This window comes from Brachyhypopomus gauderio, chromosome 3 (genome assembly GCF_052324685.1).
Source record: "Brachyhypopomus gauderio isolate BG-103 chromosome 3, BGAUD_0.2, whole genome shotgun sequence".
Taxonomy (NCBI): Eukaryota; Metazoa; Chordata; class Actinopteri; order Gymnotiformes; family Hypopomidae; genus Brachyhypopomus; species Brachyhypopomus gauderio.
The window spans coordinates 1,127,172-1,199,260 of record NC_135213.1 but is presented as its reverse complement, the minus strand read 5'-3'; the positions used below and the strand labels follow the sequence as shown (position 1 = coordinate 1,199,260).

The 72,089-nt window shown below is 43.8% G+C and overlaps 2 protein-coding genes across 12 annotated transcripts; one reads left to right on the top strand and one right to left on the bottom strand.

Moving 5' to 3' along the window:
• Positions 1-12,377: 12,377 nt before the first annotated feature.
• On the bottom strand, positions 12,378-25,716 carry LOC143509924 (uncharacterized). Of its 11 annotated transcripts, none has more exons than XM_076998818.1 (12): positions 25,628-25,716; positions 22,497-22,704; positions 22,089-22,188; positions 20,370-21,172; positions 17,698-18,940; positions 16,969-17,040; positions 16,700-16,870; positions 16,510-16,615; positions 15,042-15,723; positions 14,707-14,918; positions 13,949-14,106; positions 12,378-13,544 (listed from the first exon to the last, which is right to left on the bottom strand). In XM_076998818.1, the coding sequence occupies exons 4-9, from the start codon at positions 20,676-20,678 to the stop codon at positions 15,633-15,635; spliced, it is 1,992 nt and encodes a 663-aa protein (XP_076854933.1). In that variant the 5' UTR covers positions 20,679-21,172; positions 22,089-22,188; positions 22,497-22,704; positions 25,628-25,716; the 3' UTR covers positions 12,378-13,544; positions 13,949-14,106; positions 14,707-14,918; positions 15,042-15,632. The 11 variants fall into 11 exon arrangements, 10 of the variants coding, with proteins under 10 accessions (XP_076854933.1, XP_076854930.1, XP_076854929.1 ...); XM_076998815.1 differs by adding an exon at positions 24,113-24,904 and having other exon boundaries at positions 16,969-18,940; positions 25,628-25,696; XM_076998814.1 differs by having other exon boundaries at positions 16,969-18,940.
• A 15,949-nt stretch (positions 25,717-41,665) lies between these two features.
• LOC143509671 (serine protease FAM111A-like) lies at positions 41,666-43,244 on the top strand. The gene has a single exon (XM_076998514.1). The coding sequence runs from the start codon at positions 41,670-41,672 to the stop codon at positions 43,206-43,208; it is 1,539 nt and encodes a 512-aa protein (XP_076854629.1). The 5' UTR covers positions 41,666-41,669; the 3' UTR covers positions 43,209-43,244.
• The last annotated feature ends 28,845 nt before the right edge of the window (positions 43,245-72,089 follow it).

Below are 72,089 nucleotides of genomic sequence, written 5' to 3'. Positions count from 1 at the left end.
CACTTAAAATCTGAAATTATCTTTCTTCAAGAAACACATTTATTAATAAAAGATCAAATTAGACTCAGAAAATCTTGGGTAGGCCAGGCATTCCATTCAAAATTAGACTCCAAAACTCGAGGAACAGCAATATTGATACATAAAAAACTTCAGTTTAGCGTAACCTCTGTTACTTCAGATCCACAGGGACGCTTTGTTATAGTATCAGGGCATCTCCTCCACAAACCTGTTGTTTTGGTCAATATTTATGCCCCGAATTGGGACGATGTTAAATTTATAGAAAAAGTTTTCTCTCTTATCCCAGATCTAAACTCGCATCATTTAATCTTTGGTGGAGATTTAAATTGTGTCGTCAATCCAGCACTGGATCGTTCTAACCCCAAACCGGTACATCCCTCAAAAATGGCCACAGCTATGTCAGTTTTTATGGACCGAACTGGCAATGTTGACCCCTGGCGTTCTTTATTTCCACAGGGCCAAGCTTTTTCCTTCTTCTCTCCGGTGCACCATTCGTATAGTAGAATAGATTATTTTTTTATTGATAGGAACCTCTTGCCCTGTGTCACAAATGTTGAATACTCTGCAATAATTGAATCGGATCATGCCCCTGTATTATTGGATATCTCATTCCCGCTTAACAATAGGGAACTACCTTCTTGGAGACTGGATAGGACGTTACTGGCTGATAGTGCCTTTTGTGAGCTAATATCAAAAAAGATTGATGATTATGTAGAGTTTAATAAGAGCAATGATGTCTCACCCTCACTGCTTTGGGAGGCATTGAAAACCGTTATTAGAGGAGAGATTATCGCTTACTCAGCTAAGATTAATAAAATGTGTAGGACTGAACAGGAACAACTCATTAAGGCTATAAGCGAAGTGGATGCTCAATATTCAATATCCCCCTCTCCTGAACTTTATAAAAAAAAAATTGACCTTCAAACTAAATATAATCTATTATCAACCAGAAATATGGAACGACTCATGTTGAACTCACGTGGGTATATATATGAGCATGGTGAAAAAGCCGGGCGTCTTCTGGCACATCAACTTAGATGCCGGACAGCTGCCCAACAGATCCCACAAATAAGGAAACCGAACGGGGTGTTAACTATTGATCCTGGTGAAATTAATGAAACATTTGCGTCTTTTTATTCCAATCTCTATAAGTCAGAAATAAACGGAGACAGAAGTGCAGAAGTGGACCGTTTCTTTGATAGCCTCCAGACTCCTTCTATCAACACACAACATATGAAGGAAGCCGAATTCCCATTGCAAAACATAGAAATTATTAATGCAATCAAGGCAATGCAAAGTGGCAAAACCCCCGGCCCTGACGGGTTCCCAATCGAATTTTTAAAGATATTTTCTAACAAATTATCCATTCTTCTTCTGGACATGTTTAACGACTCACTATCCCATGGTTTATTACCTCAAACACTTACAGAGGCATCAATCACCCTTCTGCTTAAACCTGGTAAAGATGCAATTGACTGTGGATCATACCGTCCTATCTCTCTATTAAATAGCGATGTGAAGATTTTAGCTAAAGTCCTTGCTATGCGCTTAGAGTCCACAATGCAGGACGTGATTTCTACTGACCAAACTGGTTTTATTTTGGGACGACATTCATTTACCAATATTCGCCGACTGTTAAATATTATTTATACTCCGGTTTCTGTCGATACTCCAGAGGTGATTATCTCCCTTGACGCGGAGAAGGCCTTTGACAGGGTTGAATGGAAATATTTGTTTGCTTGTTTAAAAAAATTTGGATATGGCCCTAATCTAATTTCGTGGATAAAACTTCTATATTCCTCACCCAGAGCCTCAGTAATCACAAATGGTAAGAAATCACAACATTTTCAACTGTCTAGAGGAACCCGACAGGGTTGCCCTCTCAGTCCACTGCTTTTTGCTTTGGCCATAGAACCCTTGTCAATCACACTCAAATCGCTACACTCAATAAGTGGAATTTATAGAGGAGGGGAAGAGCACAGACTGTCTTTATATGCAGACGACTTATTATTATATATATCTAACCCTATTCCTAATATACCACATATTGTTCGTGTTCTTAATAGATTCGGCACAATTTCTGGCTATAAACTGAACTTTGGTAAAAGCGAATGCTACCCTGTTAACAATTTGGCTCTTCGAATCCCTGATGGTGCCCTACCTTTCCAAATCTCAAGAAACGGGTTTAAATATTTAGGCATTAATGTTACGAGAAACATGCAGGATCTATATCAGGAAAATTTTTACCCCCTAGTCGAGAAAATTAAACTAGATTTAAAGAAATGGAGAACACTTAACTTGTCGGTGGCGGGGAAGGTGAATTGTATCAAAATGAATGTGCTTCCTAAATTTCTCTATTTGTTCCAATGTATCCCACTCTACCTCCCAAAGTCCTTCTTTAAATCTATTCATAAAGCCTTCAATACATTCATATGGAACAGTAGAAACCCCAGATTGCGTTTAGAACTTTTACAGAGACCTAAATTAAAGGGGGGTTTAGGCCTCCCAAATCTGTGTTATTACTATTGGGCTGCAAACATCCTGAAAATTACTCATTGGTTTCATACACCGGATACAGACTGGTGCCGCCTCGAGGCTATATCCTGTAAGACAACATCTCTCATGGCTCTGGCTACCAGTAATCTTCCACTTTCATTATCAGACTTTACTAACAATCCGGTTGTCATCAATACACTTAAGATCTGGGCCTAATTCCGGGGGGATTTCGGACTCAAACATCTTTTATACACAAGCCCTATATGCAATAATCATCTTTTCCCCCCAGCTAGGCTGGACTCTATGTTCTTTCACTGGCAAAGACAGGGTATCTCCAAACTTAAAGATTTGTACATAAATTCTGTGTTCGCAAGCTTTGATGACTTATCACAAAAATTTGGTCTTCATCGGTCTAACCTATTTCGGTATTTTCAAATTCGCCACCTCCTTCGAAGTCATGATCCTAACTTTCCAAATATATCTCTTAATTCAGTAGCAGATGATATATTAGAGATTCCATTTAAATCCAAAGGACTCATTTCAAGAATACATGAATGCATAGCTTCACTTAAAAACGTGACCCTTGGGAAGATCAGAAGGGACTGGGGGAGTGAGTTAGGAACGGAATTGGGAGAGGACACTTGGAGTTGTGCCTTACAAAGGGTAAACGAAAGCACATCTTGTGCAAGGCTGAGTCTAATACAATTCAAAGTGTTACATAGAGCCCATTTTTCTAAAACACACCTAGCCAAAATATATCCTAACTTGGACACTCGCTGTGACAGATGCGGTAACACCCCCGCCAACTTGACTCATATGTTTTGGTCATGTCCTGCTCTGGCGACCTATTGGTCTGTGATCTTTAACACCCTATCAGAGGCGCTAAATATTGACTTTCAGCCTAACTCACTAACAGCCATATTTGGAGTCTCTAATGAGATAATGACGAAAAAAAATGAAAACATTATTGCTTTTACAACACTGCTGGCACGCAGAAGAATACTACTTCACTGGAAGTCAAAAAACCCCCCGAAAGCATCCATGTGGCTGAGCGATCTGATGCGATTTATTCAATTGGAAAAGATAAAATACTCACTTAGAGGGTCTAGGGATAAATTTCTTTTCACTTGGGAACAAGTCCTAACATATGTTGGAACGCTTACATTTATGCCTGACACTGTTCAGAACACCCAATCTGTATGAGTAATTTATAGATAACTCTATCTAAAATATGATCAGCATAAGACCTGTTACGGAATACACTGTCGCGCTTTCTGGCATTACAGTTGTGTTTTTCTGTGAATGATGTATCTAAAGCCATAAGGTGTAGGCAGATGTACTTGTGTAAACGCGCTCCTGTATTTGTGTGAATTTTATGTATATGTAGTGATAATGGTTTCAGATACACTTGCCTTCTTTTGCCTAAATAATTTTAGTTTTATGTCTAGGGGTTAGGGTGGGGAGGGTGTATTTTTGTTGTTTATTTGTTCTTGTGTAAGATAGAAAATGGAAAACTGTGTAATCGATATTCTCTTGTAATTTGTACTTTTAATATTTTCCACAATAAAAATAATTGTCAAAAAAAAAAAATTTGTGTTATTGGGGAGGTCCACTTTGATGGCACACAGTTCAAAACATTTTGGCTTCGATATTGTTGCAACACAACAGCAGTTCAATGATGTTTTGGCATAAATAGCAACACCTCCTCCTTTACACAAACGATCTGACCGAAAGAGGTTATATCCATCTATACGAAGCATATTGTTTGTAATTGACGATTTAAGCCAAGTCTCCGAGAGAACAATGATGTCGCTTTCTGTCGACTTTGCCCACAGACGAATTTCGTCGATTTTATTTACCAGGCTGCGTACATTCACATGAAAAAAACGCAAGCCACTACTATTTTTTAGTTCATCAGGGGTCGTAAATTCAATCCGCTCTGGTCCAGGATTGGGGTGAATGTTACCTGAGAGAAGCAGGAATAAAATAATCCAGTGGGTTGCTGGCTTTGTTGGCCGTGTAGTGCAGGATCCCCGTTCACGACCAGAGGTGGATACAGGTCGCGGCTCTGCCCACCAGGGCAGCAGCCCCAGCGGGGGCCCGGCCAAAGCAGCGAGCAAAGTCAGGCAGGGAGCAGCAATCGGAGAAAGCACCATCGTACCAGACCTCGTGGAAACAATCCAAAATGCGCTCAGCTGTTCACTGGGTCCCAGAACACATCCCCCAGGTAAGCTCAGCATGTAAGCAAGCAGGAGTAACAGGCCAACAGCTTTCATGATACCGAGTGTCCTCCAAGTTGCGCGTATTTTACGCGTCTAAATTATATTACAGTTTGTAAATATTTTAGTAATTTTAAATCCGCAGATATATTATCCAAACCCGGTAGCTCACCCAGTATAAGCACACTTAATGTTTATAAGCACACTTAATCTACACAAACAAACGCAGAGACAAACGTGAAAACACCTGCGCCGCCATCTTGGTCGCCCATTAACTGGACTTGCATTCAAAAGACTTCCAACTCGACTTGGACTCGTGATTTGAGACTCGTGAACAATCTTTTATTTGTAATGTTCTTTTGTGTTTCATTTGACAATCTCTTCTCCGCCTGTCTGTATGCTTTTCACTTCCCGCTGACGTAACGTTTTTGGCACGTGGACCCTCGCGCTGGTCGCTACGTGTCAAGTATAAACCGAGCTTTACGTGACACAAATCCAAGTACCCGTCGCTGTAGAAGCAAAAGTTCAGGGGGTGGAGCTGGATTTAGATCCAACTCCTCCCACCATCCATAGTTTCTTTTGGTCGGTCCAGGGGGCGGGCGGAGCTGCATCTAATCCAACTCCTCCTACGTGTCGCTTACGTTTTCTGACCAGGAAATATAAATCCAATAAATTCACCCTTAAGACTTTTACCGTCAAAATGTCCTTTAAATGTTATTTAAATAACACAAGACATGTTTTTTAAGTTTACAAGAAAATGTAAAAGTGGACAGGAATAATGATGATAATAACAATAATAAATATGTGCTATTTCATTTTTTTTTTACCTTTAATAAAAATTACTTTTTTCTAGTGCTGTCAATTCCAGGTGCCGCGATTAAAAGTCCTCACCAGGATTTTGCTCAAGCTTGCTAGATTTTCTAATTAGCAATCCAGGTAAAATTAGTGGAATCAACACAATCCAGGAAGCCAGGTACACTTCAGGTGTGCAGAATGGACAGTGGTATATACTAGAACATGTGCACTGCACAACTGAAAGCGTCTGTCCTTTTTTCAAAACCGTGATATGCATCTATAGTTGGATGGAAAAATATAAATAGCATTATACCGGGGTCTCACTCTCCCGCCTGCGGGGGCGGGCATGCGGGTGTCACTGGGAAGTGCGGCCCTGGGACTCCACTGCTCCTGGAGGGTCCGTGGGTGGGTGGGATTCCCGGGTCTTTCTCTGCCTACCTTTGGTCTCTGGGGGAGTGTCGTCGCAGCTTTCTACCCTTGCTGGTAAGTACATCCCTTATATGGTCCAAGGGTCTGTGGGACCCATTTTTAAAAAATCAGCTTAAAAAAAATTATTCCATTTTTTATTTTTCTGAATCTATTTAACTGAGATTCATTGGTCCTTGGCTCATTTTCCGTGAGCAACATAAATCAGAAAATATTTTCAATGCCCACCCCCCCGTACACCCCCCTTCACATTTGTATTACATACAGGGGCCAGAGTCCACTGACCCCCCCGTACACCCCCCTTCACATTTGTATTACATACAGGGTCTAGGGTCCACTGGGCCATGGGCTAGTCAAAGTGGGCAATCAACATTGAGTTAGGTAGTTGATAGTCGTCAGTATGACTTTAAAGGATATACAAACAAAGGACAGAGGTGTTTGGCATGCAAAGGTGGGCAACCATCAACAATTTTGATGGGTGTCACATCAGGGGTTGATTGCATATTGTCAGACAGCAGACGAAGAATCTCTATAGAGACAAAGGGGTGAGATCTGAAAGAAGCATCTTTTCTCTCAGCCCTCATTATCCCTCCCTCCTCTCTGGACCTGTGTGTGTGTGTGTGTGTGTGTGTGTGTGTGTGTGTGTGTTTCACCCAATCATGGGGACATGATGCTATAAATGCTAAAAATGCTATAAAAGATGGCAAAGCGATTCTCAGTTCAGACTGCCTTACAGCTGATATTGGAAGAGACAGAGGATGTTGATGGTGATTCAGAAGAAGAAATTTCAGGATCACATTTCTGAAATATCAGAGTCTGATACTGATAATGAAAAGGAGGATGAGCAGCAGCCAGCTCTGTTAGCACCAGCCCGTGAGCAGCTAGCCATAGGACCAGCCTGTCAGCCAGCATGTTTTATGATTCATTTCCTTATTGTGTTACATTTTAATAAAAATGTAACTAATAAATAAATAAGAGCAAACTAATTTAACATATGTATTGTTTATTTTACTTGCAATTGGGCTAAATCTGATTATTTTAACAAAAAATGCAATGGGTCCACCACACCCAGCCAGACCCCAAGGGTGACGACAAAGCCTGGAACATATCAGGGATAGAGCCAATGAAAACACGACGGTGGGAGGAGTTGGATCTAGATCCAGCTCCACTCCCTGGACTTTTGCTTCTGCAGCGAGGGGTATCTCCACAAACCATCGTGATCATGGCAGCACTGGTGTGGACATTCGCTTATGTTCCAATATTCATAATAAGTTTTGGGTAGAAAAACTTCGCAAAAGTAGCAAATAGAAGAGCAGCAAACTGCAGCGTGTGGGGCATAAAAATACAGGACGCTGGTTCCACCACATCTAATTTTATTCGCCACCTGAAAACCCACCCGGAAAGGTTAGTCGCTGCCTGAGAGGTTATTAACACCTGCTTACAAACAAGCTTAGCGTCACAGTTAGTGTGTTAATTTTAACAACCTAATGTTTACCCAGTTAGCTTGGTGTTGATTTGCCACCAATGCACCAGTAGAGTGGGTGTTCAGTCATGGAGACCTCATAATGACCTGCGAGAAGCTGCCCCCCCCCCCCCCCCCCCCCCAAACCCAAAATGCTGAAATAACACTGCAGTTCGTTTGTGCTATTAAGGCTTTTGAGTAATCTAAAAATACATTTTCTGACCGGTGACGTCACGCAGTCCCCCCTCCACGTCCAAATTTCTCCATAGTCTCATTTGTGCCATCAAAATTAATGCTTCAATCACTGGCTTTGTAAAGTTACAGTCGTTTTATTTTTCACACGCGTGACGTCACCAGCCCCCTCTCCACGTCCAAATCATGCCAAACTGGTCTCATTCGTTTGTGCTACACTGTAAAATCTAATTAGTTAACCTTATTTTAAAAAAGCATGCAAACTGATTGCCTTAAAAAAACTAAAGAGAAATAGGTATGGCATGTTGTACTAACTAATGTTTATTTAGTAAAGTTTACTTGTGCTGGAGTTAAAATAACTTGAAAAACAGTATATAGAGTACTTGATGATTTACTTTAAGTGACTTTTAAGTACAGTCTCCGCAGGATTACCATTTCAAACAACTTAATCAACTGCAGTGAAGTCAACTGTGTGTGCATTTAAGATAAATAATTTATTTTAGTTTGGCTAACTAATGTGACAGTTCCTGCAACTTATATTTTGTGAGTTATATTTACTTGAACATCAAGCTGATTTACTTGTTAAAACCATGCAAACCGATTGCCTTAAAAAGACCACGTAAGTTTTAGCTACTTGTATAACTTTAGTACTTGAAATACTCATTATACAATAATGAAAAACAGATTCCATTCTTTTTAAAATAACAGAATGATACAATCAAGGTACTGACAGTTCAATGTTCAATTACATGCCATTTTATTTATTTATTTATTATAAGTCACAGTCTGCTGAAAATAGGCCTGGCTTCCATTTAAAAGAAGACATCTGTGCAAATATAGGCCAGCAAAAAATTATATATGAAATTATCATAATATCCACAGCCTGTAAACATAACTTCCTAATGAACTATTGGGCTGTACATTTCAAAGCACTGTGATTCAGTTCCTCAACAACTGTAAGAAAGAGAACGTGAGCTGTCTTAACATCACTCTTGATTATATATTCTAACTCAATAGAATATTTTTAAGAGTTTGTAGTTTAGGTGGAAGCTTGTTCTGCCCCAAGCTGAGCAGCACTCTTTGATTAAAGTTGAAAGTGTTCTTCATGGCTTTGGGGTAATCCTAATGTAAAGCATACACCAACCCAAACAAGATGCACATTGCTTGAGGTAGGTTCTGTAGATTGTCCATTACAATACCTCCCTCGACAATGATGGCAGTAGACAGTGGGTCAAGATGGAGATTATCTGGACAAGGAGGAAGATCTTCACTGATGACAGTGATTACAGGTTTCTTGTCAAAATGATGAGCATGTCCGCCTTATGTGGCTTAAGGCATGAACGCTAACAGTTCACAATGTTGCCTCCTGCACTAAAGAGCCTTTCTGAGGGTGAACTTATTGCTGATGCACAAAGATATTTGCGGGCCTGCCTGCTCAATATTGAAAAATTCACTTGGTGAAGTTTTCACCACACCAGGGGATTTATTTCTTCATCAGTGGTTGGTGTTAACAAGTAGCTGCTTAGCTCTGTTTCAATGGCATCATTAAGCTGAACATATGAGTCTCGAGACATGGCAGTACTCTTGAAGTAGCTGCCAAGTGACCTCATTGTCTCTGTAACACGTGATCTCTTCTCCTATATCATTAAAAAATACAACCAAATATTTTAATATTATTTTTTAAAAACATGCACAGTTTATGATTGATAACTGTAATTGGTAGTATTACTTATGTAGAAGACATCATCTTTACAAACCCCAACCATTTATTTACCTTCTTTGCTTCTTCTTCCTTCATTCTTGCTTTAACAGCAGGGATATTTTCTTTGCCAATATAGTTGGTCTTGAATCGGGGGTCTAAAAATGATGCAGTATCAAGCAGTTCTTGTGTGATCAGATCACTGTATTTATCCTGGAGGTAGCCAATGACTCTAGATTTGATTGACTTTGTCAGGTCTGTGTCCTCTGGATCCTCTGCCAGGGTTTTTGTCTTTAGAAGATGGAGCACTGGCTTTAGATATGAGATACTGACATATTCTTCTCCTGATAGTGCATCAGTAAATTCTTGAAGAGGATGCAGTGCCTTCTGAATTGACTCTAGAACCTCTGTGTCTTGCCAGGTGAGCACTAGGTGGCGCGTCCTCCTATCAGCTGACAGCACATGAATTAGGGCCTTACTTTGCTCCAGAATCCTTTCAATCATCTTCTCTTTGGTTCCCAACCTTGTCTGAAACTCTGTAATTAGTGAATGTTCAGGAAGGTTGAATTCTTTCTGAGCTGCTGTCAGATCCGACTTCTTCTTCCTGTAAAGCACTTTGTGACAACATATGTTGTGAAAAGCGCTATACAAATATATTTGTATATAATGTCCAACCAGCTTCTTGCTCTGCTTGCAACTGCTCGGTCAACTCTGTCATCTTTAAGTGCATTTGCTGAAAAATCGTAGTTAAGGGGGAAAAATTATTTGAAAAATACTAGAATGAAATCCATAATAAAAGCAAACAAAAAGTGTCATCTGTCTTGATTACTGTTATTCATGTGAATGAAAATAATTCATTATATATATATATATATATATATATATATATATATATATATATATATATATATATATATATATATATATATATATATATATTAGTGCTGTCAATTCCAGGTGCCGCGATTAAAAGTCCTCACCAGGATTTTGCTCAGGCTTCCTGGATTGTGTTGATTCCACTAATTTTACCTGGATTGCTAATTAGAAAATCTAGCAAGCTTGAGCAAAATCCTGGTGAGGACTTTTAATCGCAGCACCTGGAATTGACAGCACTAATATATATATATATATATATATACACACACACACACACACACAAAACCGCTAGGGGCACTGTAGCTGCTAACCAGCATCAAAATGGACACAACGATATCCAACGACACAAACTCGCCATTCTCACGTCTTTGATTTAACGGCCTTACATACCACCTACGAAGGGATCGCTGTCGTTGTTTTTTCTGCCGTGACCGTAAAATTACCCAAAGGCTAATCTCCTCGAGTGTTGCCATATTTGCATCGTTAAAATACCGAAGCCCTTTCTACGTTCTGCCCTCTAGTGGAAGCCTCCAGTTTCACGCGTTGCACATAGGCTAGTATGCTCTCAGTAACATTCACAACGCAGCCGGTTGTCTACGCGAACGCATGGGCAAACAGCAAGTACGTTTCTAGCTTAAGGTAAGGTTCAGCAGTTTGGCTCGACCACGCGTAATACTCCACACTTCTTAGCTCTGTTTCAACTTTGTTCCTACATGTAGTGTACAGTTCTGGAATTGCGACTTGGCTGAAGTATGTGCAGGATGTAAGCTGGTATCTTTTGTCAAGAGAATGTTTTGAAAGCCATTTTTGGACACTGTGTAAATCGGTACTATGTCTTTAGCCAGGTACTTCACGATAGCATCAGTTATCTCGCGGTGCTTTCGCGAGCTTTTTTCATATGGCGCAATGCGGTTGAACGCCTGTGTAACTGAAGTTTGCCTGGCTGTGGTACCAGGTAATTGTGCCTGAGGTAGGGATTCATCCCTGGACCTTTTTAACATGCACTCATCGTACAGCTGTCGATGATGTTTCTTCAGGTGTTGATAGAGTTTAGTGGTGTTACCTCGTGAGGTTAGCACCGATGCTCGACACGTCTTGCACAGTACCTGTTTTTGGCCAATGTCAGTTTTCCTGAAACCAAAATGCTCCCACACACACAATGTGACATTTTTCTTTGATACCAACTCGTCCACTGGACTTTGGGCCTCGCACGGTTGCTCAGATGAAAGGTTAATATTTTTTCCTGATGTCGAGCACAGTGCTGCTTGTCTTTCGGTTTCTGCCTTAGGGATGTGCATGACTAGCGGCTTCTGATTGGTCAACAGCAGGCCGTTCACGCGTTTTTTAGTTGTTGTTGGGTTGATTTTTTCCTGGTTTGCGTTCAAATCGCAGCTCTTTTGATTGGAAAATCGCATCCATACAAATCGCGATGTCGATTAAAAAACGATTAATCTTTCAGCCCTAGTATGAGCTCAGGAAGGCAATGCAAATTGTCATGGTCTCCATGGTGTGATGCACGACTTAAACTTTTTTCACAGATCTCAGCCACCCAGGCTCTCATTTCTGTGTCAGTTGTAAAATGTGCCATATTTTGTCAATTGTGATTTTTCGAAATTTGTCCTCTGCTTTTTACCCATCTGTGCAGTTAGAACACACACACACTAGTGAATACTAGTGTGACCCTCTGGTCACAAGACCAGTTCTCTACCACCAGGCCATGACTGCCCATGATTGTGGTTGGATGGGTGGTCGTGTCTGCGGTGGCAGTGTCCTCATCCAGGCGGTGGTGGTCGGTGTCAGGATATCCGATAACAATTCTCCTCTTAAACAAATTTGTCAATGGGAATGCCTAAGCAAGAAGGGACGATGTGTCAAGGATTTTTACGTAAGGGCATTAGCACAGCTGTTGTGGTGTACATCACTCCCAGATAGCAAATTTGGCCCACCGGATTTGGCCCAGTTGCCTCATGGAATTACGGCCCAAAACTGGCCCAAACTACACTTACCACAGTCAAACCAAACCCGTGCCAGAAAAATGCCAAAACTCAGCCACACCTTAAACTACACCCCCAAAATACAGCTGCAACTCACCCACAGGTGAGGCAGAAGACCCAGATTTAAGCCACAACATAGCCAATACTACCCAAAAAGCCTATTTCTATATTTAAGTCACTTTATTACAAGTCACAAATAAACAAAGTATTTTATTAACATATGTGCAATATTGCAAACAAGCAACTGAAACTTAGTTACCTACCCACATTACCTTGTAACATAATTAAAGTAGACAACACTGTAGAACTATTAAAGGGTAGGCCTACAAGGAGCAATGTAACAAAATGGTGGCTGTGATATCACCATCACAACAAAACCATAATTAACTGGTAGTCTGCTGCATTAACCTGCAACATTCAAGCATTAAAGCCAACAAATGTGAACACATATCTTGGCTTTAGAGAAAGCTTTGACCTAAATTGACAGAGAAAGAATAACAAAAAATAACGTTTTTTGATGCAGTCACCAGCTCCCAATGTCTTGAGGTAGTCTCCAGTGTGGTTTGTTGTACAGTCCAGTGTTTTGACGTAGCATCCAGCATGGTTTGTTGTATAGTCCAGTGTTTTGAGGTAGTCTCCAGTGTGTTGTATAGTCCAGTGTTTTGTGGTAGTCTCCAGTGTGGTTTGTTGTATAGTCCAGTGTTTTGAGGTAGTCTCCAGCGTGTTGTATAGTCCAGTGTTTTGAGGTAGTCTCCAGTGTGTTGTATAGTCCAGTGTTTTGAGGTAGTCTCCAGTGTGTTGTATAGTCCAGTGTTTTGTGGTAGTCTCCAGTGTGGTTTGTTGTATAGTCCAGTGTTTTGAGGTAGTCTCCAGCGTGTTGTATAGTCCAGTGTTTTGAGGTAGTCTCCAGCGTGGTTTGTTGTATAGTCCAGTGTTTTGAGGTAGTCTCCAGCGTGGTTTGTTGTACAGTCCAGTGTTTTGACGTAGCATCCAGCGTGGTTTGTTGTATAGTCCAGTGTTTTGAGGTAGTCTCCAGCGTGGTTTGTTGTACAGTCCAGTGTTTTGACGTAGCATCCAGCGTGGTTTGTTGTATAGTCCAGTGTTTTGAGGTAGTCTCCAGTGTGGTTTGTTGTATAGTCCAGTGTGCTTCATTTTACAGTCCAATGTCTTTATTCGCTCTCCAGTGCGGCATTGTATTGTCCATTACATGCTTTTTCCTGATGTATTGCTCTCCATGTCTTCGGCTATTTGTTTCCTCCTCTTTCTCCCACCCTCCCGATCACCAGCAAGATGAAACCATCTTCTTATTACTTTTTCAACCTCTATGTCAGTGGCATTGGTGCACAGTGGGTTTCTTCTTACAGCTTCTAGCAGATGGGCACAGAACAATGCGAAGACATTAGTACAATCATAGGCATTTTTATTGTTGCATAACTGTTAAAGTAAAAAATATAATTTACACAATATTAACTCATGTTAAAGATTTTACTTTAAACTATAAACAGATACTTTTTGTGATTATAGCTTTTGCAGGTGGGTCAGAAAAAGTAGTAGTAATGTTCAAAAACATGACTGGATAGATTGAATGTTTATAAGTCACTTTATAACTTTAACAAGAAGAGTAACCTGTGGTCTAAAACTAAAAAAGGAAATGAGAGTATGCAAAAAGGAAATATATATATGCTTCATAACCTCAGGCCCAAGTATAAACTGTTATTTGTCTAAGATTAGCTCCAATAAGATGTATAAAATCATCAGCAAATATACTTACCAATTACAACACTCTTCAGCTCCAAGCTTTGAAAGCCTGTCTTTCCATTCACCCCTCGCCAGTTGACAGTTTTAGCCAAATTATTTTTAATGGCCTGTTTCAAAATTCTCCACAGTGTCCTTGATATCAGCACCACCAATTAGCCCTAGTTCAAGCACCTGGAGAAATTTCAAATATGCATCAGCAACACAGGCATTATACATTTTTGTGACAAACCACATTCTCAGCACATACACCATAGTATTATTCATTGTTTCTGCTGCCACCACTCCTGAAAAAAATTTATTTACAGGTCATTTTAGTCAATCACGTAGGCATTATCTACTAATAACTCAAATTTTCTAATGTTTTTTGAAAGGACTTTAAACAGTAAGGCTTTAAATAATACACCAGCTACAATTTACACAGTGGGCCCTATTTTGGCAATATATAGGTCTTTGGTATCATGGGTACAGAGAAATAAGCCTTGCGCAGCTCAAAACGCATAAAAGGCATGTAAAATTAATTAAAATTAATTATGGGTGTGTTATGGGCGCAACATGAAATAAACCAATCAGCGTGTCACTTGCCATTCCATTTAAGAACCATGTGCGCTCTGACTTATTCTGTATTCTACGCTTAATCAGTAGGGGGTGTATGCGCAAGCGGTGCACCACTTTTTTGAGGGATAACAATGAGCATCTGACATAGGGCCCAATGTGTTTAGTCTAGCAAATAACTGTACTTCAAATAGAACTAACTATAACAATCTTGCATACCAGTTTTTTTCTCTTGTCTGGAGAGGATTTGAGATCATTTTCTAGATCCATCAGTGAAGAAAGGTCTTCAACAGGAAGGTGCCTTTGATCCAAGCCACAATCAACTGCATTTTCCCTAGTGCTGGTAGTCTTCAGATTTTGGACCATTCTTATTAAGTTCCTCTGTTGCTCAATTATTATTTCCTGCTTTGTCAACAGGTCATGCAGTAGTGCTGAAACAAATTGAACAACAAAAGTAAGGGGTGACATTAGGGCATTTGATAAATATAACATACACTCAGCATAAGCTGACAACCAGTTGGATAGAAATAATAATATAAAACAAAATTACTTACTTGCACAATTTTGTTCACAAATTGAGGCACTTCTGAGCCTCTGAAGTTTAAGTTGTTCCTTGGCTGATCTTGGAGTGGCTTCCTGCTGCCATACTGATTGAGGTGCCTGGTGCTGGGACTGTATTGGTGGTTCCTGCTGCCATACTGATTGAGCTGCCTGGTGCTGGGACTGTATTGTTGGTTCCTGCTGCCATACTGATAGAGCTGCCTGGTGCTGGGACTGTATTGGTGGTTCCTGGTGCCACAAGTTTATTTGATGACTCTGGATGTGTGATTGTTCTTCATAAGGGTCTTGGTGCCATAACTGATCACATGTTAGACCAGGAGTTTCTGAGTGGCCCGATATGTCAATAGCCTCGCGAAGAGATGCACCAAGACTAACTTCCCTATGCCTTTCAGATGAATTTTCTTGGCCCAATTGTGAGGCTGCTGACAGGAATGAAGTGGCTGAAGTTGATGTTGCACAGCACAGTGATTGAGCTGAAGACATTTGGTGCAACAGAGATGAGGTATCGCTGCTTTGTCTCTGAGGACCAGGCTGCGGATGTAACTCCCTAGGGTGTGATACTGTGGTTTTTTTAAATGGTTGCTTTATTCTGGGGGCTTGAGGTAAAAATTCTTCTTGGGAACCAAGGCCTCTTCGTCAGTGTTATATCCATCTTCAAGCAGGCGTTTGTTCGGTCTTTGGAGACAAAATATTTTTTTAGTCACAACATGGAATCCCACCAAAATGTAAACAAACATTTTTTAGATGTAATTTAAAAAGAAATAAAATACTAATCTTTCAATTAAATGTGACAAGAAAGGATTAACAACACTTTTTACTCTAATCCACTCATTGGAACTGTGCAACTACAGGTAGGATACAATTACTAAGGGCCTGAAGTATGAAAAACAATTTTTAAAGTCACTTAGTGTATTGTGAGAGGGGTTGCAATAACTATAGACTAATCAATCCACAGACATTACAACTTTGCTAAGACTGAGGAAAGTTAACTAGCCAATTGTGAAATATAGTGGAAGAAAATCAGCAGAAATTAGTGTTCTACTCAACAAAAATCCTAGAGTATTTAGTGCTGAAACACTACCCTAACTTAATAAGCTGCATAAACAAGTTTTCTAATCTAATAGTTATAGAACTGCATGAAGATTTATTTATTATTTTTAATGTTTATACTTAATGAAAAAAACCAACTCATTTTGTATCCTTGCTTTAATTTGAGGTGCATTCAAGCTACCTAGATAATGGTCTAGATTCCAGCTTTAGTTTGAATGTTATAATTAATCTAAAAGCAAATTTACGTAGATTTTGAAGTAAACATTAGCTTAACATCTCCTGTTGTATACTGTAAAACATGTATTTGCCAATCAACTGCATCTTCTGTGATAAACCATGTTGATTTGATTTCCCCCCAAACTAGTCCTTTAAGTGCACAATCATATGTGATACAATTGCATGAATGCTTACTTTATTTTCCTTTTTGGTGGCTTCAGTGACTCATCCTCAGCTTCTGACTGGAGATCAGTTTGTTGCTCCGCAAGTGGAAGCTTTCTTCTTGCTTCATTGTAATGATCTGTTAAGGGCAGACAAAAACATTTACGAATTAATCCATTTTCCCAACAGTGATCAATTGAAGCATAAGGGTAATTATACATACTTGCTGTATATAACACTTTTATCTTGTATGGGGTCCAGTTGTCACCAGGATGCTCCTGCATTTTGATAGCCCTCTGGACACCTTCACTCTTATATGGAGGCCACAGGCAAACACCATCTTTCACCCAGAGGGCTGCGACAACTTCCACTTCTTGTGTATCCACAAAGCTCACTATGTGGTACATACCTCTTGTGCTAAGTCAAATGAAGAAGAAACAGATTTCCTGTCCTATTACTGCAAATGCAGAAGGGGGAAAACAACAAACCTACCCTGAACCTCAAGTGGCATCCTAAAATATTTGGTCACATGCACATCTTCCTCAAGCCTTGCATATCTGAGATCTGAAGACAAATGTGAAACAACAAAAACCTCCAATTCACAAGAATCAATGGGGTAATCAAAAAATGTCCCTTTTCTGCTGTATTCCTTATAAATAACGTACAATTTGTCTTGATAAAGGACTATGTTTTGTACTAAAACAACTGCGTTGTTAAACTTAATGCAGTTATCTCCTTCTGACGTCCTAATAACACCACCACTGGTAACTAATTCTCTAAACTGACACACTCTTCCTGTAAATAACTGTGGCACTGGCCCATCTCTGTGCTCCAAGTTAGTCTGAGTCTTGTTGTCTTGTGTTTGAGTGGTGTTTTTTGGATTTATGCTTTCCATTTCAGAAACCCTGCGAATTATTTGAGTTAAAGGGCTGTGTGGTTTTCTAACCATTTTCTTTAATTTCTGTAGATAATTTTCAAATGAGAATCCAGAAATAAGATCCAAGTGTCCATGATGCTTGACATCATCACTGAGGTGAATTAATCCATGTACATTGTACACTACAAACTCAGGACCATATAACTGACTAAAGTGCTCAACGAATGAGACAAGCAATGTATTTGCAAAGTCATTTAACATAAAACAAAAAGTGGGATTTGCCAAAATGCTAATAGCAACTGATAACAACATAAAATTGCTATACACTTCATCTGCCAACACACCTCGAAGAACAACTGGACCAGTATAGAGTAGAGACTGTCTCAGTTCTGTTGCTTTCCATCTTAATCTTTCTGAAAGTCTCCTTGGTTTTCTTGCAAATTCAACTGGAACAAAACTTCTCAAAGCCATTAATCTTTCAGAAACTGCATCACTCTCACGTGTGGACAGACGACACCGCAGAGGCCCAGTACTGCCCATCCAGAGATCCAAACACTTTCGCACCACGCCAAGACATACCAAATGCATATAATCATGCGGAAAACAACTAACCATGCCAATGTCTGTTTCCAACAAAGGTGATTGGTGTAAATGGTGGTCTTCATCAGCATTGACCCTAAAGGACTCATCCGTCCTACATGCAGCATGAGTCTCAGGGAAGGTCATGCGGTGATTCATGTAAACACCTGACTGAACACACTTGTCACATCCAGCATAACCAGTGTGGGATTTGATACCTTTAATGAAGGCTCTAGCTGGAGCATCACACATAACTGAAGATACCTTGACAAAAAAAACCTTTCCACCCACGATGAAGCCATCACTCAATGTTTTTAACTCTTTTACAAGAGCACTAAGGTACTCAGACAATGAAGTTGGTTTTGATTCACCACAGAACACAGCAATTAATACTGGTCCTTTTGTAGCATATTCTTGCAACTTGCCCAGTACTGGCCAGAACTGAACAGATGAATTTTTAAACAATGGCAGACCATCAAAATTTAGCTGTAATTTAAACGTATGTCTGTCGGGAACTTTAGAAGCAATTTCATGAAATGTTTTACCAAGAGTATTTAATATACCAAAATAGTAGAAAGAGCCACCTGCTATATTTTCCACCACATACTGAGTTCTTGTTTTAAGCAATGACCTGCCGTCTTTTGGGAGAAAAGGATGGTGAACCCTAAGTATGGACAGAAGTGCCGAAAGAGCAACCAACGAAACACCAAACTCAACTGCCCAGTCTGACAAAGAGCTTCTCAAATCACTAGGTGAAGAATCCTCATCTTCACTAGTTTCACTTTCGATTTCACAATCAACCTCCTCTTCACTTCCATAACTGTCAGCAAACTCACTACTGGCGGCACCACTACAGCTTGCTACTACACTTTCCTCCTGGGTTTGGTTAACCCCTAAGCTAGCAGATATATCACTGTCCAAGGATAGAATCATGTCATTAACCCTTTTAACAGCTCTCTTGCGCATGTTACTGCGTTCACTGTATGCCCATCTGTGTTCCATTATACACTGCAAAAAAATAAAACAAAAACAAATTTATTTGTAGCAAAACATTCTAGGTACATTATCTGCCTCTCTTTCTTTAAATGTGCATTTAACAATATCCTTACCATTTATATGTATTATACTATTTAGTTAAATTATTTATAAGCATAAGAAGTTAGCAAAATTGAATAAACAGTTTAAGACACAGGGTTGGTGACCTAAAGGTTTTCATTTTAAGAAAGCTGGAGCACACCTGATTCTACGTGTTTAATAGGCTTGTTTCAACTAACCTTGTGTTTGTTTTTGTTCAATGCTTTGTTAGTGCTAGTGTTACAGACATAATATTAACATACTAACAAAGAGCAGCAGGGTTTTCTGTCTCCGTTTATTTTTCAGTATTTATCTAAATCATTTATGTCAGTCCTAAAACGTTTGCTAACCAGCTTAGCTAGTTTAACTCTGGCTAGCTAGCTAAGCCGGCTGTCTAGAAATAGTGCATCTAGCTAGAAAATATGCTAACATGATGTAGTATACTTGGAAATAGGCACTTAAACAAGAGGATTTATTAAATTATCAAGCTAGGATGATACCTGGCAGTGTAGTCTGAACAAGTAAATAGTTTAACAAGTAAACAATGAAACAGTTGAGTAACCTAACCTACCTTACTTGTGAACAAACAAAGGTATATATACAAATGGAGAAGTGCAGACAATACACGGACTAGCTCTCAGTTTGAAACACAACTGCAACGTTCCACTTCACGAGCTGTTTCACGGGCCACAGCAATCCCTCTCTTAACAGTTCACTCTGTTTTTCCCGCCCTCTTTTGGTTACTCGTGCGCACGCCAGAAGTCAGCCGAAACATCTAACTTTTTAAAAATCTAGCTGTCGGCAAAAGTTTGGCCAACATGCCGCTAACTGATGCCGAAAGTGAACCGATAGTGCCAAATGTAAGCCAGAATCGGCCCAGATCCTGTTGCTATCTGGGTACTGGATGACGCAAAAGAGCTCATATCATCCATTTCAATTGTGGCCTTAAGCGTATCTGCAGGGCTTGACAAATTTAGCCACCCAGTCCTGTCCGAAACCTGCAAGCAAAACCTTAATGCAATGGGCAACATCCACTCTTATGAAGCAGGGAGGTAGCTGGTTGTCTGGCTGACCGAGCAGTACACCAAAGCAGGTGTTGATGTATGACTTAAGGTCTGGTAAAGGTGTGATCGGCCTTGACAAGAGCCCCAAGTATTGTCAGGGAGAAATCGGACACAGCCTGTTTAGGAATTGGTACCCCTGCTTTATGCCACACACTCAGCCAGTTAGCAATGCTGTCAGTGTCGTAGCTCTCTGACAGCATCTGCACAACAGGAATGTGCACACCTTCGTCAGTAGAGAGCACTCCTTGATAAAAGAAAATGTGGCCAAATTTATTGATCGATCTGTTGAGTTTTCTCACCACTGAACCAGTGGCATCAAATCTGACACTTGCCCCAGGAATCTTGGAGAGGGACTTGTACACGTCAATCTGAGAAGGGGCCCAGTAATGGCAGAAGAATTTGTCCAGCCCAATGTCAAAAATGCTCCCACTCATACTGACATTAACACATGCCCAAAAGGAGGGGTCCGGAGCTGTTCCGTGACAATGTTCTACTGAAAGAAGATAATATTGTAACCAGAAAAATGTCAGTTTTGTAAAAAAAAATACAGACACAAAATTTATCTGGAAAACATTTGTGTGTACGCACTTTTTTAAATAGTTTTTCATTTACCAGTTTAAGCTACTATACATCAGAAGTGTCATAACAGACCATTACAACTATAAAGTGATTTGCGACTGCAGTGTCACTCAAATATTTGGGACTTGACTTGGACTTGAGACCAACGACTTGAGACTTGACTAGGACTTGAGATCAAAGACTTGAGACTTGACTTGGACTTGCAAAAAATGACTTGAGCATCTCTGCACCCAGGATGCAATTTACTCAAATCCAAGTACGAGCTCCCTGACTGCATGAAATGTCCAGCAAATTATTAAACTCTAAATTAGAAGTTTGCATCCAAGAAGGATGAATATTTTGTTGCCCATAAGGCCCAGCACTGGGTTGTTTCCACATGTACTCCTCAGTAGTTTTATTCGCTGGTGTCTCTTCTAAGCCTCTGCACAGTGGAGGCTGTATGCGGGGGGGAATGGGTAAATCTATGCTCCTCTGCCCAGGATCTTCATCAGCGCTCTCATTCAAATAGAGCTTCCTGGTTGGTCTATAAAGACAGAAAAAAACAAATATAATATTACCAAATAATATATACACTTTGCATAGTGCACGTAGCTTAGAGGGAAAGATCATTGATCCTCTTTTTGACTTCAATGCTCGAGACCATGACATAATTTCGATCGAATATACACACACTGGTTGGACAATGAAACTGAAACACCTGGTTTTAGACCACATTACTGTGACCACATTACTGCAGTAATAACTGTCCCGACGGAGAGTACTGGTGGAAACAGGAGAGTTGAGGTGCACATTTATTTCTGACGTGATTTGGGCAGCCGTGGTTTTAGGTTTTTTGGATACAATACGGGTTAGTACCCGGACATCCCTTTCAGCCAGCTTCCTCTTGAGTCCACAGTTAATCCTGTTGGATGTGATTCGTCCTTCTTGGTGGTATGCTGACATTATCCTGGATACCGTGGCTCTTTATACATAACAAAGACTTGTTGTCTTGGTCACAGATGCACCAGCAAGAAATTCACCGACAATTTGTCCTCTTTTGAACTCTGGTATGTCACCCATAATGTTGTGTGCATTGCAATATATTGAACAAATCTGTGCTCTTACCCTGCTAATTGAACCTTCACACTCTGTTCTTATTGGTGCAATGTGCAATTAATGAAGATTGGCCACCAGGCTGCTCCAATTTAGCCAAGAAACCTCCCACACTAAAATGACAGTTTCATTTCATTTACCCCTGTATATATACCCCCTTCAATTTGAATGTAAGACAATGGAACCCTTCTTTTTTCCAATCTATTTTTGACCACTTCTATTGGTCCATTCATCATGAAATTGTACAAACATGACTATCACATGATGCAAAAAAGTCAAAATCCCCAAAAGTGGAGATACACATTTTGATGCTGGTCACCTCTTGAAACCAACCACGGGTCACTTACCTTCTCCTTCTTTTGGGTCTAGGTTGGTCTTCTTCCTCAGATTGTATATCTGTGTGCTCCACAGCTTCAGGTAGTTTTCTTCTAGCAGCACTGTAATCACCTAATAATTAAAAGACAACTTCAGCCACTATAAACTGTGAGGCTGTATTGTTCTGTAAAGCAGGCTTGCACTTAATGTCTAAGGCACTATCCACATGTACCCAGACATTTTAAAATATATAGGAATTCCTTTAACTATGAAACACTTGCATGAGCACTCCAGCATAGCATAGCTTAAGTGAAGTTTAATCATAAATGTTTCAATAAATATATTGATACTGGATTAATAACATATGACAAATGTTATGTTGCACCATTGTTACTTAAAATCATGAGGACACGATTAATCAAAACACGCTGTATACTTACTTGCTGTGTAGATAACACGAATGCTGTATGGGATCCATGAGTCTTGTGGTTGCTCTTGAGATTTGACTGCTCTCAGTATCATTTCTTTTTTATAAGGAGGCCAGTAGCAAATGCCATCTTTCACCCAAGCAGCTGGAACAACTTCTACCTCATCTGTGTCTTTGAACCCAACTATGTTGTACATTTTGTTTCTGCTGTAGACGTGGTACTAGACAAGTAAAAAAAAGAACAGACTTTACAAGAAACATTTGAACTCAAAACAACCAAGCTCTTACAGGGAAAAGGCCACTACAATTTATTTCAAATGCAAAAGTGGCACAACCACAAACTTGTCCTGAAATGGCATTCTAAAGTATTTTTTAATATTTCCATCTACTTTAATACTTTTGAGTGTGTGTGAAATGTTAGAAACGACAAAAATACCCAGGCTTGTGGAATTTAGTGGATAGTCAAAAAATATTTCTTTGTATTTAAATTCTTTATAGACAATGTACTCACTGTTTTCAAACAAAAAGATATTCTGAACTAAAGCAATATTGTTGTTGATAGACACACAACTGTCTTTTTGTGTACTACTGATAACTGTGCCATTCTCAATCAGTTCTTTAAACTGAGAGACTGGTTCGTTACACCACTGAGGTAAAGGTCCATCATTGTGTTCTGTTTTCAAAGTCCTCTTTGCATGCACTTCGGATTCAATATTGCAACTAGAATTATTTATTTCTGAGAGACGGCGGATCACTTGTGCAAGAGGATTGAAGGGCTTTCTAACCATCTTCTTTAATTTTCTCATGAAATTTTCAAATGGAAACCCAGAAATGTTTTCTAAACTACCATGCCGTTAACATCATCACAAAGGTGAGTAAGACCGTGAGTGTTGTACACCACAAACTCTGGGCCATACAACTGACTGAAATGTTCAACAAATGATATTAGTAAATTCTTAGCAAAGTCATTCATATAAAAACACAATGCTGGACTTGCTAGAATATGTACAGATACAGATAAAAGCATAAAGTTCTGATACACTTGGGAGCACAGCACATCTCTGAGGACCACAGGACCAGTATAAAGCAGAAATTGTCTAAACTCAGTTGCTTTCCATCTATGCCTTTCAGCCAGAGTCCGTGGTTTCCTTGCAAACTCAACTGGTACATAATCTTTTAAGGAAATTAGCCTGGCTGTTACAAAATTACTTTGAGTAGCAGAAATGCGACTTCTCAAGGGACCGTCACTACCCAACCAAAGATCCAACAGACGTCGTGTTACACCTAAACATATCAAATGCATGTAATCATGAGGGAAGTCTGCAACCATGTCAATATTTAGATCCATTAGTGGTGAATGCCCTATGTTATGCTCCTCATCAGTTCTCTTCCTAAAGGACTCATTAGTTCTGCATGGTGCATTGCATTGTGGAAAAGTCATTCTGTGTTTAATGTAGACACCTGTTTGAATGCATTTATCACACCCATGATAGCCAGTATGTGATTTAACAGCTTTGATAAAGCTTCTTGCTGGGGCATCACATACAACAGAGCACACAGTGAGGAAATATGTTTTACTACGAATCACAAACCCATTGGCTAATCTATGTAATTCATCAACTAGTTTACCTAAATATTCAGTCAGTGAGCTTGGTTTGGAAGTTCCAGAAAAAAGTGCAATAACAACTGGATCTCTGATGGCAGTCCCCTTTAGCAGCCCAAGTACAGGCCAGAACTGTATAGCAGAACTCTTAAAAAGAGGAAGTCCATCAAAATTTAACTGCAGCCTAAATGTATGTCTGTCTGGAAAATAAGAACACAATTTCTCCAGAGTTCTGCCAAATCCATTTAAAATTCCAAAATAGTAGAATGATCCCCCTGCAATTCTTTCAATGTTATATTGAGTATTAGTTTTAAGAAGTGATCTTGCATCTTTTGGAAGGAAAGGAAAGTGGATTCTAAGAATCGAAAGCAATGTTGTGATTGCCAGCAATGAGACTCCATAGTGTACTGCCCAATTTGACAAGGAATTCATTAAATTGTCAGCTGAAGAGTGCTCTTCATCACTGCAAGAATCTTCATCACTACTATCATGCTCACTTTCTGAAGTCCCAGGCTGGTATTCAGCAACATCACCTGAAACAGGTTCCTCTAGATTTGTTTGTGGGATAATATCATCACTAGTTTGAGAGGCGGTTGTCCTTTTCATTTGTTTAACCGCCTTCTTTCGAAGATTTGACTGAGCGCTATATGGCCATTTATATTTATCCATTTCAACAAGTACTTTTAAAGTATATTCTAAATGCCTGTAAACTAAAAGCTTCAGAATTGATTAAGGCCTTTAGTAAATTGCTTGGCTGAAATGAGTAAAAGTGTTAAATGTGCAGTTCAAGTAGTCAAGGACAACTGGCAACCATCCACCTACAGGAAAACACAATCACAATGGCATTTTATTAATATTTCTTAGAAATAATTATTCTAGTTACTGTTTAACATTCATCAGTTAAAAGAAAATGGTGCAAAGATAGCTGGCAACAGAGATCATGCTCTCCCTGACCAAGTTATATTGTAAATTAGATGATCAAATAAGTGAGGAATATTTTATCAATTTTATCATAGTTCAGAGATTATGTGGCTTAATGGCTACTGCTCACATTTAGCCCAAATACTTTTTTTCTGAGCTAATTACCATACAAATACGTAACTTGCAATAATAATAATAATAAGTTTAATTTATATAGCGTCTTTCACAAACTCAAGGTCGCTTTACAATGTTAAAAACAATATCTCCATAGTATATTGTAATACGCACACGAGCCGCATCTTGTAAAAAAAATCTGCCAAGCACAGCAATAGCCAGCTAGCCATTCAAATGTTCCTTTCCTATGTAAATTATATGGTGCCTTGTTAGAAGAAAAAATTACATTACGCGTTGTTCATCGGACAGGGAAAATATAAAAGTGGAAAATATCGGATAACTTTGCTAATGTTAGCTAGTTCTGAATACGCTAACGTTAGCTAGCACCTTCTGACGCTTTTTACCAACTATTAGTCACATCAACTCAAAGGCACATACAAATATATTTAACCTAAACAAAAAAAAAGAAGCACATATGTTTTTATAAGAAAAAAAACTTTACTTACCATATGAGGTTGGCTTGACTTGGTTTTCCCGCGTTGATGCCTGCTCTCCTCAGGGTGAAACAGGTTCAGACCGGTTCACTCCGTCCCGCTCCACCCCTCCCCCACCCCATATATGCCACGCCCCCATGTTGCTTCTTTGAGAACCACAAGACAGCTTCACTACTGTATTACTATAATACAGAGTAAAAATGGGCAACTTTCGGAAACATAAATTATACATATATAAATTATGCATCTTACAATGTGATTACATACCTATTATTTATTTACTATTGCAGTAATAATATCTAATGAGTGTCAGAGTGACATTAATGAGCAGGGAGGACTAAATAGTTGTAATTAGGAACTGGAATATTTAATTTAATATTTGATTCAGTACAATATTTAATTCAGTATTTAATTCAGAATATTTAATTCAGTACATTAATAAACTAACATTAACAAAATGTGAACATTTCTGAGCTGGTACATGGAGATCAATGTCTAAATAGTTCCACAAGGATTTAACCTAGTCCCTATTTATGTGTTTGATTCCCACAGGAATAATTTTAGCTTTTTGACAAACTAGTGGATGTAAATAGCAATCATTTGGTTCATAACAATGAATTAAAACACTGAAAATACACTTTCTCTATAAACAGTAACACTTAATGAACAGTACCCAAGACAACACAAGGTAAATTATTATATTAGGGAACCGTTAAGCAATTTTGCCATTCATTATTTGTCTTAATGTAAGATATTTACATAAATGTACCTAATTTGGTCATAGATACAGATGGGTCTTGCCAATAAATTTATATATATATATATATAAGTAAGTGTCTACTGCAAGCAACAGATTCATTTATGCAGATCTGCTTGCTTAATGTCAGACTGAAACAGCACAACTGAAAAATTCCGGTAGACCGGCAGTGGGCCAGAAGTAGCCCAACTGTGGTGCAGTTGCTGACGTTTATGCAGATCTGCCAGCTTAATGCCGTAACTGGGCCAAAATAAAACTGCACTTCTGAAAAATTCCGGTAGACCAGCAGTGGGCCACAAATGGCCCAATACCGTGTTGCCTTTGCTGACATTCAGCCAGATCTGCCGGCATACTGCCACATTTGGCCCAGAATCGTATGCTATCTGGGCACTCCTCCATCCTTCATCACTGATGAGATGTGTCCAAGTAGCACCTAAAAGTGTATGTTAGAACGGTCTCTGGTAGTGACACGTACAAATGTTGGAAACGTATTCAAAACCCGGAACAGTGCTTCAACTGAATTGATTCAGTTTGGAGGTAGACAACACGATAGGTAGGTGTCTTTCCATCGTCTTCGTATGTTGCTTTAGATTTTTGAATTAAGCTCTCTTTCTATGTTCAGACACTTAACAGAGATGCACAACATACGTATATTTATGTATCTGTAATTAGTGCAGAGTGGATGGTCTTGTTTTATCGTGCTAGGAAGTTGAATTAATTTGATGATTAGCTATCTAGTTAGGCTAATGTGACTTTTTCTCGCAACAGTTTGTGTGAGAAGACTGTATGCTGTTGTATTAAGCGCTGCAAATATTGTTGTTTTTATGTTTTGTGGAGTTCATATAAAATGCGCATATACAGTACAGTAAAGTACACTTTCCCGTAAGTTCCTCGTTCAACATTACAAATATAAGCTCATATTTGGATGTAATGTGGGAATTGGATGTTGTAGCTAAATGAGTTGTATGCAGTGAAAATTTTCGGTGTGTGTAACAGATGTATTAATAGGTAATTTGTTAAATGTACTTTGTATGACGGCGCTACGAGCGGTAATGCACATAACTTTCACGCCAGATATGCCAGGCAGAGAGACGAGCGGAAGTTCATTGAAGTATGTTTTCCCTGTCCTTAGAGTATCTGGTTCGAGCAGTTTGTAACGCTTTGGGTGTGGATAACAAGTCTCCACTCCAACCCAGATCATACCTGTCAAGTTTGGTATTTAAAAATACGGGACATTTCCTGTATATGGCGTCATCGCCTAATTTGCATAATCGGTTATTTGCATATAGATGGAATCAAGTTCAAAGTTCCTCTTTATTTGTCTCCCAAGGGAGAAAATTTCCTTAGACAGAGGGCATACTGCAGTACAACACACAACATAAATGGACAAACACCATGTGAACACATAATATATCATAAAAAGTGCATTTAGTGCATGACAATTGTGTGTCATTACAAAAAACCAGACACCCAGGGGTACAGTCAAACCTTGGTGTTATTTAGCATCTTGATCGACAGTGGTACAAAAGAATATTTGTACCTATTATGGCTACTTAACAGAACCCTATATCTCCTACCTGAATTCATGAGCTGGTACTCAGAAGACAGCACATGTGTATTATCTAATACAATGTTCATTGCCTGTCTATATAATTCCTGCTCCAACAGCTCCTGCGGGCTAGAAAGGGTAGGAATGCCCATAATTTTACCTGCTGTCTTGACCAGTCTGAGTATTTGAGTTTTTGATTTAACTGTTAAATTACAAAACCAACCAGTAATACCATATCTCAGGATGGATTCAACAGCAGCTTTGTAGAAAATCAGCGTAATATTTTTACAGACACCAAATAGACTTAATCGACGCAGAAAATAGAGACGCTGATGAATTCTGGAACAAACGCTAGCCACCTGTGATCTCCAACTCAGATCACTATCTATATGAACTCCGAGATATTTAAAAGAGCTCACCTGCTCGATTGTGTGGCCATGAATGGTCACAGGGTCAAGATTGCCAACTGACCGAGGGCCCACCACCATTTCTACTGTCTTCATTGTATTTATCTCCAATTTATTTTTATCACACCAAGCCACGAGTTTTCCTACAGCCATACTATATGTGTTTGGGTCAGAGGTACCTGTTAACAAAGTCAGGAAGACAATATCATCCGAATTTTTTTTCATAAATTGGTTTGACTCCTTACTAACACAGTCATTTGTATAGAGAGTGAACAAGAATGGAGAACTGACACTCCCCTGGGGGCAGGGCTTAATTTGTAAATCAAGCGATGCCGCATTTTAACCTGAGTGAGGGGTGGGGGGGGGGGGGGGGTGGCGTTGGCGCACGTAAGTTGTTGAGCGGAAGGGGGGGGGGGGGGTGGCGAACGTAAAATGGACACAGATTAAGTGTTATATCGCCGGTGGTTGGCACCAGAGCTAGCGAACTAGTAACTAGTAGCGTGAGAGTTGGCAACCCTGCGGACAACATTAAATGTTACCGGATCGAGGCAGACAGTTACCGGAACGCACGCTTCAAAATTAAAGAGTTCCGGGATCCTGTTCCGGCAAAGTTTGCACTTTCTCTCTTTGTTATTTCTCGCGTATTATATACGCGACCGGGGATCCAGTGAACAGCATGCAGGACCCCATTGTTTACACTCGGGAGCAGCTTCTGGCGCTACGTGACTCAGCGGGCGCCCCAGGGGAACGAGCTGAGATCCCCCACGAGCTGAGGAGGAGACGCCGGGGGAATCGCGCGGGGGCTCTGCGCCGGGCGAGAAGGAGACGTTATAAACCAGTTCTCCATTCCGTTATCATGGGCATTGTACGATCTCTCTCTAACAAGATGGATGAGTTAAAGGCGCTGACCCGGCACGAGAGGGAATTCCGCGAGTGTAGCGTCATGGTGTTTACGGAGACGTGGCTAACGGCGCTAACTCCGGACTCTCTCGTCTCTCTGGAAGGCTTTCACCTCACCCGGGCGGATAGGACAGAGGAAAGTGGTAAGAAGAAAGGAGGAGGACTGGCAGTGTTCGTGAACAGTAGATGGTGTAACGCTGGGCACATCACTGTTAAGGAGCAGATCTGTTGTAAGGACATTGAACTGTTAGCAGTTAGCATGAGACCCTACTATCTACCGCAGGAGTTCTCACACGCTATCGCGATAGCTGCGTATGTTCTCCCGTCTGCTAACGCCGACACTGCCTGTGACGTCCTGCACTCAGCTGTGAGCAGGATTCAGACCCAGCATCCCCAAGCCCTCCTTTTGATTTCGGGAGATTTTAACAACTGTTCTCCATCATCGACCCTGTCTATGTTCACCCAGTACGTTACCTGCAAAACCAGAGACAACAAGATACTGGATCTGTTTTATGCCAATACAAAGGGAGCATATAACTCATCACCCCTCCCTCCCCTGAGAAGATCGGATCACAACCTGGTTCATCTTCTCCCTGTGTAGAAACCCCTTGTACACAGAGAACCAGCCGTCACCCGCACAGTGAAGAAATGGACTGTGGAGTCTGAAGAGGCTTTGAAAGACTGTTTCAGCACAACACTGTGGGAGGAACTGTGTGATCCACATGGGGAGGATCTTGATGGTCTCACACACTGCATAACAGACTATGTGAACTTCTGTGTGGAGAACACCGTACCCACCAAGACTGTTCGGTGTTTCTCCAACAATAAGCCCTGTATTAACTCACAGCTTCCACCAAACGGCTCTCCTGCTGACACACTCTAGCAGACAGCCTCCCCTCTCAACCCCCCCACCTAACGGCTCTCCTGCTGACACACACTCCAGCAGTCAGCCCCCCCACTTCAGTCTGGCATTTACCACGTCCCAGGTGAGAGGTGAGCTCAGGAGGATCAAGACCAGGAAGGCTGCAGGCCCGGATGGAATCAGCTCAAGGCTTCTCAAGTCCTGTGCCGACGAGTTGTGTGGTGTGGCCGGACACATCTTTAATCTCAGTCTGAGATTAGGGAGAGTTCCACAGCTGTGGAAGACATCTTGCGTGGTACCAGTGCCAAAGACCCCACACCCGAAAGACTTTAATAGTTATAGGCCTGTGGCACTGACTTCACACCTGATGAAGACCCTGGAGAGACTGCTTCTTGTCCACCTCCGCCACCTGGTGAGTCCAGCTATGGACCCACTTCAGTTTGCCTACCAACCTGGCATTGGAGTGGAGGATGCCATCATCCACCTTCTACACAGGTCTCTCTCTCACCTGGAGAATGCTGGGAGCACTGTGAGAATCATGTTTTTTGATTTCTCTAGTGCTTTCAATACAATACAGCCCATACTACTGAAGGACAAGCTGGAGTGCGCTGGTTTGGACCATCACCTCGCCACCTGGATCTTGGACTACCTCACAAAACCTCAGTATGTGAGGACACAAGACTGCCAGTCTGACGTGGTTGTCTGCAGTACGGGGGCTCCTCAGGGAACAGTGCTTGCTCCCTTCCTCTTCACTCTCTACACTGCTGACTTCAAGTACAGCTCTGCCAGCTGCCACCTGCAGAAGTTCTCAGACGACTCTGCTATTGTCGGCCTCATCAGTGAGGGAGACGACAGGGAGTACAGAGAACTGACGCAGGACTTTGTGGATTGGTGCCAGAGGAACTGCTTGCAGATCAACACCAGTAAAACTAAAGAACTGGTAGTGGACTTCCGCTGGGCCAAACACTCTTCCCCTGTACCAGTGAACATCCAGGGAATGGATTGAGATGGTGAGGTCCTACAAGTACCTGGGTGTTCATCTCAACAACAAGCTGGACTGGACTGACAACACAGCTGCACTTTACCAGAAGGGTCAGAGCAGGCTACATCTCCTGAGGAGACTCAGGTCCTTTGGAGTGGAGCGTACACTCCTGAGGACCTTCTTTGATGCTGTGGAGGTATCAGCCATCTTTTATGGAGTGGTCTGCTGGGGCAGCAGCATCTCCACTGCTGACAGGAAGAGACTGAATAAAATCATTAGGCAGTCCCACCAGGATTTCGCGGGCCTTTTTTGTGATTGTTGCGGGATAAAATGTTTGATGTTGCGGGTGTTTTTAAAAAAAATTGCGATGGAAGTTGCGGTGTGTTTTTGCTTTTTTGTGAGTACATTACAATAGGGAGTAAATGTTGTATGGTTTCCTCTATTTAGTAGTCCATTTTAATTATCTATTTACCTATTTATTCAGGCTTGGCAACTTTTCAAGATCGCTTGGAGTGAGATTTGAACCTGGAGGGGGTGGCGAACATTAATTGTTGACGGGGGGGCGGGGTTAGCGAACGTAAGTTGTTAGCGGGCGGCCTGTAAAATGGACACAAATTAAGTATTATATCGAGATCGATCGCCAGTGGTTGTGCCACTAGTAACTCGTAGATATGGATCAGAGATAAATAAACTTTATCTCTGACTTTAAACTTTATCTCAGTTTAAAAAGTTTAAACTTATAAACTTTATCTCAGACCCTCGCCGCTTGCGTGCGCTGCAGTGACTTTGCGGGCTACCGTTGCATTGTGGGGAATGTAGTGTTTGTGCGTGCATAACACCATCGGGCGGCTGTGGCCTGCGGGCCGGTTCTAATAGTAATTAAATATCATCCAGGGGGCCATAGATAATCAATTCGCGGGTCGGATCTGGACAGTTTATCCCCGCTTTCATGTAGTGTACCGGGATACTGCTTTTCCCGATCTTTTTGCCGTTATTTTCGTCGCTCATGCTGCTTTCAGTCTGCTCCTCTTGAACGTATATACGGAAGTAAGGCGGGAGTTTGTCTACGTCACATCAAGACGACATCAGTGATTGGTCAAATTTGCGGGAAAGTTGCGGTGATTGGCTGAAGTTGCAACACCGCCCTGAATTCGCGGGGTTTGCTTGAAGTTGCGTTGAAGTTGCAAATCGCAACATCGCGACTTTCTGGAGGGTCTGATTAGGAAGTCCAGCTCTGTCCTGGGGGGCCATCTTGACCCGGTGGAGGTGGTGGGAGACAGGAGGATGAGGACTAAATTCAACCACATGTTGAAGAACCTGTCCCATCCCATGCACCACTCCCTGTCAGCACTGAGCAGCTCCTTCAGTGCCCGGCTGCTGCACCCGCGCTGTGTGAAGGAGAGATACCGCAGGTCGTTCCTTCCAGCCGCTGTCAGACTGTACAACAGCCACTGCTCTCCATAGATCACCTGTACTGTACAACAATCTGCTCACTGTAATTTACTGCTCTTACTGTTCTACCATGTGCAATATTTAAATCTATCATGTGCAATATTTAAATCTACGATGTGCAATAACCATAACTGTTTAGAACTACATACATATATATACATACATACATGTGTTACGTCCAGCCCCTCCCTCGTCCCTGGTCCCGCCTAGCTTCCCGCTCCGATTCGTTCCTCCCCCTGTCTGTCACGCCCTCGTCGTTTATCACACACACCTGAGTCTCATTTCACCGTCTTGTTTCCATTGTATAAAACCCCCCTAGTGTTTTTGTTCCGTGTCGATCATTGTTTGTTCTGTTTCCCTTTCGCCTTGCCCCGTGCTCTCCTTTTCCCTCTTGCTGTATGATTCTGGTTTGTAGGTAGAGTTGCCCTGTGTTCTTTGAGTGTGTTGCTGTCCGGTCCAGGTTAGTCTTCGGCTCGTGTTCTACGTCTGTCTTGTTCTCTAAAGTTCATTTTGTTCTCATCTGCTTTGACTCTCCGTTCTTCCCCTCCCCACGTGTTTAGTAGTGTGTGTTTAGTTCGCTGTCTCTCTGTTTAGATTGTGGTTCACGCCTGTGCTGTTAGTGTCGCTGTTGGTTTTCCTGTGTTTTGTATTCTTTGGTTGGTTGATGTTTCTTTGCTTGTGTATGTACGTGCTTCATTGACCCTCTTTATTATTGCTGGTAGTGTATACCCCCTGTCATTGTTTGTGTCCTCCTTCCATTGTTCTGCTTCTGTTTGGTTTTGGTTGCGTATCTTTTATTAAATATTGAAAAACCTGCTATTGCGTCACCCCTTCCCTGTTAAAACGTTACATAATGACCGACCAAGTTGAAATGACGCAGCAGGTGAAGCCAGTTTTCGCTAACCTCGCACAGACTAGAGTAAGCGATTATTTCCAGGATAAGCTCAACAATCTCCAGTCGTTTCTGGTAAGGGATCCTATGGGAAATCCCATATGCCTACCTTCTCTGGCTCGCTGCCCAGAAGCGTACGACGGAGTATGTACACCAGTGGAGAAATATGTCCTGCAATGTACGGAATACATTAGACTTCTAACTTGTCCCCCACCTCCAAACCAGGTGCTTGTGCTGTTTCTGCGATCTCTGCTAAAAGGTAAAGCACTTGAGTGGGCGGACATAATACTAGCCACTCGTATAGACGAGGCATGGACTGTGGAGGGGTTCTACAACCTAATGCGTAGGAGGTTCACTGGAGGTAAAACCCCTGCAGTAGACATTGCCCCTGCACCGGATGACGCCGCTTTGGCGTCCCCGCCTTCTGATGATGCCGCCTCTGCATCCCTGGCTCCTGACGACGCCGCCTCGGCGTATCCTGCTCCTGACGACGCCTGCACGGCGTACCCGCCTGCTCCAGACGACGCCTGCACGGCGTACCCGCCTGCTCCAGACGACGCCTGCAAGGCGTACCCGCCTGCTCCAGACGACGTCGGCCCGGAGGCTCCGCCCCCTGATGACGTCGGCCCGGAGGCTCCGCCCCCTGATGACGTCGGCCCGGAGGCTCCGCCCCCTGATGACGTCGGCCCGGAGGCTCCGCCCCCTGATGACGTCTGTGCGATGACCAGGCCACCCGATGACGTCGGCCCGGTGGACACGCCCCCCGATGACGTCGACCCGGTGGACACGCCCCCCGATGACGTCGGCCCGGTGGACACGCCCCCCGATGACGTCGGCCCGGTGGACACGCCCGCCGATGACGTCGCTCCGGCGGTCACGCCCGCCGATGACGTCGCTCCGGCTGCCACGCCCGCCGATGACGTCTGCACGGCGACGCCGCCTGTTCCCGCTCCTCGCCAGCGGGCCCCGCCTGCTCCCGTTCCCCGCCAGCGGACCCCGCCTGCTCCCGCAGCCCGCCAGCGGACCCCGCCTGCTCCTGCAGCCCGCCAGCGGACCCCGCCTGCTCCCGCTGCCCGCCAGCGGTCCCCACCTGTTCCCGCTGCCCGCCAGCGGACACAGCCCGTCCCCACGACCTGCCGGCCCGTCCCTGCGGCTCCTGGCCTCCCGGGTCCCTGCGGCCTCTCAGCCGGCCTCCCCTGTCTCCGCTGTCCCTCAGCCGGTCCTACCGGTGCCCCTGGACTTTTCCCCGGTGCCCCTGGACTTTTCCCCGGCTCCCCTGAACATTCCTCCGGCTCCGCCGGTTCCCCGAGACGCTCCTTGGTCTACGCCAGCCCTCACAGTGACTGCTTTGCCCGCCTGTGGGCCTGGGGCTGGCTCCGTGTTGGACTGTTCGGACGCTGACGCTCTTGTGACTTCTGTTTTGCGATCGCCTATGTTCCCCTTTTTGCCCTGTCCCCTCCCTGGTTTCCTGTTGGTCCCTGTCCCAGTGTGTATGTCTGTCCGTGTCCTTGTGCCCGTCCCTGTGTCTGTGTCTGGTGGTCTCGTCCGGGTTCCTGTGCCCGTGTTGGTTCCCCAGGTCGTGACCCATTTCGTCCCCGTCCCGGTCTCCGTTGTTGTCCGCCTGTTGTCTCCGGTGCCCTTGGTCCCTTCTGTTCCGGCCCCTTTGGTTCCGTCCCCTGTTTCTGTCCCCTGTCCTGGCCCGTCTGCTCCAGTCCCCGTGCTGCCTCCCATCCCTTGTCCCTGTCCTCCATTGCGTCCAGTCAGTGGCCCGTTGCGTCCGTCCTGCCCCGGGCCTGTCGTCCCTATCCCGGTCACGCCTGCTGTTCCCCGTGTGGATTGTTTTGTCCCTGTTGGGCGTGCCCCGGTGTTGCACGCCCTGAGGGGGGGTTCTGTTACGTCCAGCCCCTCCCTCGTCCCTGGTCCCGCCTAGCTTCCCGCTCCGATTCGTTCCTCCCCCTGTCTGTCACGCCCTCGTCGTTTGTCACACACACCTGAGTCTCATTTCACCGTCTTGTTTCCATTGTATAAAACCCCCCTAGTGTTTTTGTTCCGTGTCGGTCATTGTTTGTTCTGTTTCCCTTTCGCCTTGCCCCGTGCTCTCCTTTTCCCTCTTGCTGTATGATTCTGGTTTGTAGGTACAGTTGCCCTGTGTTCTTTGAGTGTGTTGCTGTCCGGTCCAGGTTAGTCTTCGGCTCGTGTTCTACGTCTGTCTTGTTCTCTAAAGTTCATTTTGTTCTCATCTGCTTTGACTCTCCGTTCTTCCCCTCCCCACGTGTTTAGTAGTGTGTGTTTAGTTCGCTGTCTCTCTGTTTAGATTGTGGTTCACGCCTGTGCTGTTAGTGTCGCTGTTGGTTTTCCTGTGTTTTGTATTCTTTGGTTGGTTGATGTTTCTTTGCTTGTGTATGTACGTGCTTCATTGACCCTCTTTATTATTGCTGGTAGTGTATACCCCCTGTCATTGTTTGTGTCCTCCTTCCATTGTTCTGCTTCTGTTTGGTTTTGGTTGCGTATCTTTTATTAAATATTGAAAAACCCGCTATTGCGTCACCCCTTCCCTGTTAAAACGTTACAACATGCACATATATTTATACTCTTTATTTATTTCTCTTGTATACCTGTATATTATACATGTGTACTTCCTGACACTATTTCTGCTGCTGTAACACTGCAAATTTCCCCACTGAGGGATGAATAAAGGATTATCTTATCTCTCTTATCTTATCTGTGGGCTGGCCTTTTTAGGGACTGGAATAATAAAAGATTTTTTCCAGAGTACTGGCACAGTATGAGTATCTATGGAAAGCTGAAATAGTTATGCCAAACAGGTGACAGCTCTTCAGCCAAAGTCTTCAGCAAGAAGGCCGACATACGGTCTGGGCCCGTTGCTTTGTTGGTACATATGGCCTTCAAGACTTTGGTCACTGCTTGTTGTTCAATTAAAATTCTATCCCTGTTTAGGTCACATATTACATTCTCTAAAACTGCAGTACAATTGCTCCTAATTCCTGTATCGAAGCGCATATAAAAATAGTTAAGTTCATTAGCCCTAGCTGTTTCATTAGGGGTAGACAGAGGCTTCCTTTTTTCATTCATATTTGTCATTTGTCTGATTGAAACCCACAGATCCTTTGTGTTGGATGTAGTTAAGTTCTGTTCTGCCTCATCCTTGGCCTGCCGCCGGGCTGCTCTTAATTGGGCATTTTAGAATCGAGGCTGTAGGAGAGACGAAAACATCTTTGGAGTGGCAAAAAGTGAAGAAAAAACACCCCAAATATGTTTTGAACTACAAATGAATAAAAAAAAAATTTCTAGTGGTATTTCTAGCTACAAATGGGGACATCTCCTGGGCATATTTCTGTGCCTTTAGCCCGCGTTTGTGCTTGGTAGATTGTTCGTGCTGACGGACATCGTTCCTTCCCCCATGAGAGACACTAAAATCACAGCTACATATCTTACAGAATGAGCAGCTATGCCCCTTCATGCTCCTCTTTAGGAAAGTAAATTCCCTGTCCCATTCGTCAAGGTACTTACACGTACGCTTAGCTTTTTTGGCAGGACTGCCTTCTCTCGTTAAATCCATCTCTGATTTGTTCCAGGTTTGCTCCCACTGTTGACACTAAACCCACGAGTTTTCAATTTTTATTTTTTTTAAAGCATTCATGTGCCGCGCCAAACAGATTCTGTCACTAGCCTGAGAACCTGCAGTAGTCTGGGTAGCAGTTCTCGCGAGGCTAGTGACAGAATTCTGTTTGGAGCGCTACATGAATGCCTTAAAAAAAATAAAAATTGAAAACTGAAAATACGGGACAAATACGGGAAAATAAAAATACAGGATGATGCCGGGACAGAGCGGTAAAATACGGGACTGTCCCGGCCACAGAGGTGTCAATTCCAGGTTCAGAAAGTAAAAGTCCTCACCAGGATTTTGCTCAGGCTTCCTGGATTGTGTTGATTCCACTAATTTTACCTGGATTGCACTAATTAGGAAATCTAGCAAGCTTGAGCAAAATCCTGGTGAGGACTTTTACTTTCTGAACCTGGAATTGACACCTCTGCCCGGCCAAAACGGGACACTTGACAGGTATGACCCGGATAGAAGGGAGCTTTGCAACCGAGTTTAGAGGATGAGTCGTGGAGCACAGGGAGGAAACAGGTGTTACACCAGATTCTGTGACCGTCGAGTTTTGTGACCACAGAGGGCGCTATTTCACAGTTTCTGTTCACAGACGCGAGCGCTTTTCAAATGCTACACAAACTACGCTGATGCGCTTTCTTTTCTTCTTTTGTTGGTGTCCACAAGCTGAAAGATGACCGATGTTTGTATTTACATTTTTTCGTCTTTTGTCATTTTACAGTGTCTTTACATTTTACCAACATTATAAGTGATTATCACTTTTTGAAAGCAATTGAGTTTTAAAAAGCCTTTAAAAGTGTGTTTACCTAGGGTTAAAAGAACAGGTTGGACAAATTGTTTAGAAAAATCACTCATCGCTCAAAATTTTGTTTCTTATACGAAGATTGAAAAAAAGCATAATTGCTTGTTTTCAAGTAAATACGACAGGGTAAAGTCAGGTGGTTGATGTCACTTGGTTGTAATGCCACTTGCAGCATTTTCACATTTTATGTAAATGAGTTATGAAATTTGTAGAATATGAACATTACAAGTCTTGTTTTACATGGTTTGCTTGCATGTCTGATGTCAATACTAAAGCAACATAATGTAGATCTGTGACGGGTGAGACAAATAAAAAGGAAACTATCATGGTAGCCTCGGAGAAAATGGGGGATTTAATGGATAAAGTGCACCAACTGAAAACCTGTGACACAATCCAAATGGCTATGTTAATGTAGATATGTAAATAGATTTGTTGATGTAGATATGTTAATGTTGTTTATTGTATAATGTATCTCTTCTCAAGGTTTCCAAGTCGAAGAACAATTTGTGTATGAAGACAGATGAGACTGTGATGGGAGAGGACACCGTCCATCCGGTAGGTTGCACAGACTCTGTGTAACGTAGCTTGCGCCACGGAGCGAGGAGACGGACACAATCGCTGAGAAGAGCGAGATTTATTCAGGGGAATACCGTATTCATCGTCGGATAGCCAGGCAGGGTCAATCACAGGAGGGCAGTCCGTAAAACAGGCAAAGACAGGCATCACAAGACAGGGGGCACGGGAAACAGGAGAAACACGAAAACGGTCAGGCACAGAGAACAGCGGTGGGATAGACACGATCACACATAAATTCAAAATACCGGACAAAGGACAAGGGAGACTCAGGGGCTTTTATACACAGAACTAAACTAGGGACAGGTGATGACAATGACACAGGGGCGTGGTAACAAACGAGGGATTCATAAAACTAACGAGCAGGGCGGGACAAACGGGCAAGAACACAGACACGAGGGAACCCAGAGTGACAGCTAGGAGAGGGGGCGTAGCCGCACGTGACAGAACCCCCCCTCAAAGCGTGCCACTCTGGGGCACGCAAGGGCAGACAGGACAGGGAACCAGACTAGGACAAGACAGGGAACCACGGAACACGGCGAGGGACAGGGACAGCAGACACGGGACGGACCGGAGGAACAGACCAGGGGAAAGCAGGGCACGGAGACCGGGGCACGGCAGGGACAGGGGGACCAGAGACGGGCCAGGAGCTGGGCTGGGGCATGGCGGTACACGGGGCACATGGAGACCGGACAGGGCAAGGAGCAGGGCCGGACAGTACAGGACCGGGGACAGACACGGGAGTGGGGCCAGGGGACAAGGCGGAGGCAAACACAGAGGCAAAGACACCATGAACAACGGAGACAGGCACAGGCACAAGGTGGGTGACAACTTGGGGAACAGACATGGGGACAGGGACAGAGACGACACCACAGGAAACAGACACGGGAACAGGAACACAGACCTTGACAGACACAACCACGGGGACAGGGACCAAAACAAAACCAGGGATGGGACCAGGGAGCAAGGGGAACACGGGCAACGGAACATAGGAGGCAAAGGGCGGAGCAGGGGGAACACCAAGTCCATGCCCAACAGGGGGCAGCACAGTCTCTGGGGCGACAGGTGCGGCCGGGCGGCAGGCAGCGGGAACAGGAGCCGGCAGACAGGCAGCGGGAACTGGAGCCGGCAGACAGGCAGCGGGGACAGGCAGGGTCCGCTGGCGGGCAGCGGGGACAGGCAGGGTCCGCTGGCGGGCAGCGGGGACAGGCAGGGTCCGCTGGCGGGCAGCGGGGACAGGCAGGGTCCGCTGGCGGGCAGCGGGAACGGGAGCCGGCGTGGACGACCTCTCCAGGGTCGCGGGGACAGGAACCGGCGTGGACGACCTCTCCAGGGTCGCGGGGACAGGAACCGGCGTGGACTGCTGACGGGCAGCGGGGACAGGAACCGGCGTGGACTGCTGACGGGCAGCGGGGACAGGAACTGGCGTGGACGACCTCTCCAGGGTCGCGGGGACAGGAACCGGCGTGGACGACCTCTCCAGGGTCGCGGGGACAGGAACCGGCGTGGACTGCTGACGGGCAGCGGGGACAGGAACTGGCGTGGACGAGACACCCTCGGGGGGCGGAACCACCGGGCTGACGTCCTCAGGGGGCGGAACCACCGGGCTGACGTCCTCAGGGGGCGGAATCACCGGGCTGACGTCCTCAGGGGGCGGAACCACCGGGCTGACGTCCTCAGGGGGCGGAACCACCGGGCTGACGTCCTCAGGGGGCGTGACCGCCATACTGACGTCCTCAGGGGGCGTGACCGCCATACTGACGTCATCGGGGGGCGTGACCGCCATACTGACGTCATCGGGGGGCGGGACCGCCATACTGACGTCATCGGGGGGCGTGACCGCCATACTGACGTCATCGGGGGGCGGGACCGCCATACTGACGTCATCGGGGGGCGGGACCGCTATACTGACGTCATCGGGGGGCGGGACCGCCATACTGACGTGGCTCGTACTCCCCCCCAAAAAATACTTGGGGTTGTCATGTGGAGTAGCCGGCAGGATCAGAGGCGGTGGGTCCTCCTCCTCAGGGTCCTGGGTGAGCCTGGCAGAACACACAGACACAGAAGCTCCTCGGTTGCTCTCTCTGCTGCGGCTCCGCCTCCCTTGAGGCGCCGGGAGCTCGCGGTGGTCAGAGAGAGTCAACCGAGGGTTAAGTGAATACTTGTCTGTGCGCTCAGACCGTCTGCCCGCTGCTTGCACTACAGGGGCTTTTTCCCCGTCGTGTTCGCAACACCGGGCAGACACACAGCGCTCAGATGGAGTCTCGTCGCGGAAGCCAGTAGAAAGAGACTGCGCTTTCTTTGGTCGGCGACGAGACTTCCTTGTACCCGCAGCGCCAGGGGTATTCCTGTCTCTGGTTTGTTCGCACTGAAATACCGGAGAGTCGAACCGGATTAAACCAGCCGACATCCATTCACAGTGTTTGAACTCACCAGAGTCTCGCTCTCTCGCTGTGTCCTTGATAGGTCCGGTATTATGTAACGTAGCTTGCGCCACGGAGCGAGGAGACGGACACAATCGCTGAGAAGAGCGAGATTTATTCAGGGGAATACCGTATTCATCGTCGGATAGCCAGGCAGGGTCAATCACAGGAGGGCAGTCCGTAAAACAGGCAAAGACAGGCATCACAAGACAGGGGGCACGGGAAACAGGAGAAACACGAAAACGGTCAGGCACAGAGAACAGCGGTGGGATAGACACGATCACACATAAATTCAAAATACCGGACAAAGGACAAGGGAGACTCAGGGGCTTTTATACACAGAACTAAACTAGGGACAGGTGATGACAATGACACAGGGGCGTGGTAACAAACGAGGGATTCATAAAACTAACGAGCAGGGCGGGACAAACGGGCAAGAACACAGACACGAGGGAACCCAGAGTGACAGCTAGGAGAGGGGGCGTAGCCGCACGTGACACTCTGCAACTACAGAAATCATTTTGGAGACTATTACTATAAGTGTCCTCTGAATTAAAACTGTTTCTCTATGTCTACAGAGAACTGAAACTTGTGATTTCAAATTCTGCTATAAAAAACAAAATTACTTGGTGACATATAATGGGCCAATGACTGTACAGGAGGCACTAAATTCAAACTCCTCTTTTACAACCTTTGTAAATAAAAATATGAGAAAGCAAGTGCTGATCTGTAGAGGGGAATCACCCAGAGGAGCCGTGACGTCCGACTTCCCCTGCTGTCTGATTAATAAAAATGAGGTTTTGGATATAACCTTCATTAAAATGGATAACGACGGAAAGGGGAATAAATCAAATGATACGAGTGACGCCAACAAATTTGTTACCTTTAACATTAAAATACGAGGTCACAAAGTTATTCGACAACTGATGAGAAACAAGCAACTGACAAGACATGTGGATTACGTTTGTGTGTATGCCTTGAAAGGACGAAAGCTGATAAATGCTCTTGAGCATGATGGAAGGTTTAATGATGGCATTTTTAAAAAGAAGACACATTCTCTCAAGGACATGGACAATAAGGATATCCACAACATGTCAAACATTGTTGACCCTCTGAATGGAAAGCAGTTCGAGGTTTTTGTCGAAGACAATCGGCCACCTAGTCAGGGGTCTAGTCAGGGGTCTAATCAGGAGTATGAGCAAGTGAAGAATGGTCCTTGTGAAGTGTCCATAAGTCCTACTAGTCATCAGTCAGAAACTGCAGCCTCTGTCAGCACTTTGCAGCAAAAGCCGCTGAAAGGGAAGGGATCGAACATAACGCAGATCCACATTTCAAACATCCCAAACTCAGAGAAAGTCCTGAATCTTCTCCGAGATCAGATGAGAGGTTTGTTGGAGAAGCTGAAGGAGCGGGAGAAACTCTCAAAGCCTGCTGAGGTGCAGAGGTTCTTCAGAGAGGAGTATGATAAAAGCGCTCAGAGTTTCTCTGAGATAAAGACAGTAAAACAATTAGGTAAACTCTCTGACTCTGTCTGCCAGATCTGTGTGGAAGGGGAAGCAAGAGGAACTGGATTTTTGCTGACTGGCAGGTTAATTCTGACCAATGCGCATGTTGTTTCTACTTATGACATTACCCATAAGCCAAAATGCATAACAGCTATATTTCAATTTGAGGATTTGGTCAAAGAGGACACAGAAGAGATAATGGACACAGAGGAAAGAATGGACACTGAGGAGAGAAGACCAGTGCACAAGACAAAACCTTTGACCTTAGTTTCCCACCGTTATGGGGAAATTGACATGGGTCAGCATGTGGACTTTGCACTGCTACAACTGAGCGATGATGAAAAACTTCCTGACTGTCCTCAATTGCTTAGTCATTATAGTCCACCTTCCAGTAGGGGTGGGATCTGTATAGTTGGATATCCTGGGGGTGGGGTTAAGAGAATGGACCCCTGTTTCATCATTCCAAAAGAAGAAGCTGCATCGTCTTCAGAACGACACGTTTCTGAGAACCAAGAATTCTTTCATGTCATGACACAGCGGTCTCAAATAGAGAAATGGAAAATTGATGATTCCCAGATCAGTTACAATTCCTGTTTTTTGCATGGATCCTCTGGCTCCCCAGTCTTCAATGAGTCCTGTGAACTGATTGGAGTTCACACTGGAGGCTATGTTTACCAAGGAGCAGGAGGGAAGAAGAGGAGTGTGATGGAGTACGCCTATCCCATGCTGCCCATCCTAGTGTGCATCATCAGACAGTGCAGGAAGTCTGGGAGAGTTTGTGTTGTTAAACACTTTAAGTCTCTAAACAACATGAAATATGTGCTTAAAGAGGCAGATGAACAGAATCAGGGCTGAAAGAGGATTCACTGAAAGAGATTTGGAGCATGATTTTTTTTGAGTATTTAAAACCCCTTTGTGCAGTGGCCATTTTGAGCCGATTTTTTTACAATTTGTACTAATACACATTGAACACTAGTTATCTCAAGGTGTACATATAGCAAAATTATAATTTAGGATTAAAACTGAAGTAAACAGTTGGGCTTATATTTCCATAATTTTGGCTCCATGAGAGCCTCTAAAACAAAATAAACAATATTGAGCATATACAGGGGTTGGACAATGAAATTGAAACGCCTGGTTTTAGACCACAATAATTTATTAGTATGGTGTAGGGCAGGGGTGGCCAACCCGCCAGAGACCTAGAGCAATTTTTTGTACTGTGTAACGGCAAAGAGCCACATCATGCATTGGCGAGTTTAATTTGTTGAGCGGGGGGGGGGAGTGTAAGTTGTCGAGCATGGTGGCGAGTGTAAGTTGTTGAGCGGGGGGGGGGGAGGGGGGGCGAGTGTAAGTTGTTGAGTAGGGGGGGTTAAATTATTAGCTGTAAAGACAGTCAAATGCGTGTTTTCCACTACGGCGATTTTAAAAGTATTAGCGGCTCGCTGGGTTTGGAAACAAACCGCGCACCACGAAAATGTAGCAGTGTGTCGCCCCGTTACTGCAGGTGAGCCCGCGGACCGGCTGGGGAGCCGCACGAAACCAGGCAAAGAGCCGCATGCGGCTCGCGAGCCGCGGGTTGCCCACCCCTGGTGTAGGGCCTCATTTTGCATCCAATACAGTGTTGATTCGTCTTGGGAATGACGTATACAAGTCCTGGGTGCACATGGTCCTCCAAAATGGTTCGGTAGTCCTTGGCAGTGACGCGCCCATCTAGCACAAGCAATGGGCCAAGGGAATGTCATGATTTGGCAGCCCAAACCATCACTGATCCACCCCCATAAAACCTCCCACACTAAAATTGTAACACGGTGGGAGTCGGGGTTGGACACCTTCGCGATAAAGAGCGAACAGCTACCTGAACGGAGCTAGTCTCCTCTAAAGAAACCGCGCCCACACAGAGAGTGTGCGACTTACCGAACACACTTCACTGAAACACTAACAAATGAACACAACTGACTACAGCGACTATGAAAGGAAAATACATTTATGTAATAAGAATCCTGAAATAATACAAGGCACAGAGAAAACGCAGCAGAGACTAAAGTAAATGAGATACAAAACCACAAAATAACGATCAGTAACACCAAACCACATACAAGAACTACTGTATACACAGGGTAAAACCATAGGGAACTAGAACCAAATACACAGAAGCTAGTAACACAGAGCACAAAACATAAACCAGACTACACTAAGAAAGAACACAGAAAGCACTTTTAGGAGTAACTAAAGTGTAAACATACAAAGGACAAGAAGGCAAGAATAACCAAGATGAATGGAGATACGTACAAGGCTTTAAACATTAAACTAGAGCTGACAACCAGGTCACAAACACACACAATAACCCACGATGTTATTGTGATGTCACGCCAGCCATTGCAAGAAGGTTCCAGTACCCGAGCAGACGAAGAGCAGCACTGAAGCATCCCAGCTTCTGTAGGGTGAAAGGAGGGTGTTCGGGCGCCTCAGTTGAGTGGGTGGAAGTGCAGATAGGGCGTGCCCGCACTCCAAGCACAACAGCTGTCAAGAAGGGTCAACGATCACCCACCATGAACCCTGTGCTCTTGCTCATGCGGGGATGGAGCACAATGGCGATTGTTGTTGATGGTTTTTCTGTGTGCCTTGTTTGCTGTCACTTCTGAGGAGTTGTGTCTTGCAGGCTGCAGACACGGCGCTAAAACCTGAGGACCTCACGATGAGGACAGATGTCAAGGCCACCAATCTATCACCTGATGTTGATTCATTTAATGATGATGATGATGATGTTTGAGTTAATTACTTCGTTGAACAATGTTGTAATCTGTTTGTAATCAGATGTAATTTGTTTGACCATGCATGTACTTCCGTAAGTGACACTACGATCGAAAGCCTGTACTGGAATGGTCTGTAGTCGGTGTAATTTGTCCATAAAGGACAAAAAGGAGGGAAATGTGATGGAAATTTGGTGATTCTTAGTATATATTAAACACATAGAAGTAGGGTTTTTACATATACGTGTGTTAATCATGCCACTGAAGCCATTCTCGTGACGTCAGTAGGCCTCAGATGTGTGTATGTGTGTTCTCTGGATGGCCTTAATCGAGGTCTAATCTGATCTGGTGTTCCTAAACTGACCTCGCTGGAGACGCCTAATCTCAGTTTGGAAAGGACTACGGCGACACTCAGTCTGCCACGCCATCACGAGGATGCTGAGCGTGGAGGGGGCATGCATCATATGCATCTGTCAAATCAATGCTAATCATTTCTTACATTGTCCAATCATATTTCGTTAATAACCTCATGTTCACCTCGTGGACACCGTGTGTATTGATGATCAAGGGTATAAAGGATGAGAGTTCGGAGTGGGGAATTAGCTCTCTCTGTGACAGACACTTGGTGTGTTTGTAACGGAGATCTCAAGGGTTCATCCATGTTTATGTTTAAATAAATCATTGTACTTATTATCTAACCCAACTGCTTCTGACTATTTTGTGCTCACCATTTGAAGGGTTTCAGAATTTCTAATACAGAACACAGAAAACCAGGAACTAAATACCATACAATAATGAAACAAACAAGAAACAGCTGAGAAGGCAAATAAAGGCAGGATAATACAAAGAAGGTGTGGCAGACAGGAGGGGGGCGGAGCCAAGCGTGACAAAAATGACAGGTGTCCAACCCCTGTGTGTGTGTGTGTGTGTATATATATATATATATATATATATATATATATATATAAACGTGCCTGTATTTATATATATAAATATATATAAATATATATATATATATATATAAATATATATATTTATATATATATTTATATACACATTAATTTGGAACACACCGTTTGCATAATCATTTCAATAATAATGAGACAGGATTTAACATTCAAACATTAGTCCTGATGGCAGTTGCAGTTTCATTGTCCAAACCCTGTACATGGAAGTAATGAAGATCTCCCCAGCCTCTCCATAAAAAAAAAATAAAAATAACAAAGTTCTGATATGCTATCAACGCTGTGACAGGGCCGCTGCGCTACCACTGCTGCTACCAGACTGTATGGTTGCGCTAGGACGTAAGATATTAGTTAAAGAAAAAGACAAACTAATTGGAGGACTAGAATAGAGAATTGATTATCTTGAACAGTATACTAGGATGAATGACTTAATTATAAGTGGACTTGAAACCAAACATAGATCTTATAGTGGGAACTGAATTTCCCACTCGTGGTATCAATAAAGTTTGTCATTATTGTTATTATTATTATGCAAGCACAGCTGGACGTAAACATGGTGAGAACGTCTCAACAGAGGAATAATCTGGAAAGGCAAGTTATTCAGTTTCTGGAAAGCAAAGACATAACCATGCAAAGCAGTAACATCTCCGCTTGCCACACCCTGCCTCGAAAAAGACAGCAAAGCAAAGCCTACCACAAAACTGAGCTACTTTGACAGGCAAAAAAGCTGAAAGGGACTGGAGTCTATATCAACAAACATTTTACAAAAAAGAATGCAGACATAGCCAGACAAGCACGCATTCACCGAAAACAACACAAAATAGAATCAACCTGGACTAGGAACTGCAAAGTCATGATACGACTGAATGGAACAAGAAGAAGCCAAAGTAATTATGATAAAGTACTTTAGTACTAAATCCATTAAAGATCTACCTTTTTGATCAGTTAGAAACTTGTCTATCAGAAAAATGACTGAACTCACGCTAATTAGTTCTAAAAGAAAACTGGTTCTCTTTCTCTGTGTTAATAATACAATTGTGTGTCCCCGATTTGACTCTTTCATTCATTGTCTGCATGAACTCTGTACAGATATTTTCAGTAGACACATAAACTTGACAAACATGACCACAAAAAACCTCACAGTCTTTGTCCTTTCGGTCTCAAGACTGAAACCAGATTCTTCTTTGGCATGTAAGTGGCCAGGCACGTTTATGGTCACAAGGCACACTGCATGCAGGTGGTTAAATTTAGCAGAAGTAGTAGAATCTTGTTTATTCTCTTAAATTTGTTGCTGGTAAAATGGAACATATCTAAACATCAAAAGCATTTAAACAACTGACATGAAGGGGGTATATATATTCTATGGTACATACCTCATAACAACCAAACCAAATCCTAAATCTCAACTGTAAACTCTCAGTGGACTTAATCACAAATAAAAAAAATGTATCTGCACATGTGTAAACTGTATGTTTTTTTTTGTTATTTAATTATTTGATTGGTTTTGGATATTTATTTTTGTGGATACATTTAAAGAGGGGCTTTTGCATTATTTGTATAAAATGGGCATATGCCTGTTGGACCTGCCATTCCAGTCTGGGTGTGATGCTGGGAGCGTAGCGAAGAACGAGACATGGATCCCTCTGTGGCGACAGACGTCACTTTTATTTTAATTACATATAGCGCACGAAGAACATGAAAAACACAGCAACGTGTAGACTTTAGACAACGACGAGCACAGGACACTGCGCGAGCGCACATTAAATAGACAAACCACATCAGCCCCGTGTGTTGATGAGACGAGCCACAGGTGAGACAGATTATCACAGGACTAAACCACAACCACGTAGATCCACTGACGTAGACGAATAGACGGGGACGACGTAAACACACGCCCAAAAGGGAGGGGCCTGGGTCCTCAACGTGACACTGGGCTGTACTGAGCTGTGCAGTGTCAAACACAACCAACATCAACAACAACATGTGTGCTCAAAGGGGAAGTGCTGTGTGATGTAACTGCTTCAGGGATCAGAACCGATGTGAAGACAAACAAGATCATGTAGCAGTCATTGATTCTTTATTGACATTACACTGGTCAGTCAGACGGTGTTTGGCCCTGTAATTGTATTAGATCTGTGGTGCTTCCCTTCTTGGGTCTGAAGTACAGTCTCTTGTTGAGCATGGAGGTGAAGCAGGGCTGCTGTTTCCCCCTCCCGTCCTTACGCACGGCGCTGCGTCCAGAGACCTTCTGGTTGACCAGGGTCAGGAGCTCCGTGACCTCCAGGGTAGGGTTGAGCCGTGATCTCTCAGAGTCTCACACAGGTCCTGGATGTAGAAGCTGCCAGAGGATGTGTTGCGATACGCTTGGAATCCTATTAATATAAGAGATTATATTAAAATCAATTATTATAATCCTATTACGTTTTTTGCAGACACTAAGACCCAATATCTGAAGGTATGTCTCTTTTTGTCAAAACGTAACACACATCCTTTCCCATATGGCAACTACACTGTCACATTGGGTCGGCCCGGACGCCACCACGCACACGTACCCCCTCTCTCACACGCATGCCCACAACCACACAGAGCACACCCTCTCAGTCACGGACACTCCTTCAGTCCCAATCCCCTGAATACTGACACCTGCACCTAATCAGTTCTGGGGTGTATTTATTCCCACAGGTCGCGCTGTCCAGTGCTGCGCATTCAGCCTGCACCCTCGACTCGCACCAGGGGGCACCTTGCTCTGTCTACTGGACTCATCCTTTCCCGTTGGCTTCTCTTTTGTATCTTTTCTCTTTTGTTTATGTATTGCATCGTTTCTGCCTTGTGGCCTGAGTTTTTCTGTTGGTTCATTATCATGGATAATAAAACCGGTCATTCTCAGCCCCTGCCCCCTGCTGCTTCACAGACGTCAGATCCACACAAATGGAAAACAAATGGAAATGGAAAAACACTGCTTCCATGACAAATGTAAAACACTGCTACCATGTGTTTGAGTGTTCAATTTGTAGTCTGCTGTAAAGGTGTTACGTCCAGCTTCGCCCTCCTTCCTAGTGATGGGACATCTGAAGCTAGGCTTCGAAGCGTGTACCGAGTAAATAGGGGCGTGTCCGATGAAGCCCCGCTTCGGAGCTTGTGTCATATTGGGCAAAATCACGTGATCAGCAACAAACGAGGCCTCGCATTACGTCGACCACGTCATTGCTTCATTCACGTCATTGCGTATCGTTTTTCTAAATAAAAGCGCTATGAACCCTGTTGCATCGTGTTGTAGTAGGTGGTTAAATTTAAAATCTGGAACGTTCTAAATTCTTTTTGTTTGATCAGGATGTACATCAGATTCACACATCAAAAACAGACTAAAAACCATTGGAAGAGGCAAACCTTATTTGTAATGTTAAAAACATTTTACATTTGGCAGACGCCCTTATCCAGAGCGACTTACATTTTATCTCATTTTTATATAAGTGAACAATTGAGGGTTAAGGGGCGCCTCAATCATGGGCTCAGGTCTGGGAATCGAACCCACGACCCTCCGGTTACAAGATCAGTTCCCTTACCACTTCCCTTCCCTAACCACAAGCCATGACTGCCAAACCAGATCTAGAACCCCCAAGAAGCAATTATTTTAAACACATTCTGTTTTTTTTTTATCAGTGTCTAACTCAAAATATTCAGTCTGCCTCAACAACCACTCAATTCCCAATATAGTAAAGTACAACATATCTTCATTGTCAAATACGTTCATGACATACAAGAAAACCCAACACAACCACTAATGGTCAAGGATTAGATTGGCTACAAATCATTTTAATAATTAAAACATGACAACTAAGTATGATTTAATTTATTCTCCTGTTACTAAACATGAGTTTGAAGGAAACTTTGTGACAATATTGCATTTACAAATTTTTGAAAGTATGATCCATCTGAATGACAAGGCTGTTACAGTTTCACCAGCAGATGTCACTAGTGAGTGATGAATGAAGCCTCGAGTAATGAACCTTTTTGCAAAGCAAAGGGTTGGAAAGCTTCATTGCTTCAAGAGGCTTCATTTGCCCATCACTACTCCTTCCCAGTCCCGTGTTTGTCTACCCTAGCCCCGCCTTGTTTTCCCGTCTCCTAGGTTTCCTTTTGTCTGTCACGCCCCTGTCATTTTCTACTCACCTGTTTCGTGTGATTCCTTAGCGGTTCTGTGTATTTATTCCTCATCATGTCTATTGTTCCCTGTCGGCCATTGTCCTGGGTGTTACAGTGTTTGGTGTCTTCCTTGAGGTCTGCTCTCTCCGCGTCTTTTGTCTCTGAACTTTCTTGTTGTCTATCGTTAGTGTGTTCGCTGTATTCCCTTCCCCGCGCTCATTGTGTTAATACAGTGTTCACTTAACATTGCTTAGCTTTTGTGTTGTGCTTCCCTTGCTGTCCATCGTAACCTGCTCCCCTGTGTATTCTCCTTGTGCTCATGTAATTTGGTTAGCCCTTACGTTCTATCCGCTTACTGTGTTTAGTAGCCTGCTCTCTTGTATGATTTATTTCGTGTTATGACACCCGTATTCATATGTTGTTCTTGTTATACGATTTACCCTTCCCTCCGTGTTTGTTCAGTTCTTGTAGGTTTACCGTTTCCTTCGTTATGTTTAGAGTAGTGGTCTATTGTAACGTTATGTGTTTGTGAAAGGTTTCGTACAGCTTTGTGTCCATGTTACTTCTCGTATTGTCTTGTGTGTTTCTCGTGGTATTATTAAAGCCTGTCCATTATTTGCATACGAGTCTAATCTTGCGTTTGCGTCACTCCTGTCTGCCAATTCGTTACAAAAGGTTTGTCAGAGGTCTCACATATACACGAATAGCCCAGCTATTATACAGGTCACAAATATAGAGGTTATTTCTGCATATTTAGTACATTTACACCATAAAGTAAAACACAATTACATGGGGAAGGTTTGCATGAACACTACAGCAACTCATACTGTATTATTGTTTTATTTATTGGATTAAGGTATACAACCTATACAAACAAGATTAAACAAAAATACAATGCAATTCAATAAGCAAAAGAAAAATAAATAAAATAATAAAAAATGTAAAAATAATAATAAAAGAAAAACAAAACCGTGGTTAACAGTGTGTTGATTGTACATACTATTAAACAGAGAGAGAGAGAGAAGCAGGAGGCAACAGCCCAGAGTGTATTGAAGCAGGTCACTTAAATTGGAACTAATTGGTATCTGAATGACCCTGGAGCTCTATGTCATCTAGATGTTTCAAAAAGGGTCTCCATGCTTTATAATAATTCGCTATTGTCACGTTACGGTCCCCGACCCCTCCCTTTGGGCGTGTGTTTACGTCGTCTACGTCTCCTAGTCTACGTCAGTGGATCTCCGTGTGTGCGGTTACGTCTTGTGCTGATTCGTCTCACCTGTGGCTCGTCTCGTCATCACGTGGGGTTTATGTGGTTTGTCTACTTAATGTGCGTTCGCGCAGTGTCCTGTGCTCGTCGTTGTCTGAGTCACACAAGTGTTTGTGTACGTGTCCTCATGTTGTCTTTGTGTTTGTGATTAAACGTTGCATCCGTTTGAAGCCAAGGATTCTGTCTCGTTCTTCGCCGCGCTCCGGTCGTGACAGCTATAGATCCTTTTAGGGTGTGGTTCATTTTTTCAAACTTCATGAAGTATAGTACGTCTTTTACCCAGTGTGTGTGGGAAGGAGGATATGGTTTCTTCCAATGTAACAGAATAAGTCGCCTTGCTAAAAGAGTAAAAAAGCTATCAAATTGGATTTGCGTTTAGATAAGGTGTACGTAGTGTTGAGAATTATAGTTTAATCCCTTCATAGTTTGTTACAGTGTTAAATCAACAGCTTATCATAATTCATATACAATTTAACTAGTCATAAAGTATTAATCAAATTTCTAATATCAATCACTATGTTTTGCTTACATTATATTATTGATCAAGTTGCATAATATCAAGAATGTCTAGGAAAGTGCTTGTATGCTCTTTCTGATACTCTTGGTGTCTGCAGTTTGCTAAAAGCAGGCTGTATAAGGGGACTCTGTAACCAAATTTGGTAAGGCCTGCCAGCAAAGACCTCGTTTCTAAAAGTAAGGAAGAGACAGGTGTAAGTATGTTTAACATGTGTACGTGCAGCTCCTATGTTTAGCAGGAAAGCATATATAATTGGGAAAAGAGCAGGCAGCTTCAGAGCTGCACATGGGGTGACACGGATAGGTTTTGTGAGCTCTCCAGAGATCTCTGTAATTAATTAATTAATAGGCCTAAGTAAACTTTTAATAAAAAGGCTAAAGACAAGACTGGTAATGTTTTCTTTTGCAATCAAAGAACACGCTACGCTAAGGTAAGGACCAGGTTAAAGCGTAACAGTAGCTGGAAAGACACCAAACAGTACAATCAGTGGAGAGGGAGCAAGAGGTTCTTGTAATATGTCTGAAAGTGAACTGAATATTGAGTTCTAAAATGTCTGTAGTAAAGGACAAGTCCAAAACATATGGTATAAACTGGCCGGGGCTTGATGGCATCTATCACAGTTGGGGTCTATGTTGCTGTAAATTCTAGACAATCTAGCCTTGGTCCAGTACACTGTATGTAGAAGTTTGCATTGTATTGCCCCATGTTTAGCACTCACAGAGGATGTATGAACCCGTGCTAATATTGCCTGCCAGGTCTCCTCCGGTATGTCTTCCCCAAGATCTTGAGCCCAAAGGGTTTTAATTGAGCAACACATACTGTATATACCGTAAACACATGGACAACAAAAAAAAAAAAAACAAAAAGACAAAAAGACAAAATAGCCTCAAGCTTCCTCCATCACCTGCTGAATGGATTTGTGTCGGCGGGCACCTCCATGCCAAAAAGAACTCAACAGCAATGGAGAGTTTGGTGGAGGTAAAGCACAACAAATCGTGGCTGTTCAGTGAACCAGTTTGTACTTGAGCAGCCCGGTTCAAACTGATGTTGTCCCAGATGACAACAAACCTGGACTGTTCTGGTTCATCCCCCTGGTGATGGAGAATGAGTATGTTGTGCTCTGTGTTGAGGAAGGCAATGATGTGCACAGTGTTGTAGGGACCAAGAGTGGCATGATGATGAACACATTGTGTGATGCTGCCATGCTGCCAGGGACTCTGACATTGACACGGTGTCCTATGATGTTCATTACAGTATTAAACAACAGTATGAAATAGGCATAATGTCAGTGCTGTGTGGCACAGGATACTGGACAAACAGTGTGTGGATAGTAGAGATGTGACGATACCAGTTTTTTAGGACCGATACTGATATTTTACATTCGATATCTGCCGATACCGATACCAATTCGATATCTTTTTAAATAAATTGTTTTTAAATGCCTGGATGCAGTTTATATAAGTCAATAGTAAACAAAAGAATTGTAAAGTTACATACAAATTTGCAAGAAACACATTGCACCCAAAAAATTGTTCGGTTTGCAAATACTGATTTTTTTTTATTTAAACATTGACAGTTTCACACCATTTAGCTGTTCAGAACTATCCAGACATTTTTTCTGAAATTTTAAAACTTTAAGCAAAAGTTGAAATCTGAAGATTTAAAGTAATATTCAAAATAAAATTCAAAATGCAATTTTATGCATTTCAAAGGCTCTTTGGCTCTGAAAAAAGTGCAATTTCACCATAAAATACTGTTCATATTTAACAAATAAAATAATATCAAGATGTAGCATTGACCCTTTTATACTTGAAGCTCAGCAAAGATAACTACAGTGGAAAATTTCCATTGTGTCACGTTGTGGGGGGGCCCCCTGCCGGTCGCCCCCGTTTACAGCGGCAGCTGTTCTGTTTTGGTCACGTGATGTTCGTCCCTCAGGTGGGCGGGGCCTGTGATCCGTCTCACCTGAGGGTCGTTTGTTCGTCTATATATGTCTTGTCTTTGTACCAGTTGACTGCTGGTTATTATTTCCTTCATTTGGAACTATGTCACGGGTTTTTGGTTTGCACACTTTCAATTAAACCATCCTCTTTCCCTGAGACTTGGCGTGATCGCTTCCTTTTTAGTTGCTCACCCTGCCCGTCACACACTGTAAAAATGTAGTAATGAAATTACTGTAAACATGGCTTCTTGTGGCACTCAACCACTAAGATGGCTGTCAAATATAACCCTAGGTTCAACTCTGTGAAATCTCTGTACAAAACACTTGGATAAAAACATTTCCAGTATAAAAAAGATCAGCATTTCAGCCTTCTCAGCTGTCAGCCTGCTTCTCCTTTGATCAATAATGATGGCAGCTGTACTGAAGAGTCTCTCACTCTCCACACTTGTTGTAGGTGCACATAGAAATTTAGCTGCTGTAGAAGCCAGAGTGGGTAATCTAGGTTGGTTGACTTGCCAGTATAACAGTGGATTGTCTGAGCGCTGAATAGTTGGCTCGCTGAGGTAGGTTTGTATCTCAAAGCGTGCACTTGTGGTGGCTAACTGAGAAACAGATTCTACAGTGTTCTCCTACAGGATTTCATCAAAAATGCTTTCAAGTCTGCTGTGGCTTGCAGAGTCCATCCGTGGTGTCTTCTTTGCTGGTTCCAAGGCTGCTGAACACGATGCCCCCTCTGCTGGCTCTGAGGAATCTGCTGTGGTTTTCCTCAGCACTTCCTCCATCTTCCTCACCTCTACCATCAAAAGAGCTTTTGCTTGTTTTGAGGCTTCAATATTTGTGAAGCATCTGGAATTATAAAAACAGCCAAGCTATAATATAAATTGATCAGTATCATCCTAAACTATGAACTAAAGTAAAATATCCTCAACATTTTCTATCACACACTCCTCTCTCTGTCTGTCATGACCTTTTCCAGTAAACCCCACTGCTGTGTACTGAGTGTGCCTGGCAGTTCATACTCTGCGGAATATGCACACAAAACTCGTTTCTGTTCAGTGAGGGACATGATCATGTGGTATGTGCTATTCCATCTTGTTCGCACATCTTGCATCAGACGCTTCAGGGGCATATTCAGCTCCATTTGAATGTCCTCCAAATGTGAATATGCCTGTGGTGAGTGCTTTAAGTGCCCCACTATTTTTCTGCCAATTGCCAGTGTATCGCTTACACTACGTTGCGCTAGCAGTCCCTCATTCACCACAAGTTGCAAGGTATGCGCGAAGCATCCTAAACTTGCGACTCTGAGCCGGTCCATTGCCTTTATCATATTGCTAGCATTGTCTCGTAAAATAACATGGACTTTGCTCTTCGTAATCTTCCATACATTCAGCATTTCCTCCAAAGCTGTAGCGATGGACTCTCCCGTGTGTGAACCACAAAACTGTTTAGCGTGCAACACTGCTTTTTGTAAAGTAAAACTCAAGTCTATCCACTGTGCTGTCAGGCTTAGCAATGACAATGGACACACGTCTGAGCTCCAGATATCAGTTGTTAAACTTAAACTGGGAACGCTCTGCAAGCATTCAGAGATAAACTTGCATACTTGCTTGTACTTATCTGGGACTGCTTGTGCCGAGATGAATTGCCGGTTTGGCAGCACGTAGCGTGGCTCCAAATGCTCCATTAAGCGTTGAAAACCAACATTTTCCACAACAGAAAGAGGCTGGTCATCAAGCACAACAAATTCAACAATTTTCTCCTTTATCAGCTTTGCTTTGTTGCTTTCCGGAGGGTTAGGGTTAGGGTTTCTCGCGCTTCTGAATGTTTTCCAGCAGCGTTTGTTGATATGAAACATTTTTCTTCTTAGCATTTGAGGCCTCGATAAATTCGGTGTACTCCTTTCCATGGTGTTTTTGTAAGTGTTTAATCAAGTTTGTTGTATTAAACTTGACAGATCTGCTACCACCTCATGAGACACTTGCATGACACACATTACACTCGGCGGTATTGCTTTTTTCTCCTTTGAGTCTGAAGTAGCTCCACACTGCCGACATGTTGACAGCTCACGACAATTGCTCTATCACGTGATGACGTGATGCCTGCTGCTCCTACGTGACAAGGTGCTGCATTCGTTTACGGCATGTTGCAAATTTCTATACGCATTTTTGTAATATTTAATGTATCGGATTGCGTTTTTAATTACCGTAGTTCCGGATAGCCGATCCAGTAATTTAGGCCTGGATCGGGCTGATACCGATACCAAGTATTGGACTGCCGCATCTCTAGTGGATAGCAGAGCATACTTGCGCAAATAGCGCAGTTGTTTCACACTGTCATTGGCCTAGTCTGGATAGACTCACTGAATGGAAGTTGCCGATGGTGACGTTGTCAGTAATGATGTGCTGTTGTAGTTGTCGTAAACATATGCTGTTGTTTGCTCTGATCATACTGACGGTGGTCTCTTTCTGTTCTGAGGTGGATTGCCATCTTCGTCCTGCAGCAAGGGGTGGTGTAGTAGTGCAAAAACATGATGTAATATGTATAGAGAATAGGTCTACTTATCTGTTCTCATTGTGAAAAGTCTGTATGATGCTACAGTGTATCAGCACAGATTAGGTTGAACCCTTTGCCTCCAGAAAACCCAACACATTGGTTGACCACATGTTCTACCAGAGTGGCTCTGATCTCATCCGTTATGGGTGTTTTATGTTTTGCAAATGAGTGTAAGGCAGAGAATGTGCTTAAGGTTTAGTGCACCACGTCAATAGATAAAAACTATAATTTTATCACATTACAGCCCTGGACCCCTCCCTTTGGGCGTAAGTATATGTACTTCCTGTGGGTGTGGCTGTTTGTTTACGTGTTCATATGTCTTGTTAGTCCAATGTGTTACACGAGGCGCTCGTTATGTGTTGAGTATATACTGTATTGTGTGAGTTAGTCTTGTCCCATGCTCGTCTTTGTGAGTCCGTTCAGTATCGTGTTAGTTTGTGTTAGTTGTTTACTGTTTACATGTGCAACAATAAAGCTATATGTTGAAGGAACTCATACACACATCCTGCCTCATTCCTTGCAGCGTGACAAACACGAGAGATTATATTAAAATCACAAATTATAATCCTATTAATGTAAGAGATTATATAAAAAAATCACATATTATAATTCAATTAATGTAAGAGATTATATAAAAATCTGTGACGGTGAGTGCGGCGTGAAGGATGAGACACAAGTCTGACGTGGCAGCAGACGTTGTCAGGGTTGGACCCAGGACAGTTCCTCCGGTCGCCACAAGGAGGAGCCCGCGAGCTAGACCTGGGGGCAATCAGGCACAATAGGCTGCAGGTGTTTGCAGCCTACTTAAGGCGAGCAACTTCAGCAGTCCTTTGCTGAAGTTGTTAGTTGTTGTGGCACTCGCAGCCTAAGCCAGTTACTCTTGCAGTGACTTATTTCTCTCAGTCTTCCGTTTCTCCCCTGAGTGTTCTCAGGTTTTGTCTCTCGTACGTTCTGTTTGTTTCTTCCCTCTCTGTTCTATGTCGGTTTGTCTACCAGTGTTCTGGTGGACAGGCTGACAGGTATCCTGGTAGAAGCTTAGGTCTTGCCTACCTAAGCTTCATCTATTTTATTTCCCCTTTTGACACGTTGAGCCGTTCTCCGTGTGATTTTCGTTTTCCCGTTTTTTCTTTGGACGCGTTGTGTTCCGTTCCGCGTGTTTTTTTTGTTTGTTTACTTACCTGGTCTATACACACGTCGAGGTTCTCAGTGTAGTTCTTCTGTTGTTCCCTCTGGGTTTTTTGTTTTCATTTTCCCGCAGTCGCGGAGGTTTCAGTTTGGCTGTTTTTTGCCGTTTTGCTTTTAGTGGGTTTTGCACTTGAGTCCTACACTCCTCGAAACCAGCGCGACACCACCGTGTTCGGGGGTGCCACGTTACAGAACAACTTCAGCCATTATGGACTCAGCTAACCCGGCCGCCGACGTGATGCGGAATGCCCTCGCCATACAAGGGCAGGCTATCGGCAGGCACGAGCAGGCGTTACAGGAGATACATACTCAGCTCCAGGTTATCGCCCTCGCGGTTCAAAAGCCCGACCCACCTGCTGTGGCTCCCAGCCCTCTGGTTTCCTCCGGTGCTGTTGGGCTGCCTGCTGACTCCCGTACTGAGCCCGCATTGCCCGCTCCGGCGCGTTACAGTGGGGATCCCAACGAGTGCAGGGGGTTTTTATTGCAGTGTTCCCTGATCTTTGAGCAGCAGCCATCCCGTTTTCCCACCGAGCGCGCTAAGGTGGCCTATGTCATGGCGTTGCTTTCGGGGAAAGCGTTACGGTGGGCTACTCCGGGGTGGGAAAACCAACCGGAGCTCTGTTCTTCTTACGAGCGTTTCTCTCGGGCTATGCGGCAGGCATTTTTTTATCCAGCTTCTGGGGGTATAGCCACTTCCAAACTGTTGCGTTTACGACAGGGCAGATCTACTGTGGCAGAGTACTCCCTAGATTTCCGCACACTGGCGGCAGAGAGTGATTGGGGTTCAGAGGCGTTGGGGGCTATTTACTTAGAGGGATTGAGTGAAGAGATAAAGGACGAACTGTCCCTCAGAGAGCCACCCAGCGGTCTGGACGATGCTATAGACCTCACCATTAGATTAGATAATCGGTTGAGAGACCGCAAACAACACCGCCGTTTGTTCGCTTCACCCAGTGTTAAGACAGTGTCTCCTGAGCGCAAGACCACACACGGGGAGGGCGAATCGTCAGAACAGCCCATGCAGTTAGGGCACACCCGCCTCTCCCGTCAGGAAAGACAAAGCCGCATACGGGAGGGCAAGTGTCTTTATTGCGGCAGGGCTGACCATCGTATCGCAGAGTGTCCCGAGTTACAGGGAAAAGGGGCAGACCCGTCGGTGAACGAGGTTGCACCAAGGGGTCATGGCACTTATTTCCCCGCATGCGGTCTGATGCCCCACGTAGTGGTGTCATGGAGGGGCTCAGACGAACACCGGGTTCTGGCTCTCGTTGACTCAGGGGCTACTGGCAACTTCATCAACTCCGCTCTCGTAGCCTCTCTCTCTGTACCTCTGGTTCCTCTAGAAAAACCCATCTCTGAGTCCGCTGTGGACGGCAGGTTGCTCACTTCCGGGGATATAACCCACCAAACCGTCCCTCTGACCATTACTATAGGGAACCACCACGAAACACTCACCCCTTACGTCATTGCGGCGCCCAGCCCATTGCAGCTGATCTTAGGGTTTCCCTGGCTCCAACGCCACAACCCTGACATAGATTGGCTCAATCTGTCCATTAACCGTTGGAGTAGGGTTTGTGAACAGTCGTGCTTGGCGCCCCGCTGCAGCAAACCCGGGGAGAGCCAAGAAAAGATAGCGTTTTTAGAAAAGGTTCCTGCTGTCTACCACGACCTTAAAGATGTCTTTAGCAAGCACAAAGCAGGCTTCCTTCCCCCGCATAGAGCCTGCGACATTGCTATCAACCTCCTGCCCGGTACTACTCCCCCTAGGGGATGCTTGTTTTCCTTGGCTTTACCTGAACGCAAGGCTATGGAATCCTACATACAGGAGGCGCTCGCTGCTGGTACTATTCGTCCCTCTACCTCTCCCGCAGGGGCTGGGTTTTTCTTTGTAGAGAAAAAGATGGGGGCCTCCGCCCTTGTATAGACTACAGGGGACTTAACAAGATCACCATCAAAGACCGCCACCCCTTGCCACTCATGTCCTCCGCCTTCGAGGTCCTTCAATGGGCGACGGTCTTCACTAAGCTAGATTTAAGAAGTGCGTACAACCTGTTGCGTGTCAGAGAAGGCGACGAGTGGAAAACCGCCTTCAATACGCCCTCTGGGCATTACGAGAATTTAGTGATGCCGTTTGGGCTCATGAATGCACCCGCCGCTTTCCAGCGGTTTGTGAACGGCGTCCTTAGGGAGGCCTTGGACGACTACGCCTACGTCTACCTTGACGACCTATTAATATATCAGACCCTCCAGAAAGTCGCGATGTTGCGATTTGCAACTTCAACGCAACTTCAAGCAAACCCCGCGAATTCAGGGCGGTGTTGCAACTTCAGCCAATCACCGCAACTTTCCCGCAAATTTGACCAATCACTGATGTCGTCTTGATGTGACGTCGACAAACTCCCGCCTTACTTCCGTATATACGTTCAAGAGGAGCAGACTGAAAGCAGCATGAGCGACGAAAATAACGGCAAAAAGATCGGGAAAAGCAGTATCCCGGTACACTACATAAATGCGGGGATAAACTGTCCAGATTCGACCCGCGAATTGATTATCTATGGCCCCCTGGATGGTATTTAATTACTATTAGAACCGGCCCGCAGGCCACAGCCGCCCGATGGTGTTTTGCACGCACAAACACTACATTCCCCACAATGCAACGGTAGCCCGCGAAGTCACTGCAGCTCACGCAAGCGACGAGGGTCTGAGATAAAGTTTATAAGTTTAAACTTTAAACTGAGATAAAGTTTAAAGTCAGAGATAAAGTTTATTTATCTCTGATCCATATCTATGAGTCACTAGTTCGCTCTGGCGCCAACCACTGGCGATCGATCTCGATATAATACTTAATTTGTGTCCATTTTACAGGCCGCCCAGTAACAACTTACATTCGCCACCCCCTCCAGGTTCAAATCTCACTTCAAGCGATCTTGAAAAGTTGGCAACCCTGAATAAATAGGTAAATAGATAATTAAAATGGACTACTAAATAGAGGAAACCATACAACATTTACTCCCTATTGTAATGTACTCACAAAAAAGCAAAAACACACCGCAACTTCCATCGCAATTTTTTTTTAAAACACCCGCAACATCAAACATTTTAGCCCGCAACAATCACAAAAAAGGCCCGCGAAATCCTGGTGGGACTGATATATAGCCGTACCGTCCAAGAGCACCAGCAACACGTACGCCGCGTTCTCCAATTGCTACTAGAGAATCACCTCTATGTAAAACTGGAGAAGTCCCTGTTCCACGTCGCCGAGGTAGCCTTCTTGGGGTTCATTGTCACCAAAGGGAAATTGGCAATGGAACCCGCCAAGATTAAAGCAGTGTCTCAATGGCCCGTGCCCACGTCCGTGCGTTTAGTCCAACGCTTTCTGGGGTTTGCCAATTTCTACAGGCGGTTTATCAGGGATTTTGGCTCCCTTGCTGCTCCGCTCTCTGCCCTCACTTGCAAAAAACTGGGGAAGTTCACATGGACCCCGGAAGCCCAGAAAGCGTTCGAGACCCTGAAGGGCCTTTTCACCAGTGCTCCTGTGCTGCGGGTTTCTGACCCTGAGCTCCCCTTCATTGTCGAAAGCGACGCCTCTGACCTGGGCGTTGGGGCTGTTCTCTCGCAGAGGGTCGGGGCACCACCTAAACTGCATCCCTGTGCCTATTTTTCACACCGGTTCACCCCTACGGAGAGACGGTACGACGTAGGGGACAAAGAACTCCTGGCCGTTAAGATGGCCTTAGAGGAGTGGCGGCACTGGCTGGAGGGAGCTTGCCACCCTTTCCTGGTCTGGTCGGACCACAAAAACCTGACGTATCTCCAGCAGGCCAAGCGTCTCAACGCCAGACAGGCCAGATGGGCTCTGTTTTTTAGTCGTTTCGACTTCACCTTGTCGTACCGTCCTGGCTCAAAAAACACTAAGCCTGACGCTTTGTCCCGTCAGTGGGAGCCACCTCTCGTCGACAGTCCCCCTGAGACCGTGCTTCCCCCGGGTGTTGTTGTCGCACCTATCCGGTGGGGAATCGAAAAGACAGTACAGGATGAACTCGCTAACGAACCCGGCCCTAGCGGTGTTCCTCCTGGCTGTCTCTACGTTCCCTCGACCGTCCGGCGTAAGGTCCTCTTATGGGGGCACACCAAACGGTACGCGGCGCACCCCGGTGCTAGGCGGACCGCCGAGCTCATAAAAAGGAGGTTTTGGTGGCCCGCGATGGATCAGGAGATCCGTGACTTCGTGGCTTCCTGCGAGGTGTGCAACAGAAGCAAGGCTCCTCGTAGTAAACCCAGGGGGTTGTTGCGCCCTTTACCTACTCCCTCCAGACCGTGGTCCCATATCTCCCTAGACTTCGTCACCGGTCTTCCGTCCTCCAAAGGGTTGACCACCATTCTCGTGGTTGTAGACAGGTTCTCTAAGTACAGTAAATTCATCGGCCTGCCTAAGCTGCCCTCCGCCCGAGAAACTGCGTCTCTTTTACTGGTTCATGTAGTCCGCAACTACGGATTTCCTCAGGACGTGGTGTCCGATAGAGGACCCCAGTTCGCCAGCAGCTTCTGGAAGGCCTTTTTGACCCTCCTCGGTGCCTCCGCCAGTCTCTCTTCGGGTTTCCACCCCCAGTCCAATGGTCAGACCGAGCGTGTAAACCAGGACCTGGAGCAGACGCTCAGGTGCCTGGCGTCCACTAACCCCGCATCCTGGGCCGACCACCTGTTATGGGCTGAATACGCCCACAACACGCTGTGGCATTCGGCTCTGGGTATGTCGCTCTTTGAATGCTTATTCGGGTATGCGCCTCCCCTGTTCGCCTTCCGCTGTGGCTCAGTTTCGGCGCTGCCGCAAGGCTTGGTCGCGTGCTCGCTCGGCCCTGTTGAAGGCCTCCTCCGCCTATTGCAGCAGCGCCAACAAACATCGTCTCCCTGCACTGTCCTTCCGTCCTGGTCAGCAGGTGTGGTTGGCGGCGGGCAACTTGCCGGTGCAGGGTGGCACCAAGAAGCTGGCTCCTCGCTTCCTGGGCCCGTTCAAAATCGACCGTCGCGTCAACCCGGTCACCTACCGTTTGGTCCTCCCTCCGTCCATGCGTGTCCACCCGGTGTTTCACGTGTCCCATCTCCGGCCGTACTTGTGTGGTTCTTCTCCCGCCCCGGCTCCTCCTGCGCCTCGTATGGTTGGTGGGGGTCCGGTTTATACGGTGCGGCGTCTTTTGGACGTCCGTCGGGTCAGGGGGCGGGACCAATTCCTGGTGGATTGGGAGGGTTACGGGCCTGAGGAGCAGTCTTGGGTTCCCAGGGCACGCATCCTGGATCCTTCCCTGATAGCTGCCTTCTATCGCGACAGGGCTGTTGCCCTGGGCCCGCGGGGTCTCGGGCCTAGAGGGGGGGGTTCTGTCAGGGTTAGACTCAGGACAGTTCCTCCGGTCGCCACAAGGAGGAGCCCGTGAGCTAGACCTGGGGGCAATCAGGCACAATAGGTTGCAGGTGTTTGCAGCCTACTTAAGGCGAGCAACTTCAGCAGTCCTTTGCTGAAGTTGTTAGTTGTTGTGGCACTCGCAGCCTAAGCCAGTTACTCTTGCAGTGACTTATTTCTCTCAGTCTTCCGTTTCTCCCCTGAGTGTTCTCAGGTTTTGTCTCTCGTACGTTCTGTTTGTTTCCCTCCCTCTCTGTTCTATGTTGGTTTGTCTACCAGTGTTCTGGTGGACAGGCTGACAGGTATCCTGGTAGAAGCTTAGGTCTTGCCTACCTAAGCTTCATCTATTTTATTTCCCCTTTTGACACATTGAGCCGTTCTCCGTGTGATTTTCGTTTTCCCGTTTTTTCTTTGGACGCGTTGTGTTCCGTTCCGCGTGTTTTTTTTGTTTGTTTACTTACCTGGTCTATACACACGTCGAGGTTCTCCATGTAGTTCTTCTGTTGTTCCCTCTAGGTTTTTTGTTTTCGTTTTCCCGCAGTCGCGGAGGTTTCAGTTTGGCTGTTTTTTGCCGTTTTGCTTTTAGTGGGTTTTGCACTTGAGTCCTACACTCCTCGAAACCAGCGCGACACCACCGTGTTCGGGGGTGCCGCGTTACAGACGTCACTTTTAATATTACAAATAGACAGCGCTCGAAGTGCACAGAGAAACATAAACACACACGGAAACGTGTAGACTCAGACAACGACGAGCACAGGACACTGCGCGAACGCACATTAAGTAGACAAACCGCATCAACCCCACGTGATGACGAGACGAGCCACAGGTGAGACGAATCAGCACAAGACGCACCCACACCCACGGAGATCCACAGACGCAGACTAGTAGACGCAGACGACATAAACACACGCCCAAAAGGGAGGGGCCGGGGATCTCAACGTGACAGCAATTCAATTCAATTACTACTCTTGCTATTACTATTACTACTACTATAATTACTATAACTATTACTACTATTATTATACTATTATACTGTTACAATTATTATTAAGAGAAGGAGAAGAAGAAACTATAGAAAGTCAAAATGAAGTCAATATAAATTAGAAGAAATAGTTAAACGAAAAGATTGGAAGTATAAGAATGATATGACAGAACAAGGAAAACAAGTTACCTAAAAGTTTTTCTGTGCTCTGCCGTGCCATTATGTTCATGCCCCGCTCAGTGTAACACCCGCTGAGGAGACTCTGGTGATAGGAGACTCTATAGTCCGACACGTGAAAGTAGCTGTAGCTGTAGGGGCACCAGCGGTTACAGTCAGCTGTTTACCGGGAGCCAGAGCGCAGGTCATTAGTGGCAACCTTAGACTGTTAGCCCATAGGAGGTTCTCTAGGATAGTTATACATGTAGGGGCCAACAATATACATCTGCAGCAGTCAGAAGTGACTAAGAGTAATGTTAAAGAGGTGGTTAAATTAGGCCAGACGATGTCTGATGCCGTAATCTGCTCTGGCCCCATCCCAATGCGGCGCGGTGATGAGCAGTACAGCAGGCTCACGTCGCTAAACCGCTGGATGTCCAAGTGGTGTTCAGAATATCAAGTGGGCTTTATTAATAATTGGAAAGAGTTCGAGGGCAAGCCTGGTCTATTAGGCAGGGATGGTGTCCACCCCACCCGGGATGGCGCCGCCTTGTTATCTTGCAGCATAGCCCATAGCCTGTTAGTTAGTCGGCAGAGTAGCACTAGGAGCTGCTGACTGTCCAGGGTCGCGACCAGGCCGCAGACTAACGGGCTAAACCTGTCTGTGAGCTGCTTAGAGGCGTCACCAAGTTCCCTTAGGATTGAGACTGTGTCTGTGCCCCGGGTTAAACTAAATCATAAGAAAATAGTCTGCCCTAAGTTTTTAACTAATATTCAGACTTCACATCAAATTATTACAACCTATATGACCGATCTGAAAATTGGATTAATCAATATTCGATCGCTCAACTCAAAAGCAGTTTTTGTGAATGAACTTATAACAGACCAGAAAATTGATATTCTATGTCTAACTGAAACGTGGGTTCAATCTGGTGAATATTTAACTCTAAACGAAGCCACTCCTGTGGGATAGTTATACATAGACCTAGATTGTCAGGCAGAGGAGGTGGAATATGTATAATCTATCGTGATTGTTTAGAAATTCATCAGAAATACTTAGATATCTCAAACTCATTTGAGATGCAGTCTATTAATGTAATTAGTCCATCTGAAAATAAAAGTACATTCTCCCTAACTAATGTATACAGACCACCAGGGCCTTACTCAGATTTCTTAAACGATTTCACCGATTTTGCAGCAAATTTAGCAGTATGTAGTGACAAAATAATAATGGTAGGATACTTTAACATACACTTTGATAATGCGGAGGATCCACTGACAAGGGCTTTTACTTCTATATTGAACTCTGTCGGCATTAAACAAAACGTAGTAGGACCTACACATTATCGAAATCATACCCTAGATCTAATCTTAACGCTGGGTATCGACGTAGATAATATAAACATACTCCCGCCCGTCTCCTCGGCAGTGTATAAAGCGCTCGATAAATTCATCAACAGAAACACAGTTTATTGAAACCCTCCCTGACTTAACTGTTTTAGCCCACTCGCCATCCGATCCAGGAGAGTTAGATAGTCTAACCGACTACTTAGAGAATACCTGCAGATCAGCTCTATATATAGTAGCTCCACTAAAATATAAAAAAGCTAGATCCAAAAAGCTCGCCCCGTGGTACACTGACCAAACTAGAAACTTAAAACAAATAGCACGTAAATTAGAGCGGAAATGGCGATCTACTAAATTGGAAGTATTCCACTGTGCCTGGAAGTGTAATGTTTGGTGGTGTTTATGGTAGTAATACTCAGAGACTGATTTCAGGAGACTGTTCTCTTTACTCCATGTGTCACGCACACTTCAACTCTTCTTCTCTTGTTCTAGGTTCGGTTACCTTACAAGGGTGCCATCAAGTGGTAAGTAGCTGAACTACAACTACATACAATACATCACATCTCTCTCCTTAAGACAGATATACCCTGAACAGTTCTATCCTGTCGAAACTTCTGTTAATTATTGACTTGTCTTTGAAAACCAAAACATATAATTTCTTTTACTAAATAAACACTTACTTCATAGTACAACCGTACAACTAAATGTTACTTGGCAGTATTTCTCTTACTTAAAATTCACAACTTAAACAATGCCTTATAGAAACAGAATAACCACACAAAACTGCAAAAAAACTTTTTTTTTTCTTTCTTTCATTACTTAAGTTCATGGAGAATAACGTGATGGTGGTTTGATCCCTCTGCCCACTCGTGACCTCTTCACCACTTCTTCATTCAAGGTAGGTGTTGCAGATATTTTCACAGGTGACAACGCTGGTGTCTGGACTGATGCATCATGTTCTGCAGGTTGTCTTTCTCCTGGATCATAGTCTTCTAGATGTGGAGGACTCAGTGTTGTGAAAGTCTTTTCTCTGGTTTTCAGCAGGTGTCGCCTGTTTCTTCTGTAGGTGTTTCCATCAGGTGTTTTGATGACAAAGGATCTTGGCGTATCATGACTTTTCAACTCCGTTGCTGGTTGCCAGTTGTCTTTCACTTTTACTCTGACTATTTCACCTTCCTCGAGAACTGGTAGATGTGTTGCTCCACGATCAAAGTAATGTTTCTGTTTCAGCTGCCTGTCTTTGATGTGTTTGTGTGCTTTCTCGTGTACTTGCGGTTTCAGGAGCTGAGTTGATGTAGGCAATTTTGTTTTCAGTCTACGTCCCATTAACAACTGAGCAGGAGATAGCTTAACACCCTCCAGTGGTGCATTTCTGTACTCCATCAAAGCAATGTATGGGTCGTTCTGACACTCTGCAGCTTTCTTTAACAGATTTTTTACTGTCTGAATTGCTCTTTCACTTTGTCCATTAGACTGTGGAAATCCTGGGCTGGATGTGGTGTGTACGAATTCCCAATTCTGTGTGAACGCTTTGAATTCTGCACTTGAGAATTGTGGACCATTGTCCGACACTACTTCATCAGGAATTCCATGTCTTGAGAAGATGGACTTGAGAGCTGTCACTACATGTCCACTTGTTGTTTGTGTGAGCTTAGCGATCTCTGGAAACTTGGAGAAGTAATCCACACACATCAGATAATCACCTTGGTTGTAGTGAAACAGATCAACGCCAACTTTCGCCCATGCTCTGTCTGGTATTTCATGGCTGATGAGTGGTTCTTTGGTGTTATTGCGTTTAAACATATTGCAGACTGAACACTGCGTAACAACATCCTCAATGTCTTTTGCCATTCCTGTCCAGTACATGACATCTCTGGCTCTTTCTTTGCATTTCACGATGCCTAGGTGAGACTCATGAATTCTCTCCAGCATGTCTGACCTCAAGCTATGCGGTACCACAACTCTTGAGCTTTTGAAGAGTAGGCCATCAGAGCATGTGAGCTCTTCTCTGAAAGTCCAATACTTCCTGACTTCTGGTGGAACGTGTCTGATTTCTGCAGGCCATCCTGTCTGTACGCAGTTCATCACCAGTCGCATCTCTTCATCTGCTGCTGTTGCTGTCCTGAAGGCATTTAGCCTCTCAGTTGAGATTGGCAGGCAAGATAACAACACATGAACTTGTAATTCCTCTTCCAATAGTGGTTCGGTGTGCTCTTTGAGATAGGCACGGCTCAGTGTATCTGCAATATACAACTCTTTGCCAGGTTTGTATTTCACTTTTAGGTCATAGGGTTGCAGTCTCATGAGCATTCTTTGTAATCGAGGAGGGGCTTTCTGTAGTGACTTTTTGAACACTGTCTCTAGAGTTTTATGGTCTGTTTCAACATGCACAGATTTCCCATAAATGTACTGGTTGAATTTCTCACATCCAAAGACGATAGCTAAAAGCTCTTTCTCAATCTGAGCGTATCTTTTCTGACACTCAGTGAGAAACCTCGATCCAAATGCTACAGGCTGTCCTCCTTGCAGTATCACGGCCCCTAATCCTTCAGAACTTGCGTCTACTGACAGCGTGACGTCTTTACTGACATCAAAGTATCTCAATACTGGAGTGTTACTCACCAGTGACTTGAGTTTTCCGAAGCTCTCTTGCTACTCAAAGTCCCAATGCCATGCTGTGTCACTTTCCAGCAGTTTTCTCACCGGTGCACTCACTTCTGCCAGATTCGGTATGAATTTCGCCAGATATTGCAGCATTCCCAGGAACCTCATCAGAGCTGCTTTATCTTCTGGTTCGGGCATGTACTGTATCGCTCTGACCTTTTCTGGGTCAGGTTTCAATCCGTCCGCTGACAAGACATGTCCAACATAGCTGACTTCAGTCATCCTGATCTTGCACTTAGCTCGATTCAGTTTCAGGTTGATGCTCCTGATTCTGTCTAAAAGCTGTCTCAGTCGTTTGTCATGCTGCTCCATATTTTCTCCCCAAACAAGAATGTCATCAACAATGTTCACGACTCCCTCCAGGTCTTCTAGACGCTGTGCGATGCACTTTTGAAACACCTCCGGAGCAGATGAGATACCAAAAGGTAGTCTGAGGAAACGATACCTTCCAAACGGAGTGTTGAAAGTACACAGTTTGGAGCTTTTGTCATCGAGTTGCACTTGCCAGAAGCCATGGTTGGCATCAAGTACAGAGAACACTTTGGCATTAGGCATTTCCACGACTATCTCTTCAACTGTGCGTAGTGGATAATGTTCTCGGCGTATCGCTTTGTTCAAGTCTTGTGGGTCAATACAAATCCTTAATTTGTTTGGTTTGTCTACAGTCACCATGCTATTTACCCAGTCAGTGGGCTCTGTTTGTCTCACAATGACTCCAATGTTTTCCATCCTGTTTAGTTCTTCTTTGACTCTGTTTTTCAATGCTACAGGTACTTTGCGTGGTGGATGAATGACTGGTGGAACATCTTTGTACAGCTGGATATGGTGCAATCCTGGAACACATCCTAAGCCTGTGAATAAATCTTCATATTCACCTAAGATGTCGTCCTCATTTCCTATTTTGAACACTCTTTTGATCAGCCCAAGCTCTGTGCATGCATCTCTGCCAATAATTGCTGGTGAATTACCCTCAACAACTTGGAATTCCAGCTTATATTCTTTGTCTTTGTGGTAACACTTGAGCTTTGCCTTGCCTTTTGGCTCCATCGTGTGGCCAGAATAGGTAACAAGCTTGCACTTGGATTTCAGCAGTGCTTTCTTGTTTGCTACTTTCTCATATTCTTTATATGGCAATACATTGCACTCTGCTCCTGTGTCTAGCTTAAATGTCAATGCATGGTTATTTATTTTCAGTGCTTGTGTCCATTCCTGATTTTCCTTTTCCTTTGCAGAAACTTCATCCATTCGTTTGATTGGCACATTTTCTTTCATTTCAATGCACCCTAGGAACATTTCAGCATTTTCTTCCTGTTCCAATTCATGAACTTTTCTCTCTGTTTTCTTTGTGTTGCCCTTTTGTTTTGGTGTTTTGCACATACAGCCGAAGTGATTCTTTCTTGAGCATTTGTTGCACACTTTTCCGTATGCAGGACATTTCCTTGGCTCGTGTGTGTATCCACATCTGGTGCATTCATCATTGCCTTTCCTAGCACTTTTTACATGCATGCCATCTTGCTTAGCTCTGGGCTTTGTTTTTGTTATTTTGTTCACTGCGATGTCTGATTCCTCTTGCAGAGCTTTCATGTGACTTTGAGTAACTTCGTTAGCTCGACAAATGTCTAATGCTCTTTTCACATCCAAGTCCTCTTCTCGTAAGAGTCTTGCCCTCACTATGTCATTGTTAACTCCACACACTATGCGGTCTTTTATCAGTTCATCAGTCAAAGCTCCAAATCCACAATCTTTAGCCTTATTTTTCAAATCAGTCACGTATGCGTCAATGGTTTCGTTTTGTCCTTGCGCTCTCGTGAAGAAGATATGTCTCAGGTAAGTTACATTCTTTCTTGGTTCACAGTATTTTTTAAAGCTTTCTTTCAGCGCCTTCAAATCCAATTCTCCCTCACCAAATTCCATTGAGTTATATACCTTCAAGGCTTCATCTCCGGCCACATGTAGAAACGTTGCACACTTCCTTTCTTCACTCTTCTCCGCCAGCCCAGATGCGATGAGATAGAGATCGAACTTTTGAATCCATATTCTCCAATTTTCAGCGACGTTCCCCTCGAAGCTCAGACTATTTGGAGGTTTCAGTTGCTCCATAGTTTTACTTGTTCACTTCTGACACCATGTAATGTTTGGTGGTGTTTAAGGTAGTAATACACAGAGACTGATTTCACGAGACTGTTCTCTTTACTCCATGTGTCACGCACACTTCAACTCTTCTTCTTTTGTTCTAGGTTCGGTTACCTAACACGGGTGCCATCAAGTGGTAAGTAGCTGAACTACAACTATATACAATACATCACATTTGCAATAACCCTTTCTTGCTCCAGCAATCTTATTATCATTTTCTGTTGAGATCCCCCCGTGTAGGGCAGTCGTGGCCTGGCGGTTAAGGAACTGGTCTTGTGACCAGAGGGTCGCAGGTTCAATTCCCAGACCTGAGGCCTGATGACTGAGGTGCCCCTGAGCAAGGCCCTTAACCCTCAATTGCTCACTTGTATAAAAATGAGATAAAAATGTAAGTCGCTCTGGATAAGGGCGTATGCCATAAATGTAAATGTAAATGTGTAAGTGATTCTGTGCTTGGGCAAATTGAGCTCCTTTTTCTGTTTTTTTTTTCCATGAGAAAGAGAAGGCATTGACCACCTTGAATTATTTCAATGAAATTCAAATATTTTACAGTGCCCCATTTATGTATAAATTGGTCAGATCTCAAAATTCTGCCCCATAAACAAAGGATAACGTGCCGTTTTACTCAGACAGTGAAAGGGAAAGGAGAGTGCGTGAGCCATCACCAACAATCTCCAGGTGAGCTGGTCCACATGATATGGAAATTGTTGCTGCATAGTATACTGTTACATTTTACTGTAAGGTGTATTTGAGACACTGCTTAGACTTCTTCAAATAAATATAGAAATTTATTTTTGCTTAAATATGAATAATCGAGGAAACTTGTAAAAAGTGTGATGAGATGGGGACAGAATTTTTATATTTTGTGAACAATGTATTGCTAAATTCCAAAATTAAACATATTAACCTAAAAATCCTCACCCAGGCTAAAATGTTAGTGTGTGTTAACACAGTCTGATGGGGGTGAATGTGTGTTCTGAGTAAACAATTTAAAAAACCAATAAAAATAAAAACAATTGAGTGCCATGACCCATTTATTGCCACATTGTGTTTTGCTCACCTTAGTACAGCTCAGTCCATAGATTTTCATGGGAAAGTTTTTCTTTAAATAGTGCATAAAATGTTCTTGTACAAGTGCTTCCTGCAACGCAACCTCTCTAACACAGTCAAAAACTGTTTGATTTCTCTCGCAAACATCTGCCATTCATCACCTGTCTTACTTTAATGCCTTTCCTTTGATAATGCCCACCTAAAGTAGTTACCATATCTCCTATTAAGTAGGCTATTTATGTTTATAACATTATATGGTAATTTATTCCTAATATGAACTGTTTCACAAGAAACCTCAAATGCAAGACATTGATCGCATGAGATTTTGTCTGTATCAGTTTGTAAATGGCAGCCTGTGCCCTTTTGTAGTGTGTACATACTATTTCTCATTCTAAATTCAGAATACGTACGTCTGCCATATGTTGCCACCCCTCAAAAATTCCTGCCCCCCTCTCACCACCCCAGAAATATTTTTCTAGATCCGCCCCTGGATGGTGTTAAAGGTCGAGCTGAAGTCTATGAAAAGCATTCTGGCACACATGTCCTTTACTGTCCTTTACACTTCTCAGAGCTGCTTTCTCTAGCAGTACTGATAATCCAAATATACTGTTTGTGACAAATCAGAATTAGCAGCTATTAACTCAATGCATCATTCATCATCCATTAGCATACATGAACATGAACAAT

Bases quoted from the DNA above. Each gene is read 5' to 3' on its own strand.
- LOC143509924 (XM_076998814.1), bottom strand. From the start codon at position 20,678: ATGAAAAACTATTTAAAAAAGTGCGTACACACAAATGTTTTCCAGATA. The intron at 16,871-16,968 runs GTAGGTTTGTTG...TGTACCACATAG, and splicing joins GATGCCACTTGAGGTTCAGG to TGAGCTTTGTGGATACACAA. The intron at 15,724-16,509 runs GTAAGCATTCAT...TTGTCTCCAAAG, and splicing joins CCACCAAAAAGGAAAATAAA to ACCGAACAAACGCCTGCTTG.
- LOC143509671 (XM_076998514.1), top strand. From the start codon at position 41,670: ATGGATAACGACGGAAAGGGGAATAAATCAAATGATACGAGTGACGCC.